General features: G+C 38.8%; 4 protein-coding genes across 4 annotated transcripts; 1 reads left to right on the top strand and 3 right to left on the bottom strand.

The window, feature by feature from the left end:
- Positions 1–13974: 13974 nt before the first annotated feature.
- Positions 13975–14610, top strand: LOC139190950 (uncharacterized). Its single transcript, XM_070811443.1, has one exon. It carries the CDS (start codon positions 13975–13977, stop codon positions 14608–14610), a length of 636 nt encoding a protein of 211 aa, XP_070667544.1.
- A 2903-nt stretch (positions 14611–17513) lies between these two features.
- On the bottom strand, positions 17514–18299 carry LOC139190949 (uncharacterized). Its single transcript, XM_070811442.1, has 2 exons — positions 18227–18299; positions 17514–18025 (listed from the first exon to the last, which is right to left on the bottom strand). Exons 1-2 carry the CDS (start codon positions 18297–18299, stop codon positions 17514–17516), a joined length of 585 nt encoding a protein of 194 aa, XP_070667543.1.
- Positions 18300–36644: 18345 nt separating this feature from the next.
- Positions 36645–39054, bottom strand: LOC139190948 (uncharacterized). Its single transcript, XM_070811441.1, has 2 exons — positions 38583–39054; positions 36645–36721 (listed from the first exon to the last, which is right to left on the bottom strand). The coding sequence occupies exons 1-2, from the start codon at positions 39052–39054 to the stop codon at positions 36645–36647; spliced, it is 549 nt and encodes a 182-aa protein (XP_070667542.1).
- An 8011-nt stretch (positions 39055–47065) lies between these two features.
- LOC114823100 (flavonoid 3-O-glucosyltransferase-like) lies at positions 47066–48074 on the bottom strand (the record flags this gene model as incomplete). The annotated part of the gene is made up of 1 exon (XM_029098451.2): positions 47066–48074. A coding segment is annotated over one exon (867 nt), but the record flags the coding sequence as incomplete, so codon positions are not given.
- Positions 48075–72089: the final 24015 nt, after the last annotated feature.

Below are 72089 nucleotides of genomic sequence, written 5' to 3'. Positions count from 1 at the left end.
GGTATCCTTGGCAACCCTTTTGATAACAATCTCTTTGCTCTCACAACAGAAATAACGGCATGCCTCACTCCACTTTACTCACTCACAAAATAACCTCTGATAATCCAAGACAATGGAAAGTAACTGATTTCCCGTAGCAATCCATATTGGCACGATTAATGTAACCAATCTGTGCCTAAAATCACATCAAAATCCACAATGTCTAGTGGGATACGATTCGCTGGCATAACTACTTCTTCCACCATCACTGGACACCCTGAATAATCATAACCAACATAGAATGACCTACCTGTTTACTTGCTTAACGAATCCAACAAATAAGTTATGGGTATTACGGTCTGCAACCCGCAATAACGATAACTCACTGTCGTCTCGATAAGTAAGCAACAATTCTTAAGGGTGCAATATTATCATTTTACTCCTCACAGGGAAAATACATATATACGCCTCGATCGTGCTCATTCATTACTTCTTTTGGCAACATCGTCAATAATAAGAATTATATCAGCCGGAGTCAGCTAGAATGACCTGTACGGCTGAGTCTATAGCTCGACCATCCATACTAGCACATAAGTCGGAGTCACCTATAGTGACCTGTACGACTTACTCATCAATTTTCCAAGAAATATGTCGAGGAAGACTGCTGGGTAACCACTGATCCCAGGGACAATTCATACCTCTATGTCTCATCTAACCACATGAACACATTCACGACTTCCCACACTCTCCAAAGTGCCTAATATTATACCTACGGTACAAAGATACATTTCCTCTACCAGAGTCACCTTGTCTCTGAAATCTGGGATCACTAGTAAATCTATCACTTCGCCTCTGACCAGTGGCACTAAAACCTCAGCTGGAAGAATTAGTTCTAACTTCACTTCTTTTGAAGCTCTGATTCTTTCGATGTTTTTGATATGACGGATCTTTAACTTTATCGTCTTTCCTCTAATTACCATTCTTTTCTTATCCTTCTCTACTCTCGTTGATCATGTTCTCAGAGTCCTAAATTCTCAACAACATCTCGTAAACTCTTGGTAAGCAGTACAATGGATAATGGTCGCCAAAGAACGCTATTTCTTTTTATTATCCAGCCTAAAACGATATAACACCTCGACCGGATTAGCAATAACATCTGAATAGAGACGAGGCAAGTCTGTCTTTCTATAATACTCATTCGCCGCCCTCTTTCCTTGTCTCACATTTGCAAACTCTTGCTTATTACCATCACAATATGTCAGAGGAATGAACTTTTTCTTAAACAGTTCTTCAAACAACTTCCAAACAACTATTCCTCCGGTAACATCGGATAAAATTTCTAACTCCACCAGAATGCAAATTTAACACTCAGAAACTAGATAGTCATCTCTACCCACCTGTCGGGAGGAAGATTCCTTTGACTTTGCATAATCCGAAACGTCTTTTCCCAAATGATTAAGCCATCGATCTGCTCCCTTAAGTTCTTCATTTCCTTAAAGTGATTCAAATTTAATTTATAACCAGTTTCAAAAGGTTCCTTTAGATAATAGACTGAATCACAATGGCAATAGTTTCCCCCCAAACTACTATATCAGGAAAATTAGGCTCATCCGAACGTGGCTCGCTACGAGGCTGTATAGTTATGACAAGAGACACTAGGAAATTCTCAAGATGTCCAGAATTGCAACCTAGGCTCTGATACCAACTGACACACCCTGTCCCGAAGGAGGGCATGCTGGCCGTCACGTGAGAGTGACGTAACCATTTACACAGTTCGGAAGCTTTAAAAAAAAATACAATTACTAAGATGAACACCCGAGGGTGAGTCCTACTTTTGTGAATTCTGTCAGAACACCGTTGGATTCCTCGTGGCCACCAAAGCTCTGCTATCTAGAACCTGGAGGGGCGCAAAACAAAATTGAGTGGGTCAGTAAAACAAATTTTTTCGAAAACATTTCATTTAAAACATTTATAACCCCTCGCTGTAAAACCTGTATACTTTCCCAGAAAATAGCATAATAGCATATAACTTTTCTTATATCTCAAATCATCAATTTTTCTTAAAACCAGAAAGTATGCCATGTTATAACTGTCAAAAACAAAATGAATGATGCATCAAAATAACAGGTGAAATAATGAATCAACCGGAGACCTTGCAGTTGGTCCTGTACGGTTAATTCTATAGCTCAATATCCAATCCAACCGGAGTCACCTTGGTGACCTGTACGGCACTACACTGCATATAAGTCGGAACTACCTGAAGTAGTCTATACGACATAAATGGTGTAATAATACGCTCTAGTGCTTCTCTCATCAATCATCTGTGCACATAATCTAAAGTCACCTACTAGTCGGAACCACCTCGGTGGTCTGTTCGACTAGTATGTCGGAACCCTCTCATGGTCTGTACGACATGTCGGAACCCTCTCATGGTCTGTACGACATGCACCTACTTGGATCCAAGGTGAGCGTGTGGTGCGAGGTGAATAATATAAGCACTAACACCATGATTGCAGGTTATGAGCTATCAACATAATATACATCATCAATGCACATGAATAACATAAACTCACCAGATACTCACGTGTGCGTCCACAGCACCAATTCACACATATATATATGCATCAATTATCAATTCATAAAATTCACAATATGCATGCATGGCATTTTAAAATATACTTTCATTTTAACTTAATTTCTGGGAAAATCGATAGTATATAGGTAAATACAGAAAATACTGCCCACTCACCTGGAGTTCGCCCAACAACTCCCTAGCACAACACATCAAGGCTTCATGACGATCGGCGCCTAGAACAATAATCAAATCTAACCTCAGAAATCGTATCGATAGAATATAACTTATATAAAACACGTCACTACGCAGTTCGATCTGGAAGATCTGCAACTCAGATTTCAAATCCATAACTTCCAGAGGTACACAATATACCTCTAGGACAACATCCTAAAATTTCATTACCATCCAACGGTCGGATCTCCGTCAATTTCCAAAACCAAGTGACGGTTAACATTCTATTTTATGAACTTACAACTCCAATTCCGAAAGATCCGTAAATCGGATTCCTGATCCGTAAGTTCCCATAATCCTCAAATATTACGTGTCACAACGTATCAAAGTTTGGTGACGATCCAACGGTCGGATCATCAATTCACATTTTCACCTAACCACGACTCGAAACGAACTTAGGTTCAATTACTCAATTTATGTCCATCAATTATCAAAACTGAACTTAGAACCTTAAACACATGCTAAGAATGACATTGGCGGCCCATTGGCCACACGCCACCGCACGGGCCGCCGCGGGTGGCGGTTGGCCGCCCCGGCTCGCCCGAAAATCCAACTATTTCCAAAAATTCTAAAAAAATACAGAATTGAAGATCTCAATGAGTAGAGTAAACTTTATACCTGAGGCCAAGGCCAATTTGGCCTGGAAGAGCTCCAATTTCACCCAAATCAGTGCGGAACCTTAGAATTGGGTGAGTTCCAATTCGTCCTCAAATCAACTCCGATGCTCCAACTAATGCTTGGGCTTTGTTCTAGGCATCAAGAGGAAGCTATGGGTGGTGGAAATTGGAAGAAATTGCTTCGGGATTGGGTGATTCGAAGCAAAAGCCGCCTTACCCCTCCTTGCGGTTTTCTCCATTTTCAAAGCCAAATCTCTCCAAATGTGAGATGAAATAGATAGAGGGGAGGTCATGGAGAAGTTTCCAAGTGATTTCTTGAAGAAATTTGCCGGAAAAATGGTGGAATTTCGACGGCAATATGTAGAAAACCCGACGCGTCGTGCGCGGGCCGAAATGGGTCCGGCCGATCCCCTCCTTTTCCTTCTCCCTTCTTTCCTCCTTTCCCTGATTCTGATTGGTCCTTCCCTTCTCTCACTGTTCCGATTGATCCATCTCCTCCTTCCTTGGTTGGGCAGCCAATCCCCCTTCTTCTTTCTTTTATTTATGATAGGGCAATCCACCTCTCTCCCCTCTCTAACTAGGCAGCGCCCAACCTTTAATTCCCCTTCTTAAAACTGAAATTCTACCACAAATAATTGAATTACTAAAATGTCCCAAACTTTAAATGTTAAAATCTTTTCCGTTATAACTCCAAATAGCGAACCCTCTGCTCCCACGCGTCCGTAGCGACGAGTACTACGAGGATATGTCAAGAAAACAAATCTTAGATGGCACGACACAACGATTAACCTCGAATAATGTGCGTGCCTAAAAGGGCGTTTTTGTAAAATCCTTTATTAAACTTTAAAAACTCTTAAAATCAGGGATGGGCTGTGACAGTTAGTGCTCCCGCTTCTGGCCAGGGCACAGTCCTTCACATGATGTTCACATCTTCCACCACACGCTCACCTTGGATCAAAGTTTGGTGCACAACCTTGTCGTACAGACCACATTAGGTGGTTCCAACTTGTAGGTGACCCGTGATTATTCACACAACCTTCACATGATTGTAGCACTTGAGCTTACTTATTTACACCCAACCTGTCGTACAGACCACATTAGATGGTTCCGACTTGTGTGCAGGTTTAGAGCCGTACAGGTCACATTAGGTGACTTTGGCTGGATTGATGAGCAATAGGTTTAGCCGTATAGGTCACATTAGGTGACTTTTTTACATGGCATATTCTTGATTTTCCCTGGCTTACATATTTACTACTGAGATTCTTGATTTGTATCACCTGGCTCACATATTTACTGCTGAGATACTTGACATGGCATATTCTTGATTTTCCTGCTCTTGAGCATGATTTTATATATGTATATAAAATTATTTCTGGGATATTATACGAGTTTTACAGTGAGGGGTTATTATATTTTTTTAAAGAGAAATGTTTTTCCAAAATCTTTGTTTTTTCCCACTCACGTTTTTTGTTTTATGCCCTTCTAGGTTTTAGCTGCTGAACATTTGTATCAATGAGGATTCTAGGCGAATCTTAATATGGGTGGCTACCTTTGAGGGTATAATCCTTACCCACTCTATTATACTTTACTTATGCTCTAACATCATGTGTGGAATGGGTTTATACCTGCTCCCCATGCACTCTTATATTTAGGAACTTTTAGGTTTAAATTCACTCACATTTTCCACATCACTACACTTTATGGCTTCATCACCTCCCAAGTGTCGGCCAGCACAACTCGATTCGGAGTCCTAGTGGACATTTTGGGTCGGGGTGTGTCAAACTTGCTCTCCATTAGCTCCTACTACGTAAGGGATTTTATTATTCTTCAATAACTAAACTTTTAACAACTAAAATTTTAATTAAACTAAAAATAATAATTTGTTTATACCATACTTAGGGCCTCCATATTTAGACCTCGTATAAATACTCGGGGGACTTAAATGTAATTATGTAATAAAGGAAGGGGCAAATGTGTAATAAGTGAGGAGCCCTTATTCTATAAAAGGGACTCCTCACCCTCACAATAGGGGAGGCCAATTTCTTAGGCCATGGAAGGGCTCTCTCACCCTCAGAAGCTCTCTCCATCTCTCTCCCTCACAAACAGAGAAATACAAATATCAGTGTGGACGTAGCCCAAACATTGGGGTGAACCACGATACATCTTGTGTTATTTACATTTCTTGCAGATTCACAGTCGAATTTACGTTGTTCCCAGACCCCTCCGGTTTTGTGCATCAACATAATTTAACAAGGATTCTCAACAGATTAGAATCCAATTTGGATATGGAATCAATTTTTCGTATGTTAATCCTATTCAAAATAGGATATCAATTTCCTATATGTTTTATTCAGCTTTAAATACAATTTGGAAATCTAATCCAATATGGAGTACTATTCCAAATAAAACCCAATTTTCTATTAGATTTATAATCTAATTAAAAGCATATTGGTTGAAGGATTTTATTGATTCTTGACAATCAAGAAAGAATAAAAATACTTACTGGGTTTTATGGTCACCTAGCCACTGCAAATAGACATTTGTCTTGGTCTCTCCTCACTAATTTAGGGTAGCAAGTGTCATTGTCGTGGTTGTGTCTTGGTGATTTTAATGAAGTTCTCATTGTACAAGAGCAATTATGAGGTAATGTATGCCAGGAAAGCCAAATGAATGGGTTTCGGAATGCGGTTAAGAGCTGTTAGTTAATTGATATGGGGTATGTTGGTAGTGATTTCACCTGGACAGATAATAGGGATGAGGAAGTGTTGTGTCGGTTAGATCGTGCTTTCTCCAATACTTCATGGCTTTAGTTATTTCCGGAATCCAGAGCTTGCCACCTAAACCCCTCTAAGTCTGATCATCTACCTTTTATTATGGAAATTTGGAGTACTCGCTCAGGGAGGATTCGAAGAGATAAGAGATTTAAGTTTGAAAAAATGTGGTTACAAGGAGGATGCTGTGAAAATGTGATAAAGACTGCGTGGTCTACTTCCAGCAGAGGGGTGCCTTTATTTCAAGTGTGAGAAAATATGTGTCACATGAGTTGCTCTATTGGAGTGGCAAAGGGCAGTCTTTGGCTCTACAAAGAGTTAAATTGCAAAAGTGAGGGACAAATTGGAGGTGCTATTTGATCATTCGCCTTTTGAGGATCTCCGAGCTTGTAGGGAGGAGTTGATGGGGTAATTGGACTCGTTGTTGGGCAAAGAAGAAACATTCTGGCAACAACAATTGAGGAACAATGGTTGAAGGAGGGAGCTAGGAACACTAAGCTTTTTCATCAACAGACGTCGAATAGAAAACAGTAAAACACCATCAAGGGGCTGTGAGATGGAGAAGGAATATGGCAGGATAATCCTACGGGTATTGAAGAAACGGTAGTGAGTTATTTTAGGCAGATTTTCCAATCCCAAGGTATGTTGCATAATTCCTTGCATCAAGTATTGGATGTAGTGTCTCCAAGGGTCGCGCAGGAAATGAATGCTGACCTGTTGAAATCATACATCAAGGAAGAGATTAAAATGGCATTGTTTCAAATGCATCCGTCGAAGGCACCGGGACATGTTGGTATGTCCCCACTTTTTTACCAACAATTTTGGCACATTGTTGGTCCGGATGTGGTGGAAGTAGTGCACTCTTTTCTATGTTCTGATAGACTGTTATAGAAAGCTTGTTTTATGCATGTGATTTTAGTGCCAAAGGTGAATGACTCGCAGAACATGTTGCAACTTCACCCCATAAGTTTGTGCAACTTCATTTACAAGATTGGAGCTAAGGTGCTAGCTAATCGGCTCAAAGGGATTCTGACGACTATCATCTCTCCTCACCAAAGTGCTTTTGTGCTAGGTCAGTTGATTTTGGACAATTTACTAGTGGCTGTCGAGATTGGACATTTCCTCCATAATAAACACAGAGGGAAAGATGGTTTTCTAGCTTTGAAGCTTGATCTCAGTAAAGCTTATGACACAATGGAGTGGGCAATTTTGGAGGCTATGATGGTTAAATTGGGGTTTGTTAGGGAATGGGTTAAGGTGATTATGACATGTGTGACTTCAGTCTCTTATTCGTTTCTGATAAATGGTAAGTCGAGAAGTTATGTTATTCCGTCGAGAGGTCTATGGCAAGGGCCCCATATCTCCATATTTATTTCTCCTATGTGTGGAGGGTCTCTCGGCACTTATTACAAAATAGGAATGGAATAGCAAGTTAAGTGATATTCAGATTTGTGATGGGGCATTAAACATTCACCACTTACTTTTTGCAAACGATACCCTTCTGTTTGGCAAGGTTAATATTGAGGAGTGTTACGTGGTTCAACGAATCTTGGATATTTATTCCCAAGCTTCAAGGTAGGCAGTGAATTTCTCGAAGAGTAGCGTGGATTTTAGCGCTAATGTGGGGTTCTATGAACAACGAAAGCTAGCAAATTTTTTGGGAGTTCAGTTGGTGGAGAGGCAAGAAAGGTATTTGGGTCTTCCTACGTTTGTGGGCAAAAATAAGAAGCAAACCTTTTCTTTTATTAAGGAGAGGGTGATTAAACGGCTTAGCGCTTGGAAAGGGAAGATCCTAAGTAGTGCGGGTAAAGAACTCCTCATTAAGAGAGTTGCTCAAACTCTTCCGGCTTATGCAATGAATTGTTTTTCGCTTCTAAAATTGTTTGTGATGATCTACATCAGTTGATGGCTCAGTTTTGGTGGGGGAGTGATCTGAATGCTCGAAAAATACATTGGTGGTCTTGGAAGAAGTTATGTCAACCTAAGGAGAAGGGTGGTATGGGTTTCAGGGATGTATTTGTTAGGAATGTCGGTACTACAAGATAGAGAATGCACAAGGTAAAGTAGAAAATGGACGCCAAGAATTTATGTGGTTCGGCAATTTATGCCTACGTCCACCAAACAAGGAATCTTCACTATATGAAAAAGATGAATACAACAAGAGTAGTCTTACCAAGCCAAAGACAAGGCTTGATGGATACTAGAAAGTATAACACACACTTTCTATCACTCTATGGTATATGGTCCAGCCCATGATCAATGTTCTAGATTATTCTAGTAAGCAAGAGATGAGGCTGGAGCTTGCTAGACAATTCTAGCATGTTATTAAGTTGATGGAAGAAGCTAGAGAGTACTAGCTTCCTTGGTTGCAAATGGAAAGATCTAGAAGCTACAAGTATGGCTAGTCTAGATTTTTCTATACTAGAGGTTTGAAGAAGGAACTAGAAACTAGTAGAATGCCAAGCCCTCACCTATAAATATGGGTGTGATGTAACCAATTGAGAACCAAGAGTGAGTAGCAAAGGATCAAGTCCAAAGCTAGAGTTCCACTCCAAGAGTGAGAGTGAGAGTGTTCCACTACACATTGTGTGAGTGAAGTTTAGAGTGATAGAAAGTGTGTGTTATACTTTCTTGTATCCATCAAGCCTTGTCTTTGGCTTGGTAAGACTACTCTTGTTGTATTCATCTTTTTCATATAGTGAAGATTCCTTGTTTGGTGGACGTAGGCATAAATTGCCGAACCACATAAATTCTTGGCGTCCATTTTCTACTTTACCTTGTGCATTCTCTATCTTGTAGTACCGACATTCCTAACAAGTGGTATCAGAGCCCGGTTGGCTCGTACTGCGAGATGGAAGGAAGTGGCACTATGATCAAACTCACCAACTCCAATTGGGTAACATGGAAGCCAAGGATGGAGGACATTCTCTATTGCAAGGATTTGCATGAGCCAATTGAAGGAGATGCCGCTAAGCCCGAGAGCATGTCCGATGCCGAGTGGAAGAAGATGAATCGCAAGGCTATTGGCACAATTAGACAATGGGTGGACGATAGTGTTTTTCACCATGTGTCTAATGAAACCAATGCTCGCGAGTTTTGGACAAAGCTTGAGTCCTTGTTCGAGAAGAAAACTCCAGCCAAGAAAGCCTTCTTGATCAAAGAGCTCATCAATGTGAAGTACAAGGATGGTTTAAGTGTAGCAGAACACTTGAACAATTTCCAGAATATCATCAACCAGTTGGCTACTATGAAAATGACGATCGAGGACGAGCTACAAGCGCTCTTGTTACTTGGATCCTTGCCAGACAGTTGGGAGACCTTTGTGGTGAGTATAAGTAACTCTGCTTCTAATGGTGTTCTTACTCTTGATAATGTTAAAAATAGCATGCTCAATGAAGAAACAAGGAGAAAGACTTCTGGCACAGATAGCAGCCAAGTATTTGTCACAGAGAACCGCGGAAGAAGCAAGAGTAGAGGGCCTAGAGGTCATGGCAGGAGTCCTAGCCGATCCAAGTCAAAGTTCAGGGGTGCATGCCACCACTGTGGCAAAGAAGGCCATATGAAGAAAAATTGTCGAGTTTGGAAGAGAGAGCAAAGGGAAGGAAACAATCAGAAGAAAGATGATACTGGCAATACCACCGCTGTCATCTGTGGTGATGTACCAGAAATATTGTCTGTTGGTGAATGTCTGCATATGGGCAACTCTGACAGAGACATTGAATGGATCTTTGATAATGGAGCTTCCTTCCATGCTACGTCCAAACGGGAGTTCTTCAGTACATACAAAGAAGGTGACTTTGGCATAGTGAAGATGGGGAATGAAAGCTATTCCAAAATTCTTGGAATTGGTGATATCTGCTTAAGAACTAATCTCGGCTGCCAATTGATGTTGAAAGATGTGAGACATATTCCTGATATACGTCTCAATCTGATATCCATCGGTACCCTTGATCGACAAGGATATTATCACCATATTGGCGAAGGAAAATTGAAGCTTACTAAAGGCTTAATGGTGGTAGCAAAAGCACGACTTTGTTGTACGTTGTACCGGTCAAATGCCAAGGTTTTGAAAGGTGAGTTGAATGCTGTGGAGGACTCATCTCTAGACTTGTGGCATAAGAGGCTAGGCCACATGAGCGAGAAAGGCCTACAAGTTTTGGCAAAGAAGTCTCATATTCCCTTTGCCAAAGGTATGTCGTTAAACTCTTGTGAGCATTGTTTATTCGGAAAACAAAGAAGAGTTAGTTTTTCTGTTCCATCTACAAAGAAAGGAAACTTGTTAGATCTTGTTTATTCAGATGTGTGTGGTCCCATGGAAGTCGAGTCACTTGGAAGAAATAAATATTTTGTTACTTATATTGATGATGCTTCACGAAGGGTGTGGGTGTATTTGTTGAAATCCAAAGACCAGGTGTTTCAGACATTCCAGGAGTTCCATGTCATGGTGGAGAGGGAAATTGGGAAACCTCTCAAGTGCCTTCGTAGCGACAACGGCGGCGAGTACACATCTCACCAGTTTAGAGAGTATTGTGTAAAACATGGCATACGTCATGAGAAGACAGTTCCTGGAACTCCACAACATAACGGTGTTGCTGAAAGAATGAACCGAACCATCATGGAGAAAGTCAGGTGTATGTTGAGGACTGCAAAGTTATCTAAGCAGTTCTGGGGTGAAGCTGTAAGGACAGCCTGCTATTTGATCAACCGATCTCCATCAGTACCATTAGGTCTTGATGTTCCAGAGAGAGTATGGACTGGTAATGATGTGTCTTACTCTCATCTGAAGGTGTTTGGTTGCAAAGCTTTTGTGCATGTGCCCAAAGAGCAGAGATCGAAGTTAGACTACAAAGCTACACCGTGCATCTTTCTTGGTTATGGCGGTGAAGATTTTGGTTACAGATTATGGGACCCATACCAGAAGAAGTTTATCCGAAGTAGAGACGTGGTCTTTTATGAAGAACAAACAATTGGGGATTCGGATAAAGAGGCACAACCAGATGGCGCAGTCAGAGGAGTTGATCCATTAGCTTCAGATGAAGAAAGTCACGATGACATCCCTGAAGCAACTGCCAATGAAGTGCCTGCAGAATCAGATAATGCTAATCAAGAGGAGCCTGATCAAGATGTGCCAGACCATGAGATTGCTGATCAGGGGGAGCCTAGTCAAGAAGAGCAGATTCAAGGAGAACCCAATCAGGGGGAGCCTCCAGCCCTACAAGAGAATGAAGATCAGGTCAGAAGATCCATCAGAAGTCGAAGACCGTCTACCAAGTATTCTTCATCAGAGTATATCATGTTGACTAATTATGGAGAGCCCGAAACATATGAGGAGGCCAGAGCTCATAACGACAGTGACAAATGGATGAAGGCAATGGAGTCGGAGATGGATTCCTTATCAAAGAATGATACCTATGAGCTGGTGGAGCTTCCAAAGGGCAGGAAAGCATTGAAAAACAAGTGGGTGTTCAAATTGAAAAGAGACGACAACATGACAAGGTACAAGGCTCGTTTGGTTGTCAAAGGTTTTGGTCAAAAGAAAGGAGTTGACTTTGATGAGATTTTCTCACCGGTGGTGAAGATGACTTCCATTCGAGTTATCCTTGGTATGGCAGCAAGCATGGATCTTGAGCTCGAGCAGTTAGATGTTAAAACTGCATTTCTCCACGGCAATTTAGAAGAGGAGATATACATGGAGCAACCCAAAGGCTTTGAAGTCAAAGGTAAAGAAAATTTGGTGTGCAAGCTCAAGAAAAGTTTATATGGTCTTAAGCAGGCTCCGAGACAGTGGAATAAGAAGTTCAACTCATTCATGGTGAGTAATGGGTACAAGAGAACTCATGCTGACTCTTGTGTCTATATCAAACAATTTTTTGGAGGTACATTCATCATCTTATTGCTTTATGTTGATGACATGTTGATTGTCGGACAAGATGCTTCTATGATTAAAAAGCTCAAAGAAGAGTTATCTAAGTCCTTTGACATGAAGGACTTAGGGCCAGCCAAGCAGATTTTGGGCATGGAGATAATTCGTGACAGAAAATCCAAGAAGTTGTGGCTGTCACAAGAAAAGTATGTTGAACGGGTGCTTGAAAGGTTCAACATGAAAGCAGCCAAACCGGTAAGCTCACCTTTAGCCAATCATATCAAGTTGAGCAAAGAGTCGTGTCCAAAAACATATGAAGAAAAGGAGAAAATGGCAGTTGTTCCCTACTCTTCAGCAGTAGGAAGTATCATGTATGCAATGGTGTGCACACGACCAGATATTGTTCATGCAGTAGGTGTGGTGAGCAGGTTTCTCTCTAATCCAGGGAAGGACCACTGGGAAGCCGTTAAGTGGATTCTCAGATATTTGAAGGGGACTTCTAAGATGTGCTTGTGCTTTGGCGGTTCCAAACCAATCTTGGAAGGATTTACAGATGCTGACATGGGAGGTGACCTGGATGGTAGAAAATCTACGTCTGGGTACTTGTTTACTTTTGCAGGGGGAGCCGTGTCTTGGCAATCCAAGTTACAAAAGTGCATTGCTTTGTCCACAACCGAGGCTGAATACATAGCCGCTATAGAAGCATGCAAGGAGTTGTTGTGGCTGAAGCGGTTTCTCCAAGAGTTGGGTTTGAAGCAAAGTGATTATGGCGTTTATTGTGATAGTCAGAGTGCTCTGGATTTGAGCAAGAACACTACATATCATTCACGCACTAAGCACATTGATATTCGTTATCACTGGATTAGAGACGCTATCGAGAACAAGTTGCTACAGCTGAAGAAGATTCATACCGATAATAATTCTTCAGACATGTTGACAAAGGTAGTCACAAAATCAAAGTTGGAATTTTGCATTAAGGCTGCTGGGATGAACTCCAGGTAACTTGGAGTCATGATCGGAATTCCTCCCTCATGGACTGGAGGGGGAGATTGTTGGTATATGGTCCAGCCCATGATCAATGTTCTAGATTATTCTAGTAAGCAAGAGATGAGGCTGGAGCTTGCTAGACAATTCTAGCATGTTATTAAGTTGATGGAAGAAGCTAGAGAGTACTAGCTTCCTTGGTTGCAAATGGAAAGATCTAGAAGCTACAAGTATGGCTAGTCTAGATTTTTCTATACTAGAGGTTTGAAGAAGGAACTAGAAACTAGTAGAATGCCAAGCCCTCACCTATAAATATGGGTGTGATGTAACCAATTGAGAACCAAGAGTGAGTAGCAAAGGATCAAGTCCAAAGCTAGAGTTCCACTCCAAGAGTGAGAGTGAGAGTGTTCCACTACACATTGTGTGAGTGAAGTTTAGAGTGATAGAAAGTGTGTGTTATACTTTCTTGTATCCATCAAGCCTTGTCTTTGGCTTGGTAAGACTACTCTTGTTGTATTCATCTTTTTCATATAGTGAAGATTCCTTGTTTGGTGGACGTAGGCATAAATTGCCGAACCACATAAATTCTTGGCGTCCATTTTCTACTTTACCTTGTGCATTCTCTATCTTGTAGTACCGACATTCCTAACAGTATTTGCGTTTAATTTGGCAGTTATGGCGAAGCAAGGGTGGCGTTTGGTCCATCAACCTGATTTTTTGGTTGCACAACTCTTTAAAACTCAGTATTATCCTCATTCCTCTTTCTGGGAGACGTCCACCCCATCATATAGCTCATTCTGTTGGAGTCGTATTATGAAGGCACGTGAGGTACTGGTTGGAAGGTCTAGGTGGGTAGTTGGCAATGGCGAGTTGATTAATGTCTGGAAGGATAGGTGGATCCCAAGACTAAATACTTTTAAGGTCCTATTAGTTGGTCCAAGCTCCTAAGAAAGTATGAAGGTGAAGGAGTTAATTGATCCAGTAACGTTGTCTTGGAGGTTCAATGTGTTGTTGGCTTTATATTCAGAGGAAGAGGTGAGTATGATACGGTCCATGCCTATTTGCTTTCGCTTGCCAGCATACCATCTGATTTGCCATTTTCACAACCGGGGTCTCTACATGGTTAAAAGTGGTTATAACGTTGCTCAAAAGCTTGTGCAATCTCCCTCTCTTAGTGCTTCCACCTCAAATTTTGATGGAAATTCATATAAGAAGCTTTGGAAATCTATTTGGAAGGCAAAAGTACCTCCGAAGGTGAAAGTCTTTGTTTGGAAGGCTAGTCAAAGTATTCTCCCTACTAAAGTCAATCTTGCTAAGAAAGGTGTTTCATTGGAGGTGAGGTGTGCGATGTGTAATGAAGTTCCTGAAACGAAGGGTGATGTGCTCAAAGAGTGTAGCTTTGCATGGGATGTGTGGTTTACATCTCCTATTGGGCTGCGTTTGGTGAGCGTGCGAGACAGTTTAATAAAGGAATGGTTGATCTCATTGGTGGACCAACACGAAGTTGACTTTGACATTTTTTGTATGCTTCTTTGGGCGGTGTGGCAAGAGAGAAATCTAATGGAGGTTGTTCAACGTGTTCTTAGTTAGCATCAGGGCTTCCAGATAACCAACTTCAAGCCAAGGATCCCTAAAAAGCCGCTACAAACTAAATGGTTATTGCCTCGAGATGGATGGGTGAAGATTAATGTGGATGGTGCTACGCGGTTGGTGAAAAATGTGGGCGGTGTGGGCGTCATATTTTGGGACTTGAATGGGCGTTTGTTACAGCAGGGGCCTGAAGGAGAGAGGGGATCAGATCAGTGCTACATATACAGTTTGGGTTGTGATTTTCACACACCCTTAACTACTTTTCCCACACCCCTTCCTATTTTTTAATAGTTAATTGGTTTCCTACTATTTAATCTTCCATATATACCCTTCCTACTTTTTTATGGTAATTAATGAAAGATTAAATAGGGAGAGGGTATATATGGAAGAATAATTAGTAGGATACCAATTAAGTACTAAAAAATAGGGAGGGGTGTGAGAAAAGTAGTTAAGGGTGTGTGAAAATCACAACCCTAGAGTTATTGGCAATGATGGAGAGACTTCGGCTTGCACAACGCTTGGGGGTACATTAGGTTTTAGTAGAAAGCGATTCTACTAAGGCTCTGGCTATGATCAATATGTACTCTAGTGATTTTTTGGCGTTGGGGATACCTGTGGAGGACGTTGGGCTGGTTGCAGTTGCACTCCATCCCACTCAGTTTGTGCATGTCCCTCGAACCTGTAATGGGATAGCCCATAGATTAGCTCAGTTAATGATTTCAATTGGCAATGAGGTAGTTCGGTTTGAGGATCCTGTTGACCTTATTCGAGACATCCTTATCCAAGATTTGATGTAACATCTATTGGAATATTAATATATCGTCGTTTCTTCAAAAAAAAAAAAAAAAAATTAAAACTTGATTTCCGGTTGGTTTTTTATGACAAACAATTTCGTCATAAAAGTAGTTAGGTACAATATGGGAATTTTAGTAACAAACATTTTTGTCACCAAAAGTCCTAACGGATTTAAATTTAAATTTTTGTCCTTTTATCGAATCTTTAATTAATCTCTAAAACAAATATTCTAATCATACATATCTAATGTTTAGATCAAAACATGCATGTTGTCAAGAACTATTAAAGAACAACGGTACACTATATAATTAAATCTATACTGGTATTAACCATTATAATGAAACACACTGTGCAATTATCGATTACAGTATGGCTCTGATACCACCGTTGGATTTCAGGGCATATAATTGAGATTTATTTAATTGTAATAGTTAAATACTCAGCAGAAAATAATTAAATAAACATAACATGTTGTAATTCTATAATGCAACAAAAGAATACGACGAAGAGATTAACTTACATGAATCCTTAGCCATGTGTGCACTGCTTTGTAGGATCTTCACTGTACTTGTGTTCCTTCTCTTCATGATTGATCACGACAAAGCTCCACAAATGTTGGGCCTCTAGGAGTACCCACAATGATACACCTATTGGTTTGTTGACTACTTTAGCACACGTATGTGGAAGCGCGGCAAGTGACATGAGTATAAATAATCCAATTAACATGCATGATTAAAGGAACGTTGCATTCTGTTTAATCATATTAAATTAATTCAAGTTATTAATTGACGTGTTTGTGTTCATGCAAATAAATTAAGAACACATGGATAAACTTAGATTAGGTTTAGAGTTTCAACATTAGGATTTCAGATGCGGATGAATTCAATGTGGAGGTTTCCAAGTGTTAGGCCTCTACTTATATCCATACGAATGAATCTGCGATTGGTGAAACAAGAAGACAGCAATTTGTTAGGACCTTCTCCTCCATCTGGGGTGGCGAAAATGTTGTTTGGTTGCAATGTTTTGTCTTTTAATTTTCTAAAATTGGAAAATCTTATTCCCTTCTCTTCAAATTTTTGATATCACAATTCATTAAATCGACACTAGGTCTAAAGACCCCTTAGTCATATTGTTCTTATACAGAACAATTCCACCACACGTGTATCACGTACGGAACCCTTCATTGGGCTTGATGCACCTCCCTAAGAGCAATTCCACCCCTAAAGACTTTGCGCCAACGTCGAACGCATTTATCCACTTAAGTGAACAGTAATATATCTCAATGAACAATAATAGGTCAAAGCATCTCCACCCCTAAAAAAATGCGCTGGCATCCAGTCTAAAAATGCACTGGCACAAACGATCTCCACCCCTACAAAATGTGCTGGCACCCAGCCCATTTAAAATATTTTTTTAAAAAAGAATAAATAAAAAAAATAGTTTTATTTTCGGATAAGATTTTTAACCAATTTCTGATAAAATTTCAAATAAACTTAAATGAAAACACACTAAAATAAAATTACATACTCATCAAATAAAAAAAACACACTAAAATAAAATTACATAAACTCATCAAATACACTTTATTCTTTAACCACAAGCTTATTTTAATTATCTTCACCTTCTTGCAGTCCCCACTGGTGCTCAATCAAGTCATTCTGGCGGGTTATGTGCCAGTATGGCTCTTGCACATCAGTGTACCGCTGAACGATCAATTCATTGTAACGTCCATCCCGTTCCAACGGCTCGTGTTGCACGGGATCTTCGGTCCGGTTATGAGCACAGTAATACGTGTTCTTGAGTTGTTCATCCGATCCGGCTCATATTCCGACAGCATCATAATCATACTCATCTTCCACAATCATGTTGTGGAGAATAATACATGTCATCATGATGGATTGAAGAGCCTCGACATCAAACATTCTAGCTGCAGCCCTGACAATTGACCAACGAGCTTGCAAGATGCCAAAACAACGTTCCACATCATTCCTACACCCCTCTTGACATTTTGCGAAGTGTTTTTCTTTTTCAGTCTGTGGATGTGGCACTGTTTTGACAAACGTAGCCCACCTTGGGTAAATACCGTTTGCAATGTAGTATGGTTCGTCCTATTTAGTGCCATTAACCCAATATGTGCATTTCGGCGATTTTCCTTGCAGCAGATCGTCAAACACTGGAGATTGAGTAAGGACATTTAGATCATTCTGAGCTCTTGGAACACCAAAAAAAGCATGCCAAATCCATGTATCAAATGAAGTCATTGCTTCCAAAATGACACTTTTGGCTCCTTTTGTGTCGCCATAAGCTCCTTGCCACGCACTTGGACAGTTTTTCCAAGTCCAGTGCATACAGTCGATGCTTCCAATCATGCCAAGGAAGCCTCGCATCTCACCCTTCCTCAGAAGCCTTCGCATGTCCCTTGGTGTGGGTGTTCGGAGGTACTCATTGGTGTATAGGGCTTCAATTGCACAGCAAAACCGCATTAGGGACTCCAGAACAGTTGTTTTTCCCATCCTCGCGACCCCATCCACTTGATCTGCAAATACTCCATATGCAAGCATTCGCAAGGCAGCCGTAATTTTTTGCTCTGAAAGAAGACCTAGAACACGAAAAGCATCCTCTTTATGCACAAAATATGGATCATGGTTGCAAATAGCACTTATGATTTTGTTGAACAAACTTCGTTGCATTCTAAAATGACGTCTAAAAACATGATCAGGGAATACGCTGTTGGGAATAAAATAATCTTCCAAGAGATCTTTACATCTTATTTCCCTTTTTCTATCGAAGTTTGCGGCACATCTGGGTTTGGCTATCTGACCTACAGCTTCCATGACACGATGGGAATGTGAGGCCCTCTGCCTTCTATGGTCATCATCTGAGTCCTCCTCCATTGCGAAAGCCTCATCTCCACCTCCACCTTCCTCGAGATTGATCAATTCTTCTTGTTATGCCAACAATCTTTTCTATTGCTCCACAAATTGTTTATGCACTCTCCTTGAAGAAGATATTGTAAAAAAAAACTCAAGATTTGAAAATGATGAAGATGGATGTAGGGATGTATGGTTTATATGGACAAAAAAATTAAGGATGAGCTTTTTGGTATTTTTTTTTCACACAAAAAGTATATGAAAGCTTTTGTAAAAAGTGTAGAAAATATTGAAATGTGGTGTAAGGTGGAAGATGAGAGTTTGGTATTTATAGAAAAAAAAATAACTTTTTAAAAAATTTTATGTATTTTTTAATAATTTTTATGTATTTTTTCATAATTTTTAATAAATTTTAATATAGTTAATTAATCTGGACCGTTGGATTTGAAAAATATTCAAATCCAAGAACCAAGGCGCTGCCACGTGGCCAACAGTCATAATTCTGACCGTTGGGCCTTTTTTATTATTTTTATTTTTATTTTGTGTGAAAAAGGTGGATCGTTGATCTGTGATCGGACGGTCCATTTTAAAAGTCAAATTTAAATTTTTTTACCATTGGAAATCCAATGGCATTGAGAGGGCCACGTCGCCTCCTTCCGGGTGAAGCACAATAAGCTGACAGCAGGCCCCACTGCCTGCACCCTTGTCCCCTACTCGCGCCCACTCGCAAGTGAGTTGGACGCGCCAGGCAAATAGCCCGGCTCCTTGGTCAGTCAATTTTGAGCTGGCCCAGAGACTAGCTTGGGCTAGGTGCCAGGCAAATTGCTGGGTTGGAGTGAATTAACAAGGTGACAGCCTTGTTTTTTGACTGGTTGTTGGGCTATTCCACCTCCGGTGGAACTGCTCTAATCATCGGGCTTTAGCCCATTTGGTCCTTTTTTTTTTTAAATTTAGTTAATTTGGTATTTTTTTTTTGGGACTAGGCTTCTTTATTTTATTTAGTTCAAATGGGAATTGTTATTAGCACTCCAAAAATCTCATTCTACACTACTCACAAGTCTATTTTTCTTTCTAATTATAGAAAGTTTGGAGTGCCAAATGAGATTTTTGAAGTGCTAATAACAATTCATGTTCAAATAACTAATAATAAATGAAAAGCCCAAACCAACTAATCAAATTATAAGTTAGAATTAATAAATCAATTTTATTAAATGTAATCCTCACCAGTTTTATCCTTTGTTATCACTATATTGTGTGTGACCTTATTGAAAGAAAAACTTTAACAATTAAACTTAAGTATGAACTCTAAACAAATCTAAGTCCCATGAAATTCAAGACCTAGTGGATGGTGAATCATGACTCTTTTCATAAAAGAAGGAAGACAGATTAAGCTTTCATACCCATGAAGCTCATCCTTGTTTTCACAAGATTATCACCCATGTGAGGGCCTTCAATCTTCTTCATATGCTCCATGATTTAACTTCTTGAATCCTTAGGTATTTGTTTCTTCCTTACTCCTTTGCTCCTTCAGGATTTGATGAAAGGATGAAGCTTATCCTTGTTTTCACAAGGTTATCACCCATGTGAGGGCCTTCAATCCTCTTCATATGCTCCATGATTTAACTTCTTGAATCCTTAGGTCTTTTCTTCTTCCTTACTCCTTTGCTCCTTCAGGATTTGATGAAAGGATTCTCCAAGCACCAAAAGGATGGTGCCTTTAAGTCTCCACACCAAGGATTGAGAAGTGAAAAGGAAATGGAAGACCTAGAAGATATTTGATGCTAGTAAATCTGCTAGGTGGCCGGCTCTCTAAAGAGGAAGTGAAAATGTATTGTGCCTCCAAGTTTCCTCTCGAAGAACCCTAATGAATTTTGGCTAAAGTCACTTTTACACCAACTCAGAAGTGAGCGGTATAAGTGAAATAATGCCCAATCTTCCTCATGGAGGGCCTCCCTTAGTTAAGTGGACTAAATCACACTTTATTTTAGTTGTCATACAACTTAAACTCAATGGACATTGCGGCTCAAAGCTCATTGGGCCTTGAAACCCCGAAACTATTTTTAATCCTAGTACGAACCTTTCGTATGATTAATTAACTAATTAATTATTCTTACCATACTCAATTAAACTATTTAATTGTTTATATCCATCTCATTTATTTCTTCATACTAATTAATTAATATTAACTATACTCAATTAAACTATTTAATTTGTTATATCCATCTCATTTATTTCTCCATACTCATCCTTATACAGTGTACAATCCATTAGGTTCCAATTAGCGAGGCATCATGCATTGTGAATTGAAATTTTATTTCAATTATCCCTATGATGAAGATTAGTCATTGCTAATCATTAGAGCTTCCACAACCCATGAGTGACACCTAGTAGTATGTCATGGCTACCTAGGCTAAGTAGAACTAGTTGGAGAACTATTACAACTACAATGCAATACGGACCTTCGCTAATACTCTTGATCACATTGTTTGGTTCATAGTTTGTTTCATGTCTACTATCCAATGTGATACTTCTCTATATGATTCTATTAAATATAATTCGGAAGATACTTCCTAAGTAATATTCATATGCTTTGGTCAAAGGCTCATGAATCACATCTTAGAGTATTCTTCTTCTACCATGAAAGGTTAGAGATCCCTTATTGTACATTCACATGACTACATGCTGGTAGCATAACTGCAACAATGTTTTGGACATCCTTAATGGAATTCCTTCAACATAGTCAAAGGTTAGTATCTAACTGCTAGAAAACTATGATGCCTCATGTCAAAAGACCACTTTGCATTATTGCAACTTATGAGTTCTTATATGATATGTATGTTAGAACCCTATGTTGATCGTTGGTCAGTGTACTCGACAACCTTTGAAGCACCTATGTGTTTGTCTTAGTGTCCAAACACTAATGACCTTGAGACTAGTCACACTCCCGATTGAGTTGACATAACACATAATAGCCTTAGTGGATTGTCGATGCCTAATTGAGAATATTATGTCTAGAAACGTTTTAGGAATGAACATAAGAGAAATGTCTCATTGATCTAGCACGTATCACTTCCCTCTTATGTTGATTACATTTCTTGGATTCTATTATTGATTTAGCACATAATACATTAAATATTGATTAACAATGCACAATATAATGCCCTTCCATTATACTAAATAAGAGTTTAACATAATAAGTATTCTATTATTGTGGGCATACTTCTAATACTTATAGGTTTCAACTAAAGCTAGCAGCAGATAAATTGATTACTCAAATTCAACTAAATTGATATAATTAGAAACCATTCAACCTTGGAAGAATATCCACAAACTGAGTAGTAACATCTAGCAATAACTTTCGGCTACAAAAATTAATATATTTTGGAGCATGAAATTATTATTAAACTCTACATATAAATATGATCACCCAAATGTATCTCCTTTATATTGGTTTGGCCAAACATTTTTTAAGATAGATCATCAAGGTGATCTAGGAATATCTACCTTCATAATTACCTAGTAGGTGATAGATTCCTTGTTGTGCATTCACCTATATGGATGTTAATGCATATGATCCTGATCCTCACACTACAAGGCTCCACTATCGTTTGATAGCTTCGAGTTAAGGCCAAAGATCACATTCATCAACATGAGATAATTAGTGATGCCTCAGCTTTCAGAACTAGTTGCATTCATAAATCAGAAGTGCGGTAAGATCGACAAGTGGGTAATCTTCTATTCGTACACTTCTATGGTTGGTGAATGTTTAGTGAGCTCGATCTCATAATAACTATTCTATGTCACTTCATGCTTAATCTGAGACTTACTATTGAATACGAGTGACCTTTGTGGATGTTCGACAGTCCACTCGACCAACCTATGGCTAGAAACATAATTTAAAACTTAAGATCCGTAGGGTATGTGCCTTAGAAGTGGAACTTCTTTCCCTTACGCCATAAGTTATTGCATGGACTCATCTTAATTAATAACAAATCTTCCTACTCCGCTATTAGGTCACGTGCTCGATTGACAGATGTTCTTACTTGCCCTTGTAGTCAATGACTCTACATGCTTTTGAAGCATACACCAACAACACCTTACTGGTGATCGTGACGATCGAAAATCCACTACTAGCCTTGTTGTTTACTTTGGTGGAAATCTAGAGCTCTTATAAGCAGCGTTCTGTTGCTCGCTTGTCTATGGAAGAAGAATATCGTGCCATCGCTTCCAATACCGCTGAGGTTGCTTGGGTTCAGTCCCAACTTCGTGAACTTGGCATCTTACTCCAGCAAAAACCTACTGTTCCTTGTGATAATATTAGTGCAACCTTCTACAGTGTGAATCCAATACTTCATTCTTGCATGAAGCACATTGATCTTGATTTTCAGTTTATTCATGATCATGCCAATCAAGGCCTTCTTCAAGTATCTCATTTTTTCCTCATCTACACTTACAGTTGCTTAGGTCCAAGATCCATGTCTCCGATAGTAGCACCGTTTTGCAAGGGCTTATAAAGGATTTCCTCATATCACAGAACAACCTCTCCATCAACAAAAGTCAACTGTTCGAATCCTATCTAATCCCTGATGGGCTGCCTTTCCTTTTCCTTGTCGATTGCAATTGATTCTTTGTGTTTGCTCATTGTAGTTCTTTATTTTAGTTTACCTACAACTGTATATAATGGTTGTATCTTCTTCTTGTGTAAATTTATGAAAATATACTTATCCTTAATTGAAATAGAGCTTAATATTATCATCATTCACAAAAAGTATCACAATTCAAACAATATAAATATACATGTTCAATATATATGACTGAAGAAAATCAATTAATAGGGACTCAATCTTAATTACTGTCAAGCTCAAACCGGTCAGTGAAGCAAAGGAAGTAGCCATGGAAGCACCTGCAAGTGCTAGCTCTTCGAGACGACCAACTTACATGACTGATATAGGTTGCATACCACCTAACAAGAAATTTGATGCCAAATGCCAAATGCCAACAACAATTGCTTCTTCACTTCCTTGAAAATCTCGGCTTTGATCGCTCATCCTTTTCATGATTGTAATATTGCCTGTTCTTGTTGAACTGGAATAAAGGGTGACTCAAGTCCAACTGTTAGTTCTTCAACATCCATATCTTCTTGTTTAAAATGACCCAAAAAAAAGAAGGAATTCATCAGTATATAACTGTTCCATCACGAGCTTTGCAAGTGTACCATGCCCAATGGACTAAATGCGGGGTTCTATACTCCTTCAAAGTGGGATCCATCACATAGTTACTTCTTATATCGAGCCAAACTACAACAACAATAACTCACCATTGGATGTTGCTCGACCTCTACTAGTGGTGTATGTCCTGACTACATGTATACGAGTTTGTAGTTTCAATGCTCGATCCACTGCTGCTTCATCATGGTAGACATTCACATTTATTGTCTTGGCTAATAACACTGAGTGTGTGTGGTCCGTTGATATTGATCAGTCCATAGTAAAACATGTAGCCTTATGTTAGCCTCAACCTCGACTCATCATGTAGGCTTATATGCAAACCACACGACCGTTCACATGCAAATGACCTTCACTATTGCGTGCATGAATATCTGTAGGGATTCTGTATTCATGTATTAATCTTGGTAACATATATAGTATTCCTCTTTCCCTAAAGTCCTATGGCGTACTTGGTTCATATGGTCTTCATATCGTTTTGTGTGTGCTGGTAGCATTTGTAGTTGTTTGGGTTAATATTTAACATTGGGCTTTGTCATGACAAAGCCCAAGGATGCCAAAGTGAATGGGAATTTGCTAGAAGCCCAGTCGAGGGACCTGAAGCAAATTGAAGCCATCTCAATAACAAACTAGGCCATATGCCTATAATTGAATTGATGGTTGACAGAGACGAATTCACCACCAACCAAAAAGCACTTTCTAAGGCATAAAGGTGTAAATAAGAGATAACTCACTACCCCTGGAAGTCCTCGGCTAAGAACAAAGCCAAGACAGTTGGGCCAAGTCGCCTATAAAAGGGGAAAGAGACACCGGAGACAATGACACTCAACCAACCAATCAAAAGACATACAAACTCTGCACTCAAGCCAGTTTGTACCCAGAAAAGCTGAAACTTGTCTAGATTCAATCCTTTTAACTATAGTTCCCTAAGAAAAGTTATCTTTCGTCTAGTGTAAAAGCTTTGCTACATTTCCTTAGTGTTATAGTATCGATTCCCTCGTGTAGAACCTAGTTATCTACCATCCTTTTCTAGTAAACAAACGTCTATAAAGTCAAAGAGAAATGGCTGAAAGAGGTTCAACCTTGCTCGACAAGGTGAAATCTTGGCCGAGTCTCTTTGTCTGTACTTGTATTTAGTAAATTTGTAGCTTAATATACTTTTCAACATGTATTCAAGTCATTATTAACTGTTTTCTACCTAAGAAGTCCCATTTACGTTCGAATCTAGTTAAGTTAATGAACCTGTTCTCATAAAAGTAAATTGTGATCGAAGAAATGGTTTAAAGGGACCTGAACCCCCTTCACTTTGGACATATAAGATTATGAACTAAAAGTCCCTGTTTATAAGGCAAGAAAAGTCCCATCTACGACAATCCTTTGATAAACAAAAAGTTAAAGTAACTTGAGGCGCAAGGAATTGACTTAATTCACACCCATTCGACAATCTGTTATGTAAGGATAATAGTGGCACGCCTAAAGCTTTGTTAGTTTTGATTATGAGCCTCAAGGCCTACATCAAAGGCTCCACAAAGGCACCTTTCAAGCTAACTATAAACTCTTCTTGCAGTACATCAAGCAAGAAGAACTTGACCAATGACTAACACCAAGTGCCACCTCCTTGAAGAGCTGTGCGAGGGAAATCTTGCCCTAATAGTAGTAGTTGTGAGATCTATCGTATTCATGTTTAAGCCCCTTACAACACTTATCGTTTGAAAACAAAATGTATATGAGTACTGAATTGCTATACAAAACCCATTGAGTTCAATTGATACTATATCACGAAGAGAGGCTTGCTGTACGACTTGAAATTGGGCAGCCTATCCTATTTTTTGATTTCATTTGAGATTTTGTCATCGCCATCATTTTCTCAACTCATTGTTTTACATCTTAATATTTAGCAACGCAGAAAGGCATACAATCTGTGCTTAGTAAGAATGTAACTTGTAAATTTGATGCCCAATTTACAATTGTTTCGTGCAAATAAGGGAGTTTCAAAATTACCCCAAGTAATTATAGGACATTGTATTCTGTTTAAAAGTTTGAAATTACAAAACTAACTGGGAAAACATTCCACACAAATCCGGTACAACGTCATCTGAGATTCATCACCTTTAGTTTTTTTTATGTGGCTTGCAATGTCTTCTTTAAGAAGAGAGAATTCTTTACAAAATTATGGATTAGAACCTTCACTTTTTAAAAAAAAAAAAATTCCAAATATTTTCGCCTTCCCATATTATTCCTTTCCCTTAAAGGACACAATCTGAAGGGATGGCGACTTCTGCTTCTGTACCAGCTTTACTATGACCACTATTCTAAAAATCCCCGTCTAGCGCCTTCTAGACACTAGGCGGCTGCCCACCACCCCGATTAATGCTTAGACGTTTGAAAATTAAGAAAATGCGCCTAAACCAGCCGAGGCTCTCGCCTAGACTACATAGGCACCCGCCTAGCTTGCCCAAATCTGCCTAGGCACCTACCTAGGTTGCGACTCACTTAAACAGAAATTAAATAACTTTCAATTTGCATTTAATTTTTTTTTTAAATTGTTAGAGACTTGTTGAATACTTAAATGAGCACACACTATATGCTTGTTCCCCATGTTTTCATTATGTTCCAATACTTCATAATATATATATCATTTTATTTTGTAGTTTATGATGAAATTATATATATTAAGTATAAACAAACACTTATTTACACGGAATATAATTGATTTACTTAAATCTGCCTAGTCCGCCTAGGCGCCCGCCTAGACCCCACCTAGCCACCTAGGCGCTAGACCCTAACCTGCCACCCAACTAGTGTCTAACGTCTTAGAACCTTGACTATGACATATCAGCCGAGGTCATTGTGTTGTACACTCTGTCAGAAGCATTCTTCACCTACAAAAGGAATGAAAAATGGATCATGAGATGAATGTAAAATCAGACTGACTAAACAAAACATAACATGACAAAGTAGCCTACTTCTTTCTCCCAATTTGTGCATATGATTATGATCGAAAGACATAGTGCCTCCATGAATAGAGCCACGATAATTCCCGTCCAAAGGCCCTGTGAAGAACCTAAACGTTAATTTGAAAATAATACTTGTGTTATATGTCCATAAAAGATTGAGAAAGTATACCCATAAGATAGTAAGCTCCCAGATTAACATATGCCCTAACCTTTTGCTGCCCACTTCCTCTTATGACCCTTGAAATTGTAAATTAGTGTCACTTCTCTTCCGTAAATATCGGCTACAAAATCTTGGAAAATTGGCTAAAATGACCAGAAATCAAATCATATTTTTGAATAAATCAAATCATATTTTTGAATTGATCAAAATGAAATATTGACCACATATTGATTGATCATACATCGACAACATAGAGATAAGATATCAACAACCCATTCAGAGAAGAAAGAATGCTTTTCAATGATATATTTATTTCATCTCAAAACAAGGTATATATACAACCTTATACAGATATGGGAAAGAATAAGGGAAAGAATAATAACACCCTAAACTAGGAAACCAATTATAGTAGGAATCCCACAATTATAGGAATCCTAATACAAGTCAACACTCCCCCTCAAGTTGGTGCATAGATGTTGCACATGCCCAACTTGTGTAGAAACTTGGAGAACTTGTCACTAGAAACTGCCTTCGTGAGAATATATGCTACTTGGTCGTCCGTTCCTATGGGAGGAACTTCAATTACTTTATTATCTAGCTTCTCTTTAATAAAGAATCGGTCAACCTCTACATGCTTGGTCTTATCATGTTGCACAGGATTATGAGCAATATCACGAGCAGCTTTATTGTCACAAAATAACTTCATTGGCAGACCTTGTTTGACTCCCACATCTTGTAACAGAAACTTACGCCACAAGAGTTCACAAATACCGAGTGCTATGCCTCTAAATTCGACTTCTGCACTTGACCTTGATACAACATTCTGCTTCTTGCTTCTCCACGTTACTAGATTTCCCCCAACGAAGGTGAAATACCCAGATGTCTAGCGCCTATCATCCGTTGATCCTGCCCAATCAGCATCCGTATAGCACTCAATTCTGAAATGCCCATTTTTTCGAAATAGAATTCCTTTACCAGGGCTTCCTTTTAAGTAACTTAATAGTCTCATAACTGCACTCATATGTTGTTCTCCTGGATTGTGCATATATTGACTAATCACACTTAAGGCATGAGCAAGATCCGGCCTAGTGTGAGCCAAGTACATTAATCTTCCTACTAACCTTTGATACCTCCTTTTATCAACCAGTACTTGGTTCTGATCTATACCCACCTTCATTCCTTCGGCCAACGAAGTAGACACCGGCTTACACGCTGTCATATCGGTTTCTTCCAACATGTCAAGAACATACTTCCTTTGTGATAGAAATATCCCAGACTTGCATCTTGACACTTCAATCCCAAGAAAATATTTCAAAGAACCAAGATCTTTCATTTCAAATTCTGTGGACAAATAACTTTTCAAGGCTGCTTGCTCAACAGGATCGTTACCAGTAACTACTATATCATCCACAAACACGATTAGAGCTGTAACCTTTCTGTTCTGATGTTTCAGAAATAACGTGTGATCCCAATTACTTTGCCTATACCCAAATGCCCTCATGGACTTGGTAAATCTACCAAACCAGGCTCTAGGAAACTGCTTTAATCCATACAATGATTTCTTGAGCCTACATACCTTTTGTTTCCATATGTCCGAATCATTGCACCTTGGTGGAAGGTCCATGTAAATCTCCTCAGTTAGATCTCCATGGAGGAATGCATTTTTTACGTCGAACTGTTGCAAAGGCCAATTCAGATTTGCTGCCAAGGACAGTAGAACACGAACTGTATTGATCTTTGCCACTGGTGCGAACATATCAGTGTAGTCGATGCCATATTTCTGTGTATACCTCTTTGCCACCAACTGTGCTTTAAAGCGATCTACCGTTCCATCGGCTTTGTATTTTACTGTATAAACCCATTTGAATCCCACAATTTTCTTTCTGGTTGGCAAGTCAGTTATTTCCGAGGTAGCATTCTTCTTTAATGATCTCAATTCCTCGTTCATTGCATCATTCCAACGGGAATCTGCTAAAGCCTCCTGCACACTGTTAGGAATAGATACAGTAGATAATTGATATATAAATGACTTATTTGATTCTAACAGGTGACATGTAGACACATAATTGTTTAATGGGTATCTCACTCTTGAATCAGAATTTGGCTCACTCATGGAATACTTGTGTTTACACTTAGGATCTGCCTCATAAGTGGATTTGGGAATACCTCAATTAATACGCTCTGGAAGACGACGAAGTGAAAGTGCATCCGGTATAGAAGACGATTGGTTATAAGAAGTAATATCTCGTGACACATGCTGTAATTGCTGCTCGGTTTCATTGCAATTAGGCAGCTGCATCTCGTTTTCCAACTCAATACCTGTGAGACCCTGGGCTGCTTCTTTTCCTGACTTGTTGGCTACTCTTCAGTAGTCTGCTCAATGGGATGACGGCCAAAATACACGGGCTGCTGCCCTTCTCCAGGAATTGCGAGCCGTGCCTTTCTCTAGGTGCCGTGGGCCGATCACCACAACACATGAGCTGCTGCCCTTCTCCAGAAGCCGTGTACTCCAGGCTTAACACGTCATTATTATCTTGAGTCAGAACTTCTTCATTATTTCCATACTCCCCCTGAAGTGAGGACGTGGAGGATCCAAAAAACATTTCATTCTCGTGAAAAATCACATCCTTAGTAATAAACATTATTTTACTCGAAGGATGATAACAACGAAATCCTTTCTGGGTAGTAGCATACCCAAAAAAAAAACAACGAATGGCTCGAGGTTCAAGTTTAGTCTTCCGTTGAGGTGGATGGAGGTGAACAAACGCAACACATCCTATGACCCGTAGGGGAAGATTGGGAGTCAGTGGGCTGCTAGTCTGAGATGTGAGAGCCTAAAATGGCGTATGGAAGTTCATAGTACGAGATGGAAGACGATTAATACGATAGGTTGTGGATGTAAGTGCCTCTTCCCAATAATGGAGTGGCAGATATGCCACAAGGAGGGAAGCACGAACCATTTCTAACAAGTGTCAATTTTTCCGTTCTGCAACCCCATTCTGTTGAGGAGTATACGGGCACGTGGTCTGATGAACAATACCATGCAACTCTAAGAAGGAACAAAGTTCCATATTAACATATTCTCCCCCATTGTCACTTTGAAGGACCTGGATATTCCGGTTGTATTGTACAACAATCATTTTATGGAACCGTTGAAAGGCTGAACTAACTTCACTTTTCGACTTTAACAAAATAACCCAAGTCATTCTGGTACAATCATCGATAAAAGTAACAAACCAATGAGCACCACCAAGAGTAGCTACTTTTGACGGTCCCCATACATCAGAATGCACAATCATAAAAGGAACGGTACTTTTATTTAAACTGGGAGGAAAAGAGGTTTGATGGCTCTTAGCCATTTCACAAACATCACACTTAAACTGAGAAACATCATTCTTGACAAATAAACTAGGAAATAACTTATGCAGATAACCAAAGGAAGCATGCCCAAGGCGTCGGTGCCACATCCAGACGTCTGACACTTTATTAGTAACCCCTTGAGAATCATAAACGGAAAGAGCTAGAGTCAACAAGCTAGAACTACTGGTGGTCAACTCCTAGTAATAAAGTTTCCCTCTTCTAATACCATAACCAATTGTCTTCCGCATCCGGATGTCCTTAAAACATAAAAATAAGGCCAAAAAATAACCAAACAATGTAAGGCAAGGGTTATTTGAGCAACGGACAACAAATTATAATTTATAGAGGGAACCACAAGAACAGTGTCAAGTTTCATGGTATCGGAAAGGGAAACAATGCCTTCCCCAATAACAGGGACGGCATTACCATTAGCAACATTGACTTCGGTTTGTGTGGATGCTTTTAGTGATGGAACCTATCTAGAATCACAAGTCATATGTTCAGTAGCCCCGGAATCAATTATCCATGTATTATTCATAACAGAAGTATAAGTACTTAGTGCCTTACCATCACTTCTTGCCGTAGCTATCATGGCAGATGCCTTGTCCGCTATCTGATCTGAATCATTCTTGGTTTCTGCAATAGAGGCTCGAGATTTGTTGCACCGAGGACAGCACCGATCAAAAAGCCTTCAATAACCACAATGGACAGTGCAACACGTACTGCTAGAATTGCGAGTCGTGGTTGACTATCACCCAATTGATTTGAAACCCTTGTGCTGTTATGTATAAGTAGATAACAGAAAAGATTTTTTAAGACAAATATCCAACAATAGAGGCATAAACACTTCGACGCGAATTTAGGGTTTTAAACTCATCTTGCTGCACCACTGAATGCCATTGGAATCATGTACACCATTGAACATGTGTTAAGGATGAAAATTTAATCAATCCATTAGTAATTTCGCTGTTTCTGCTTCATCTTTGTCAGCTGCATATAAGAGTTTATATTGCTCCTTGCTCAGTGGAGCATAAATATTGCAAACCTGATTGAGAGGACTGAGGTTTCTAGCTTTGGATTAGGAAGGAAACCAGATAAGAGGACCATCAATTCGAATGACCAAATCTCCAAGTTGTTTATAGACATAAAACCAGCAACCAATTACACTAGGTGCTAACATTTCATAATTGCAAATTTTCTGCTGACCGAATATCATTACAGAAGAAGGAATAGATAGTTTTATAGATAGTTTCACTACAGAATGCGTCGACAAATGATTACCTGATCATTACAGCAGAATGAGATGATTACCTGATCATTACAGCAGAAGGAAATGATTACCTGATCATTACAGCAGAAGGAATAGATAGTTTTATAAAATCGGGAATTCCACGGAAGGCCTCCATTGAGAATCCAGTCCATGTGTGCTTACAAGAGGGAGAGACTCTAACATAAACAACTAACAACAATGCATTGATCCAATAAGAGATGGAGTTTGGCAACGCCGCACCAATATATCCAAGGCTAGTCTTGTATACCAGAAACCAAGAGAGAAACAAGTGCAATAGCGTTGCTGTGCCTGTGCTAGCAATTATGGGAACCACATTGTTTTAAGTACGCAAAAATCTAGAATGACATTGTTGGATTGCATATGCAAGAAGACACGGAATCAGGAAACGAGCCTAATTTCTAGCAGCAGCTGCTATTTCAGGATCTTGACCCAAGAATTTAAGAATATGACCAGCATTGAACCATACAGTTGCCAAAGGAATGCAGACCAGGCCAAGAACAAGCATTGCTCTCTGTAAGTGTATACCAAGCATGTGATACTGTTTTGCACCATAGGACTGGCCGCAGAATGTGTCTAATGCACTCCCCATTCCTATCTGTTCAACAAATTAAGATTGAAATGAGAATAGTATCATAATATACATATTGAAATTATTTGGAGGGATAATCTGATAGCCTATACTAGACCTGTCATTTTAAACCTGACTTGACCCACCCCTTCAAATTAGTATTTGAACCTTCATGTTTAAAATATGTGTAACTTGTAGTGGAACGCAAAAATAAACAAAAAAAAAGAAGTTGTTAACGGGGGAAACAGATGACTCGTTAGCTTAACATGTTGGGTTTGGATGCTATTAGCTTAACGGTTGGTTTTGGGTGACCCATTAACCTAACGGGTCGAGTGAAACGGATCCAAACCCAATAAACCTGTCCCATTTACAGGTCTAGCCTGTACGGCACACTTTGCTTTGTATTTCAATAATCCGAACCGTCTACTTTCAAGGTTCTCTCTTGATTTGTCTGTTTTGTAAGTGCGAATTTCCAGAATAAAAAGCAAAAAGTTATCCCACTACAATTGTCTATTATATACCACATGATGACTCGTGATTTAATTACTAGTAAAATCAATAAGAATATAAAAAAAGGTCGTACCCAGTGCAAAAGGCTCCCGCTTTACGCAGGGTCTGGGAGAGGTGAATGTCGGCTAGCCTTACCCCCATTTATGGAAAGGCTGCTCCCAAGTCTCGAACCCGAGACCTACCGCTCATGGGTATAAATTAAATTAAATAATCTGAAATAAGTAGAGAAGCCATCTGACTATCAAGCTCAAACCAGTGACTGAAGCAAATGAAGTGGCCTCTCCAAGGTGACCTACATACATGACTGAAATCACCTGCATACCAAATAGCAAGAAATTTGAGGACACAAGTGGCCCTGCCAACAAAAGCTGCTTCTTTATTTCCTGGATAACCTCATCTTTGCTCAGCAGTCCTGGTTTTCTTTGTACTTCAAGTTCTTGAGGAAGAACTGGAATCAAGGGTGACTCTAGACCGCTGTTTGTACTTCAGGATCCATTTGGGTATTTTGTTTTGTTTCTTTTCTTCAAGGAGCAAGCATTTAAGACCACCATCTTTGTAAATAAATAAGGATAGTTCTATCTGCACATTTATTTTTATACACTCTTTAAATTTTTATTGAATGAATTGAGAAAAATTAATGATAAAAATAAACAAAAATGTGTGAGAACGCAGCTAAGACCTAGTCCAACCCTTAAACTAATATTCAAATTTTTTGTTCTAAACCTACCTGCTCCAACCATTGAGCCAAATATGAGTTTTAACCCAAAATTTATTTTTGGGACAAATTTAGCCCATAATTCTCCTAGATTATTGGGCTAGACCATGTATTTTTTTTTATATTTTATTTATAAATTTAATGAATCCTATGACTAATATCTAATATAATCAAATCTAAACGGTTAAAAAAATATATAACGGTCTAAATTTAAATCCAACAACTAAAATAATTAAAAAAATATTCTATCTTGTGTTTCATATTATATCATAGTGATCCATGAGTTTCATAGTGTCAGTTTAGTGATTTTTCAATATTTATCATAATCTAAATATTTTTAAGTTAAAATATTCATAAAATTAAATTAGAATGATGTACATAATAGTTGAAGCAGAAAAACTGTTTATGAGTTAAAACCTAAATTTTCTAATTTAAGTACTCTTATTTTAGTAAACATATAAAAATGAAATATCACAATGGTTCAATTTCTATTTCCTTTTATCAGACCCTTTATGCAAAGAGTTCTCTGTTTTTTTTTTTATAAATATATGAGGATTAGGTGTGAGGCCCACTCCATATCGGACTTTAATGATCCGAACCGTCTATTTTGTAAGTATCAATTCATAGCTCATTCTTGCAAAAATTCAATTCAATCTGAAATCATTTACCTATTTAATTATCAAGATCAAATTTCATTGTTTCTTATATAATAAAATATTCGTTAATTACTTTGAATCCAAATAGATGTCTTAAATATTTTTTATTTGGCTAATATTTTGCAAGAATGATCTATAAAGTGCAACTTAAAAAATAAACATTGAATCGTTAAAATTTAATGTAATGTAAACTCTACTATTAATTTCCATTTTTATGAAAAAAATGAGAACCCTTTCTCTTAGAACCTTCTTTCCTCTCATTCCTATAATCAAATGTCCTAGGATATTTCCAATTGATGTTCAGTCAAAGTTGGAGCCTCTAGCTGAGTATACAATTGCAAGTGCAGTCCAGAGTGAGTGATACTAACATCTAGTTTTCGTCCAGCGTTTGCCATCTTTTGTCCAGCCACATGCCCTATATCTAAAATGCTGAAAAGTCAAATGAAATCGAAGAGTTGATAAGCTTTTTAGATGAAAATAAGAATTTATCTTGCCTAGTGCTGCGGGTTGAAAACTTATCCAGTAAATTTAAAAATTAAAGAATACATTCATCCTCATATACATAAACATTAACAAATACATGATCAATCAGTTTGTCAAACAAGTCTCCTTCATATTGCACAAATAAAGCACAAAATATGCCAACAACAATAACAACAAAGCCTTTTTTGACTAGGTGGGATCGGCTATATGAATCCTAGAACGCTATTGCGCTCGGTTATGTGTCACGTCTTCCGTTAGATCCAAGTACTCGCGCTCGGTTATGTGTCATGTCTTCCATTAGATCCAAGTACTCTAAGTTTTTTCTTAGAGTCTCTTCTAAAGTCCTTCCAGGTCTTCCTCTGCCCCTCAGCCCTGAACCTTTGTCCCATGATCGCATCTTCTAACCGGAGTAGGCCTTCGTTTCACATGTCTAAACCACCGTAACCAATTTTCTCTCACTTTTCCTTCAATTTTGGCTACTCCTACTTAACTTTGAGTATCCTCATTTCTAATTTTATCCTTTCTCGTGTGCCCACATATCCAACGAAGCATAATGTGAAACCCCATCCCACATGGATTGAACTTTATTCCAACGCGAAACTGATCCATGATGTTTATGATCCATATGGATTAAAGATTATGAGTTGATTACTCAAATGAACTTAACCAGTATTTAGACACTAAGAGTGATCATTTATCTTCGTGAGGGTAAAAATAAATTGATATTTGGTCCAGAAGTACCACATCTTAGTGAATTATATACCTTATTGTATTCACCACAATACACTAACTGAAATAGAGCTTATTTATTGATACCTATGATATATTACAAACATATGCATACACATAAGTTAAAACAAACAAACAGGAGGGAGCCTTCACAAAGGTTACTCATATGAAATCTCAGTACTAGGGAGAACCCCAGAAGGGGGAGACATTGAAGATGGTTCATGCGACATCTCAGTACTTAGCGGAACTCCAGGAAGAAAAGGCGTAAGAGGTTGATTATTTGGTGCATCAGTACTTGGTAAAACTCCAGATGACGAAGGCAATTCGTGTCTTTAGAATAAAGCCACAAACTTTTAATTGTCACTTTGAATCCGACTTCCGGATTCCTACAACTGGTCAAGCTTTCTTTTCATGTTCGTTGAGTAATTATTTGCAAGCATGTGCAACTCTCTATTTTCGAACTTGAGCCCTCTGATCTCTTGTCTAAGACTTGCCACCTCAGCCATCAATCATTTGACTTGGCGAGTTAGAGCATGATTGATGTCTCTATAAAAAGAAAAGGCCACATGGCCACTTGTTCAAAGATCGAAGAGGCACCGCTCTCTGAACTCAAAAGCCAAATTTTCTGGAATAAAGTTTATTGTCACTTTTCAGACGAAATCTCAGCTTTTTGGATATCACAGACAACTTTGTCAAAGATTTCTGGCAAAGTTGAAACACGTGAATTTTACTATACCAATTATACCGTTGCTAACAAGCGTAAAGGAACAGAAAAGAAAAGGAAACGTTGCTACTTGTTTAAAGATCAAAACGACATCGCTCTTCAAATTTCAAAAGCTGGATTTTATGGAATATAGTTCATTGTCACCTTTCAGACGAAATCTCAACTTTTTAGATATCATGGGTAACTTTGTCGAAGATTTATGACAAAGTTGAAACGCGTGAATTTTAGTGTTCCAATTACACCGTTGCTAACAAGCATAAAGGAACAGCAAAGAAGAGGCAACGTGGCCACTTGTTTGAAGATCGAAGCAACATTGCTCTTCGAATTTCAAAAGCCAGATTTTATGGAATATAGTTCATTGTCACTTTTTAGACAAAATCTCAGCTTTTTGGTTATCACAGGCAACTTTGTCAAAGATTTCTGACAAAGTTGAAACGCGTGAACTTTAGTGTTCCAATTACACTGTTGCTAACAAGCATAAAGGAACAGCAAAGAAGAGGCAACGTGGGCCCTTGTTTGAAAATTGAAGCGACACCGCTCTTCAAATTTCAAAAGCCGGATTTTATAGAATATAGTTCGTTGTCACCTTTCAGACACAATCTCAGCTTTTTGGATTTCACAGGCAACTTTGTCAAAGATTTCTGACAAAGTTGAAACGCGTGAATTTCACTGTTCTAATTACATTATTGTTGTTGACAAGAGTAAAAGAATAGCACCACAACTTGCTATTGGGCAATCCCTATATAAGTCGATCTCTATCCTCCATGGCAAGAAAGACCTGCAAAAATGCCTAACTCTTTCTCTTCTCTCCGAGAATACATCTTCAACAAAGCATCTTGAAATGCTCAAGTTTCCTTTTTTCCAAGAATACCTCTTCAACCAAGTCACTCAAAATGCTCAAGTCATTTCCTCCGCAAGAAAATAGTTTTGATCCAGAAGTTTTACATCAACATCAAAATCTTCTACCATTTTCTTTATGAGCAAAAGTATCTTATATCATCAGGTTCAAAAGTAAAAGTATCTCATACCATGCCTTTTCCATGTCCTTTTCTTTGTCCTTGTTCATACCTGCAAGACAAAGAGAAAGAAAGCAATCAGTCAGAACCTGGAATCAAACTTCTGATCTGAAACTATTTGCCTAGAACCCTATTTCCCTGATTACTTGCCTTGCATTGCACTCCTGTACTCATCTTCAACTATTGTAGGTCACAAATTTCCTCAGCAAATATAACAATTGATATGATGTTGGCTCTTTACACTGAAGCTACCAAACAAGAATGAGTCATCATCTTGAGGGAAAACAACAGGGGGAGTTACCTAACAGGGTGAACATCCAAAACAGATCAAGATTTTAACGATTCAATCGAAGATTTGTAATTTTAATGATTTAATCGAAGATTTGTAACCCTTAAAGGGAGAATGTTGTAATATAATATAGAAAATCCTCCAAAGATTGTCTCTTGGGACCCTATCATATGCGTTTTCCGAATCTATAAAGACCATGTGCAAATCCTTTTTCATATCTCTATATCTTTCCATCAATCTTCGTAAGAGATAGATTGCCTCAATGGTTGAACAACTAAGTGTACAGCAACAACAACAAAGCCTTTTCCCACTAAATTAGGTCGGCTATATGAATTCTAGAACGCCATTGCGCTCGGTTTTGTGTCACATCTTCTGTTAGGTCCAAGTACTTTAAGTCTTTTCTTAGAGTCTCTTCCAAGGTCTTCCTAGGTCTTCCTCTACCCCTTCAGCCCTAAAGCTCTATCACATAATCACACCTTTTAATCGTTGCATCAATAGGCCTTCGTTTCACATGTACAAACCACCATAACTGATTTTCTCTCACCTTTCCTTCAATTTCGGCTACTCTTACTTTACCTCGGATATCCTCATTCCTAATCTTATCCTTTCTCGTGTGCCCACACATCCAACAAAGCATTCTTATCTTTGCTACACCCATTTTATGTATGTGTTGATGCTTCACTGCCCAACATTCCATGCCATAAAGCATTGATGTCCTTATTGTCGTCCTATAAAATTTTCCTTTGAGCTTCAGTGGCATACAATGGTCACACAACACGCCGGATGCACTCTTCCACTTCATCCATCCAACTTGTATTCTATGGTTAAGGTATCTATCCAACTCTCCGTTCTTTTGCAAGATAGATCTTAGGTAGCGAAGGTTGTCGTTCTTTGGTACTTCCTGATCTCCAATCCTTACCCTTGACTCATATGAGCCTCCATTTGCATTCAACTTGCAATCCATATACTCTATTTTTGGTCGACTTAGGTGAAGACCTTCAGATTCCAACACTTCTCTCCAAAGGTTAAGCTTCGCATTTACTCATGCCTGAGTTTCATGTATCAACACTATATCATCTGCAAAAAGCGTACACCAATAAATATCATCTTGAATATGTCTCGTTAACTCATCCATCACCAATGCAAAAAGATAAGGACTTAAAGATGAGCCTTGATGTAACCCTATAGTTATGGGGAAGCTTTCGGTTTGTCCTTCATGAGGTCTTACGGTAGTCATTGCTCCATCATACATATCTTTTATAGCTTGGATATTTGCTACTCGTACTCCTTTCTTCTCTAAAATCCTCCAAAGAATGTCTCTTGGGACCTTATCATATGCTTTTTCCAAATCTATAAAAACCATGTGCAAATCCTTTTTCATATCTCTATATCTTTCCAACAATCTTTGTAAGAGATAGAATGCCTCCATAGTTCAGCACCCTGGCATGAACCCGAATTGGTTGTTCGATTGTGTGACTCATCAATTTAATACACCTATAGTTCATGCAATTTTGTACGTCCCCCTTATTCTTATAGATAGGCACCAAAGTGCTCTTTCACCACTCATTTGGCATCTTTTTTATTTTCAAAATCTTATTGAAGAGGTATGTGAGCCATGATATACCCGTCTCTCCCAAGACCTTCCACACTTCGATTGGTATATCATCTGGGCCCACTGTTTTTCTATGCTTCATCTTGTTCAATGCTACAACCACTTCTTCCTTCCTAATTCGGCGGTAAAAGAAGTAGTTTCTACACTTTTCTGAGTTACTCAACTCCCGTAAAGAAGTACTTCTTTTATGTCCTTCATTGAAAATATTATGGAAATAACCTCTCCATCTGTCTTTAACCGCATTCTCTGTAACAAGAACCTTTCCATTCTCATCCTTGATGCACCTCACTTGGTTTAGCTCCCTTGTCTTTTTTTCCCTTGCTCTAGCTAGTTTATAGATATCCAACTCTATTTCTTTGGTATCTAATCGCTTATACATATCGTCAAAAGCTACTAGCTTAGCTTCTCTCACAACTTTCTTTGCCTCCTTCTTCGCTATTCTATACCTTTCACCGTTTTCAACATTTCTTCTTAGCCTTAACATTTGTTTGTACCTCCTCCTTCCACCACCAAGATTCCTTTTGGTGTGGAGCAAAGCCCTTGGACTTTCCTAATACCCCTTTTGCTACTTTTTGGATACAACTAGCCATGGAATCCCACATTTGGCTAGCTTCCCCCTCTCTATCCCAAATGAATTGGGTGATTACTTTCTCTTTAAAAATTGGTTTATTTTTCTCCTTTTAGATTCCACCATCTAGTCCTTGGGCATTTAAAGGTCTTATTCTTGTTTCTCTCTCTTTTGATATGTACATCCATCACCAACAAGCGATGTTGATTAGCCAAGCTCTATCCAGGTGTAACTTTACAATTCTTATAAGTTATACGATCCCTCTTCCTCATTAGAAAAAAAATCTATTTGTGTTTTTGACGACCCGCTCTTGTAGGTGATCACATGTTCTTCTCTCATCCTAAAGAAGGTGTTGGCTAAGAAGATATCGTATGCCATTGCAAAATCCAAGATGGCTTCCCCATCCTTGTTTCTCTCCCCAAAACCATTGCCTGAATACCAAAGTTTAAAGCCTGATTTTTTGAGATCCTTTGCCTTAAGATCAACCCACTTAGTTTCTTGTAGGCACATAATATTTATCCTTCTCCTCACCATAACTTCCACTGCTTGCATAGATTTTCCGATTAAGGTTCTAATATTCCACGCTGCTAAACACATTCTACTCTCTTGAACTCTACCTTCTTGTCCTAGCTTCTTCACCACCCTTCCCCGTCTAATAAAGTCAAAGTACTTCTTTTGCATGTCTTGTGTAAAGTTGATAGGAGCAGATGCTTCCAAACAACTTTGAGTGAAGTCATTCAAAAAGAAGTTTTTTGGCCCCCTTGCTAATTTAACACTACATCCGGGCGTTAATGGAAATACAACGACCCTTGCTCACTTATCACTGTGCTCGGGCCACACAACGCACCACTTATGGGTGACAACCTAGCTTTAGCACAATTTCATTTAGGATTCATTATCATAAGGATTTAACATAAAATAGAAGTGGCGGCTGTTGACTACTTGACGTACTCCCCTCTCCTTTATCCGGGCTTGGGACCGGCAATGTAAGATAAACTTACACAAGTGGAGTTAAAGCACATAAGATGCCAATTCAATTTTTTTTTAAATAAATAATACAATCATCCTCATATATAGACATTTATATCAAGCACATAATAAGCCAATTCAACAACAAAGGCTTAAATCACGATATATAAATCAATTCAACAACCTGGTTTAAGCACATAAGACCTTTCCACCTCCTAGGAGGAAAATTTCCCACTGCTGCCTCCCGTATGAGTCTAGGCCGTGTCTCAGTCCTAGTGTGGTTGATCATCCTCTCGGACCAGCTACTGATCATCATCTTGGTAAGCTATTGCCTTACCAACTAGCTAATTAGACGACTTTAACCTGATTTAAGCCTTTCATTTTAATACATAGAAATTTAACCCTATTTCTTGGCATTGGTGTGCTCATGTTGCTGAACTGCTTTTCTCAATAGTTAAACTAATAATGGACAAAATTTCTAAAAGGTCCAAAGGTTATGCATAGAATACACCACGGAGAAAGCTGCTAGTGCAAAGAGATGAATGGCAAGGCAAGTTTCAACATCGTGGAGTAAATTTTTTTTAACTTTTGGGTTAATAAGATGAGATTACCTTTGAGGCACACCGGGATTCTCATGGGCATGGAATGAACAATAATGGCTTAATCAAGAAAGAGTCAAAGGCGATGAACATGGAATTTATTCAAATTCCACTCATCAATCCCTTATTGATTTTATTCAAAAGGTAACTCCCAAAACTTCCTATTTAAAGTAGGAATAATTGACATGTTAATTGCAAGATATTGTTTCACATAATATCTTGCATCCTCCCATCACCACAATAAAGGGCTGACCATTCCCTTCTCCCTAAGGGTCAACCACCCTCCTATAAATACCACACTTATCCCAGTAAAATGCCAAGTCATTTGTTACCATAAACTTTTAAATATATATTTCTTTAGAATTATAACTTTGGTTCAACCCGTGCACGTACTCTAGTGGCTTAGCCCGCACCCACAGCCCAAACAGGTCCAACACTGGTTCAACCATCCAAGCTTCAGATTTCGGGACCGGGGATATTTTCACCCTGTTTTTCTACATATTTGATCCATCCTTGTTCTAATCTCGCACTCGAAGTCCATTACACTTCCACCACTCATAAAGAAACCTACCATTCAAGCTCTTCCATCCCGCTTGTTGAACAACACTTGTTTCGACAAGTCATAGAGTTGATAACCACGCTTGCCTAACAGACGATCTTGGTGAATCAGCTTTCATAGCGTACCAAGATGCAGCATGCCCAAAACGAGGTGTCCCAAAGCAGGACAAGGGCAGACATGAACCTTTCCAGTAGCGTCATGGGTAGTTGCCCCTCTACCAGCCATGAACCTAACGTTCTAGCTGTGTACACTTCCGCTTAGGTCCCCGAGATAGCGTCAACTCTCATCGCAGCGCACGAAGGAGCGTGTACTCCCTGTTAGGCCCATGGACAAGCATACATTCACAGTTAGGGCCACACTCTGATAATCAACATGGACAACCTTCCAGACGAAGTGTTCATTTGCAGTAGGCCTACAAAGAGCATCCTCCACTACACAGTAGAGTAGGCAACATGATGGATAGTAAGAAACAATTACTCGATCTAGCTTAAGTTCAACCAGTAGCCTACGAGTAACCAGCTCACCTACCAGGAATGTACCACATCTACTAGAACTGTGACATAGAAGAGTAGAGCATGGGGAATAGCAGCCTAGACTAACAGATCACGATCGGGGGCAGCCGAAAGCTTTGTTACCCCAACAAAGGTAAATTTAGGAACAAGTAGAGAGGCTTCTAACTAAACAATTGAGTGATTTCCAGCGCAATGAAGTTATTGACGAGGCACTCTGACTAAACATGAACAACATAAATAGGTCACCTTTTTTCGTATGAGATTGAGCAAACAGAGCCTTCATAAAAATTCAACACGCCACATTTCACCTTTTTCAAGGAAGATAGAGACCTGTCAAGGCACCTAAAGCACTACCACAACGGAATGACCTTTACCGGAATAATGACACCCTCTTGTGCAAGATATTCGCCATTACTTTGCAAGGCCAAAAGCAAGATTGGTTCCACACTCTGCCGCCACAATCCATCTGGAGTTTCGATGAGTTTTTTTTGTTTTTGTTTTCACGAAAGAATATTCATCTTATCGCTCGATCAAAAAGAAGTTTGACTGCTTGATAGCTATGTGAAAGATTCAAAGTAGAGAATGCAAAGATAGTCGGATGCAACAACTTGATAGCTAGTGCAGCTTTCCTAGCAAACCACCCGCTTTTGGAGAATTGATTATGGGAGAATATCTAACTCTGGCAAACTCATTCGCTCTGGCAGAGAAACATGCACTTTAGGACAAGGCTCGGCGAGCAGACAAGGCATGAGTAGCCTAAAAAAGAAATGAGGATGGAAAACAGTATGAGTAGGCTGAAGGCCAAGAGTAGGGATCGGTCCCCGACTAAAGGAGGCTTAACACCCAAGAATATTTAGTATGTGGTGATGTAAGCCACATAGCTCAAAGGATTGGAGAAAGTCAAAGCTAACAACCAAGTGGTCAGTGAAACTGTCTGCTTTTGTAAGTAAGACATGTGGCTGCCAACCCTATGGCTAACAGCTTTGCAAAGGTTCTGCACCAAAACCCGCAACTATATCGGATGCGCCAACCTGTCTGTTTATAGAAAAGAAACGCGTATGTCGCTAGTCTAAGAGTCAAAAGTTAAGTGCAAACAAAAGAAGCGAAGATAAAGAAAAGTGAAGGAAACAAGTTTTTTAAATTTTCTAGCAAAATTGATAAACAAAGAACAAATGCCAATGGAGTTCAAGCAAAAGAAAGAAAAAACTCCTGAAGGCTACCTAGAAGACTACTCTTTAGCAGCTTGGACATCCCATCACTACTTGATTGCCACACCTTTAGTAGCTGCCATACTCTCAACAAGGGCATTATTCTGTGCTTCACCCTCGGCTGCCCCACCTGGGCATCGACTTCTCGAACTACTGCACTAATGGAAGACTTGAAAGTAAAGGCAAGAAAGTCTTCTAGAGAAATAGAAAAGGTCTCGAAGTATTTCCCAACAAACTCAAAGTCAGACGGCCTACTGAAGAGATGATCTACATAGCCCAACTTGTAGAAATCAAGCGAAGCCTTAAACCCAACCTTTTCACCCTTCAACTACTCGTTCTCCTTGAGCAGACCAACACAGACGCATTACAACTCACCCACTTCCCTCTTTAGACTTTCATTGATCTTCAACACACCTTAGAGTTCCAACAATTGGGGCTCAAGCTTATTAGCGATCTTTTGGAAGTGGATTACTTGATTATAAGCATTAATCAACTCTTCATCATCAACTCTTCATCCTTTGCGTAGGCAGCAGAATGAAGCCCCGAAACGACACACTCTAGATCTTGAATCTGAGGTATGTAATGACCAATCTCCTTCTCTGCACTTTTACATTTAAATTGGATCGCATCAAGCCTAGCCTTCAAGTCATCAATCTCTTGATGAGTGGTCTCAAGCTACAAAGAAGTGGGGGCAGAGATATCTGATCCCTTCAAAGGAAAACTCAGACTCTAACTTTTTATCTTCTCAACAGAAGAAGAAGCCTAAGCTGCTATAGCTTTTGCCACCTCGTTGGCAGCCTTGGTATCCTCTTGGTCAATGTGCATAGACTCTATTGCTAGAATCGTTGTTTTCTACATCATAGCAAGCAGAGTAGTCCTTCTATATTGGGTTGTATGCTTTGCAAAAGGAACTTGGGCAAAGAACCCCATTAATGTCATCAACAAATTTGGCACACGCGTCCCTGTTTTCAAGCTTGGTGGATTTCTCACCATTGCCCACGTGAGCAGACTCATCTTTCTCAGTATGCGAATCAACCTCAGCAACAAGAGGAATAAGCTAGACGCCACTTTAGCAGCAGAGTCCACCTTACTACTCTTCATAATAGTAAGCTTCTCTTTAGGTGAACCAGACTTAGCTCCCAACAAACGTCTTAATATAGACTTTAGCATTGGTGGCACAACAGAACCTCTACGCTAAGCAATCCTATCAGCAATTGTACTAGCCATCTTTAACATGGCAGGCGTCATAGGCTCGGATCTAGCAGCCTCATATTTTTTTCCCCTTGGAAAAAGTTAATCGCAAGCTTTTTGACATCAGGCAGATCTTCATAGGCAACAAAGGAAGTCCTAGGTTTTTTCTCAACCAGCATTTCTTGTAGGTGGAAATGGTCTATTTTTAGCACCTTCATTCGCAATGTGCTCCATTGATAGTGATTGGCCAAACCAATGCCTCTACCTTGATTTGCTTTATCTCCTTTCTTGGGGTAGCCCACCTTTCTCGTGGCAAAGAGGACTAAGCAGCCAACGCCATTCACAACACTCAACAAGGATTCCTAAAGCAATGTGCACTTTTTTCATGTCTGGAGAAGTCTTCAAAGTTGAGCCAAATTCCAATTCTGCATAGATAGAGGAGGACAATCAGTAAATCAGATAGTAGCTCAACAATAGCACAAAACAGCTTAAAGACTAAGCAGTTTACTTACCAGTGATGAAAATCATCGGAATACGTAGCTATTGGGAAGAATCAAACTCCCACTCTCCACTTATCTTCAAAGTCTCTTTGTCCATTCATGATCACCCTTGCTCGAATGGTCAAAGAGCCTATGGTAAGATCGTAGCTACCCAACTCTATCAAGAAGTACCATAATCCATTGATAGTTAGATCCAAGTCAAAGCATTGGCTCAGATTGATGAATCCCACAATCACGCAAACCGCATTTGAAGAATACTGAGCGGGGACGGCATACTTCATGGAGCACAACACTTCTTGGAAGAAACATGGCATGGGAAAAGTGAATCCTAACATGAAGTAGTAAAGGTGAAACTTGATAGCTCTTCGAGCACCACTAATTGACTCACAGATGCTCATTTCCCTAACATGTTTCACGCAGACCCCAGACGGAATGGCATGCTTGTATGCTTCGAGGAAGTCTCTGAATGAGTCATCAGAATTAATTTTGACGTGAGCAGCCTTGAAGTAGCCCACTTTACTCAAAGACTCGCCTTGACTATACAACGGTGGAACACCATCATCACTCTTGTGACCTGAAGAAGACATGCTCGAATAAATCCTACAAAGACGCAAGAAAGAATTGTTAGATGGTTTCACAAAAAAAATAAAATAAAATTGCATAGAGCAGCACGCCAGGCCGAAGCCCAGCTGGTACCCCACAGACCTAGCCATCACCGACTAGCCATAGGCTCTAGACCGTAAAAGCCCAGCAGCCATGCTAGGCCCCATAGCCAGGTCCATTTATTTCTCCTTTAGCCAACCATCTCAGCCTAAAAAAAGTCTTTGCCACTCTCTCTCAACCCAAAAGGCCTTACGATCCAGTCTAAAATGAGGGGGTTGACGCCCCCGTGCCTTTCTCTCATCTCTCGCACGAGCTAGCCCGGTGGCTCGCAAGCCCAACCAATGAAGGAGGTTCGAGCCTCCCTTCATCTCTCCCACATAAGCCCAACTCAGCGACCTAAGTCGGGCACCCAAACGCTTTAACCAGCAACCTTTGCACCGAGCTGACAGCAGCAGCCCATAACTTCTCTTTATGAAAGAACCAAACAAATTGAAGTTGATTGTCATTTCTTTTGAGAAAACCTTCAAGCCAATATAATCTAAATGATGTTTGTTAGAAGCGGCGAGCTGGCTGACATCTTAACCAAGGCCCATCTAAAACTCGACTTCAAAGCCTTCTCTTTATGCTGAATCCTTCAACCTTCTTACATCAACTTGAGGGAGTATTGAAATAATTATATTCTGTGATAGTTACATTGATTTCTAAGGTGGCTAGGTGGTGTTAGTTGTGTTGGGTTCTTAAGGGACTTTTTGTGGAACATATACGTATTGTTATAGGCATTTATTCTTTTTGGTTATGGATTTCATAATATGTTCACTCTCAAATTATGATCAATAAGATTAATCCACTCTACCGTGCACGTAGGCTGATTTAGCGAACCATGTAAACTTGTTTCCCTATTAATTTTTTGTTTTCACATATTAAGAAAGGTAGCATTGTTGATTGAGAGTTAAGTTAAATATTAAGTTTTTATTTTTAAATACATATTAAAAAAGATTGATGTTGCTAAATGGAGTATTAAGTTAAATGACACATGTCAAAAAATTAGAAAGAGATGTAGAAGGAACACACAAATTAGGCGACAACAAATCTCTAGCCATCCAGGTACTCATGCATACATCGTGTGCCTGGTGGCAATCCAAACAGCTTAACCAACTAATCACTCATGCCATTTAGAAAACTTAACAAAACAACTAATTCTCAGTTAACCCTTAACAGTGATTACAGGGGTGTATTCAATTGGAATTTGGAGGGATTTTAATTCTTTTAATGACTCTAAGGGTATTCAATCTGGATTTTAAGTGATTCTCTGAAATTCAAGGTGTATTCAATTAGAATTTTAAGATAGTTTATTAAAATTCTTAGAAATCCGGGTATATTCAATTAAAATTTAAAAAAAAATTTATAATATTCCAGGTGTATTTAATTAGAAATTGATTTTAAAGAATTTGAGATAGTTGAGGAATTAGAGGAAATTTGAGAGATTTCGTAGTGTATTTAAAGCATCCACAAATCTCACATCTCATCATAAAATTTCGAGAGAATTGAATCAAAATTTTATATGAAATTTCTAATAATCAATTAAACTCCAAAAAAATTTCATAAATTTATAAATCCATTAAATTTTCTGAAATTCTCAAATACACCCCACAAGCTAATCACCATTATCACAATGTAGCTCATATCAATATAGAGAAAGAAAACCACTGGGTCTCTCCCCAAAATCCGTAGCTATTGAAAATGGCTTGAAAACTTTGAGTTTTAATGATAAGGACAAAATAAAGGGTAAAGTGAATAGTACCAGGATTGACTTTTTAGTGTAAAAATGTGATTTTTCGTTAAAGTGAACAGTACCGGGCGCTTTTCGTTAAAGTTCCCTTGAATCAAATATTACAGTTGCTCCCCAAGCTTTTTAACAAACTTTTACATTATTTTGTGACAATCTCCACCAAGGTACTGAATGCTTGTGGAGAGCTACCATTACTTGCAACAGCTTGTTGAGCAAGATTTTTTAGGACCTTGATTTTCTCTCTCATTTCATTCCCTTCTTTATGCTTCAAAGTCAGCTCCAAGGCCTTTATCACTCCATTTTTTGTAATGACCCCTCCTTCAATCCCCACACCAATTTCCCACACAGCCTCTATAGTGTTCATGTTAAGCTTTTGATCCCCAAAAAATGGCCTGCAAATCATCGGCACACCGCCAACAATGCTCTCCAAGATTGAATTCCACCCGCAATGCGTTAAGAAAACTCCAGTTGAGGCATGCCCCAAGACTTGCACTTGTGGTGCCCAGGGAACTATTTTTCCATTCAAGCCACTTTTGTTAAACCCCTTGGGCAATACATCCTCTATGTTGCCCCTAAATGACCAAATAAATGGAAACCCAGTTTCAATTAACACCTGAGCAAATGCTGCCAGCTCATGAGGTGGTGGTGCAACCACACTTCCAAAGCTAATATATGCAACAGATGTAGGCTTGTGCTTGTCCAGCCACTCTAAGCAGCCACTGTCATCTTTGATCAACGGCGGCGTCGGGGACGATGTTATTAAACTAAAGGGTCCAACGTTGAGGAACTTCTGGAATCTTGATTTGAGTAAATTCACAACTTCAGGTTCCAGTTCTTCAAAGGAGTTTATGGCAACTGCAGTTGCTTTTGGAAGTGTTTGTCCCATTTTGTATAATAGGCTTCCAACGGTTGATTCTGAGTTTCCTAAGATTCCTTCAGGTAGGTCAGGTATTTTAACTTTTGAAAATCCAGGAAGGAAGTCGAGGCTTTTTTCTTCATCTCCTGAAATAGATTAAATATTATGATAATTTATCGAATATTCAACAATCTTCTGGGAATAAGAAACAACATAGGCAACCATTGAACTTATGGGGCATAGAATTAGCTACAAATTGAGAAGAATTAAAATGAATAGTGAACTACATGGATACAATAACCATCACGAGATAGCCTAGTAACTGGGGACGAATTTCAGGCCCGTATTTTACACGGCACGTCTTTTGTTCGATTTTCGATGTTGGTGAATCCCAGAGTAATGGTCATGGGGAAGCTGAAATACTTCTGTAATTTAAATAATAAACTGTCATGATAAAGCTACTAGCTGGTCATTTTTTTCAATAAAGAAACTAGATGGATAAAATAAAGTTGTCCGTGTCTTTATCAACTATTTACAACTTCATACCAAACAAATTATTTTCTAGTTAGAGCAGGTCTACCAGACCTCCAAGCAACTGAGTTAAATGAAGAATTTTTCATTATGATCGAACATAAATGGTATATTACGTGTTTTTAAATAAGGGGGTGACAAATGAAAGAGTCAATTGGATTTCTGACGGTAGCTCGTTGGACTGCTAAAAAAAAAAGTGCCGGGCCTTGGCAGTGGCTGACGTCAGCGATGACGTCACACAATAAAAGGTTTCTGGCCCCCATGTGCCCACCAGTGAGCCAAATGGCTCGTTATTCTAGGCTCATTAGCCATTTGAAAATTCTTCTGATACCACACGGAAAAATCCAGTGAGTTTAATTTAAATTTTCTTTTAAAATCAACGACCATAATTAATTTAACAGTAACAACTACAAAATACCGACTAGTGTTATTATTTTATTCCACTAAAGCGAGTACATTTATGATTTATTAATATAAGGACAAATTAACGATATAGTCCACTCATCTCTTAAAATGTAAAACTGTAACATTACATCATGTTGTTTGTGATACACTCAAATTACTTTTTATATTTTAAAGGCAAATAGTGGATAATACATAGAATTACTTTTCTATTTTCTATATCTTAAGTTTACTAAGAAACTAAGTGTATAGTTTATACGCATATGTGGCAAATTCATACTATTTAGACCAGAGTTAGAAAGACAAAAAAATCATGAGAAACAGTGAGTGAACGTACTTTATTTACAGTGATAAAATGTATGGAGTTTTTGCGTGACAACATGAGTTCAAACTCCGTCAGTAACAAATCTAACACCTAATCTTTGTATTGAGTGTTTGCGGGATGACATGAGTTCAAATCTTGTCAATAGTTAATCTAACACCTAATCTAACAAAATTTATCGTTTAACAAAGAAACAAAAAGAGTTTCAAAGACTGAATTTTAACTAAACACAATCTAATAAATTTATTTAATAATTAAGACAAAATTCAACATTAAACAGTTCAATGAAATTGGTCAAACTTCCCCCTCTCCCCGACTCGAACCCACCCACCCCTTCCCCTCCCCACTCCCATTTTCTTGATGTCCCCCATCTGTCATTCGGCCCCACCTTCTCTTTCTCTCTCTCTCTCTCTTCTCCCTCCCCTCTCTCCTCTTCCACTCAACCTAGGCCCCATCCCCCTCCCCCTATCTTGTCTCCTCCTATCCATTTCCTCTCATTATAATATGTAAACATGAGCCATTGGAGTTCTTTTGTAGGTAACACAACTATCTCATTATACATATTGAAAATATGATTTTAACCCTTAAAATTTAAGTTTCTTTACATAAAATATGACATAATTTCTTTTACTGGAATAAAACTCAATGACAAGGCTCCACATAAGCAAATTCATTAATTCTGTTTGACTTCAGACATTTTCCATTTTCTAGATGCTTAAATGTATTAATGTTTAAATTCATTGCATATTAATATATCATAACAAATTGTATGTTAATGCTTCTGGCAATAAATAAATACCTAAATAAACATTAATGTTATACTTTCATTTAGATTTCGTAATTGTTTTCCAAATTTGCATAAAATTAGACGATTTCAATTTAATCTTGTCATTTTCTTACCAAATGGAAACTGAAAGGTAACTATGGAGTAATTTACATAAAAACATAGGTAAATTATTTGGACATATGTGTTAGTAATAAAATATTCCTAGTATATGTAATATTACATGCAAAATAATTTACCTACAAAATAAATAATTTTTTATTTATTTGATTCAATATTAATTTATCTACATTTGATATAATAAATTATAATTGCACATATATATTACTAAAATGTGCCCAATATATGCAATAATGCATGTAAAATTATTTACCTACCAAATAAAGGTATGTAAGTTGATTAAAAAATAATATATCTACTACTTTTTGTTTATGAATTTTAATTTACCTATTGCTTTTTTCTTGTACAAACATAATGTACCTACAATGTATAATTCCTACTAAAGCTAATATATATTTGCACACACGCGCGCGCGCACACACACACATATATATATATATTAGTAGTAAAATGTGCCCGATATATGTAATAATGCTTTAAAAAATTTTACCTACAAAATAAAGGAATGTAATTTGATTGAAAAGATAATATATCTACTACTTTTTGTTTATGAATTTCAATTTTCCTTTTTTTTAGAAACATAATGTACCTACAATATAATTTACCTATTGTTTAATTCTTATAAGTAAATAATGTACTTATAATTTACCTATTTTTTAATTCTTATAAAAAATTAATTTACTTATACTTTACATATAGATATAGATAAATTATTTTTGACATGCATATATAATAACAAATCAAAATGGCTAATGTATGTAATAATCTGTGTAAAATAATTTACCTACAAAATAAAAGAATATTAATTTGAGATGACCTGTCCCTAATTTTTCATGTAATTTTCTCCCTGAGTGTGTAAATTGACGTTTATGCCCTTTTTGGCAAAGTGGAACCTGATGTGGATGTAGTTATTCAGCTTTTAATTTATTTTTCTCAATATTGTAATTAATTAGTACTCGTTACGAATGCGTGAGTGCGAGTTAGACCAGAATCCGAGTTGTAACGAAAAAGTTATGTTTAGTTAAAGTGCATTAACAACGGGTAGATTTGTACACGTACGTGCTAATTATTCAATATTGGAAACTACTATTTTTGATAAGGCGTGTTAGATTTCGTTTGATTTCAAATTTGTACAAATCTTATCCCCTTCTCTCTGTAAATTTGTCCCGTGCCCTACTCTACCTCACCACCAATCATTTCACTTCCCACACTTTTCACACAATCGGAAATTTCTCCTCTCTACCCAATCAGAAACTATCCTATCCCTCATTCTCTTCTTCTTCTTCTCCTTCATGCCGAGATTCCCTTCTCTTTGCAACACAAAGACCCATCATTAAATCGGACCTCAAACCACCACCATCGTACTCTTCTCATTCCCATGAGTTCATCTGTATGAAGTGATCTTAAAATAATTGAGTTTTGGGTGTTCAACTTGGATCAACTCGGAGCTCCGACTCGAGTGTAATTTCTCCGACCTTTTTCCCTTCGAGTTACAAGGTTTTGGTTGGTCTAACTACAACTACACGACACCCTAGAGTCCCTAGTCTAAGTTGGAAGTCAAGACAACGAGAAAACACATGGGTTTGAGAAGACGAAAATAGGTCCGAGACTTTCGAAGCTTTTTCAATCCTTTTTCATCCACTTTTTTGGATTTTGGAAGGTACAATCTTGTTCTCCTCTTCTGAAGCTTCATTTCTATATAAAGTACATCGAAAATGGTTGAGAAATGAGAAAGATATAAAGTTTTAAAAAAATTTCCAAAATCCGACGAACGGCGAAGGACAACTAAAGAAGAAGGAGAATATTTCGTTAAAGTTAACGGAATATTCTGACCCCGTAAACTTAAAGGAATATTCCGTCAAATCTGACGGAATATTCCCTAGGGTTTCTGTCAGCGTGTCAAGCATGTGGCCTGCGTGTGGGCGTGCGTGTGGCCACGACCTGGTAGCACGTGGCAACATGTGAAGGTGCGTTCGGCCTCCGGGCGGCATGTGGTTGAAGCATACGGGTTTGTGACGTCGAGTAAAATATTTTTTGTAGATTTAAACCCTCCGTTTGAGCAAACTATAGGGGATTTTCCTAGCCTTTTAGTGTATGTCCTAATTAATTAATTAGTATAGTTGTTTCACATATAGGTGAGAATTACCCCAAGGAGGTACGAGGACAAGCAAGGCTAGGATACTACGATCCGACTACGTATCAGTGAGTGGGCATTTTTTTGTATATATAATATGTATAAAGTTTTATAGTTTCCACAAGTGCTTTTGATTGATTTTACACCTATCATGTCATGTTTTATTTAATTTTAAAAATGCCATTATATTGTTGAGATTTATATGTTGTCATGGCACGTTCATATATATTATACTTGCTCATCATGCATGCTTGCACCGGTGTAGTACTTGCCTGGGCCAGGGATAGGCTTCATGTGTATGTTCACATAGCACCGCACACTCACCTTGGATCCATTGTAGGTGACAGTCCTGTCGTACAAGTTGCATTAGGCAACTCCGACTCATATGTACGGCTAGAAAAAAAATCCCAAAAATCCCGAACCCAAAACGAAAAAATCCCGAACCCAAACTGAAAGAATCCCGACCGAAAATCCCAAAAATTTTGGTACCAATCCCAAATCGTTCGGTACGGGAATTGGTCTCACATTTTCCTTTTTTCGGGAATCCCAAACCGATATATATATATATATATATATATATATATTTATTTTATTTAATCAACCCACCAAGCCGTTCCTCCGACCAATAACTTTACTTCACAACCTTTGCCTTTTTTTTATTCTTTCTTTGTCTCATTGTCTACCATCTTGGTTCTTATTTCTTGAAACCATCATGGTTTCTTCTTTCTTTTATTTCTTGAAACTAATAACCCTCTCTCCTTCCTTCCACAGTTCCACTGTCTCCCTCAAATGCAGAAGCAAGCCTTCGTCTGCTTTCTAAATCTTCAAAATCAGCCACACCTGCAACCTGTTCTTCCCAAAACACCATACCCATTACAGCCTTTGTCTGAGGAACCCAATCGTTCTTCCATGACATCAGATCCATCGCTGCAAGCCTGCAAAGCAGAGTAGCCCTCTGATGGTGATTTCGTTTGGCAAGACATGGAAAAGCTCACAGATCGATGATGATCAGTACCTTATTCTATTCAATGCACTTCGCAAAGCCCTCCAAATCGCAAAGACAAGCCCAGGAATGAGAAAGATAGAGATGGGGGTAGGGATGTTGACGAATCTGGGATAAGGTGTGGCGGTATGGGCTGGCAGGGAAGGTGAGAGGTCGATGAATCCTAAACCATACTGAAATCCCCCAAAAAATTCAAGAATACCGAAATTTTCATTCGGTTTTGGTTTTGAAAACCTTGTCTCGAAAAAAATCAGTTTGGAATTTAGGATCCTATCTTCGGTTTGGGATCCCATACTGAACTAACCCTACTCGTATGTGATGCACCCATCACCTATTTTCGGTTTGGGATCCCATACTAAAGCGTATATTATGATTACACCTAGTCATGTTCATGTCAGATTCCCTCTGCATGAACTCGTGTGTTAGCATAGATTGATGAGCACTTGATTCACTTATGCTACAGTTGAGATATTATGATTGGTGTATTTCTGGAATTACTGTTGATTTACATTTGATTTCATACTTATATGTAGTATGATTTTTTGGAAACTACACATGTTTTACGACAAGGGGTTAGTATGTTTAGAAAATAAATGTGTTTTATAAACCTTTGTTTTCGCCCACTCACCCTTCTATTTTTCGCCCCTCCAAGACTTAGTTAGCTGAATTCTCTGTGGCATACGAGGGATTTCGGACGGTTCTGACATTTCCACAAATAAATGTAGGAGCTTATTTCCAGTTGTGTAATAAATACCTTAACTTGTTTTGACTTCTCTACCTATGTTGTATTGTCATATATGCTCTGAAAACTTGTGTTTTATAGGTTCTTCCCACTACTGCGCACTCTCCACTTTAGATTTAATAAATGTTAGCTTTGGTTTAAATCTATCCATATTTTTATGCTTCACCTTCCTTTTTTGTTATGTCACCTTCGGGTGTTGGCCAGCATGCCTCGACTACAGTCGGGATATGTCAAATTGATTTTTGGTTTTTTTTTTTTATCAAACAATATTATTTGATGCAAAATAACTTATTATACAAAGGATCCTCTTGTTTTTCAAACGAAAAATGTGCCTATAATTGTTTATGAATATGGGTAAATTAATATATATATATATATATATATATGTTAATAATATTTATGAAACAAAAAAACTAATTTCCATATGGGGTTAATTGCTAATCATAATTAGGGTGAGTAATAATATTTATTCACATAATTAGGGTTTTGTGGCATAAGTTGTAAATATGTTATAATAATTGGTTATATATTTATCTCATTGTTCTAAAAATCCCTGTCTAGGGTTGCCTAGGCCCTGCCTAGGTGCTAGGCAGTTGGTCACCACCCTGAAAATAGATAACTTTCATTTTGTATTTTATTTCTTTCAATAAATCGTAAAAGATTTGTTGAATACTTAAATTAACACACATTATGCTTGTTTCCTATGTTTTCATTATGTTCAAATGTCTCATAATATATATGTCATTCTATTTGTAGTTTATGATGAAATTATATATATTTTAAGTATAAATAGACAATTTTTTACACAAAATATAATAGATTTAATTAAATCCTCATAGTCCGTCTAGACCCCACCTAGCCGTTAGGCCTTAGCCCGCCACCCGACTAGCGCGTACCAACTTTTAGAATCTTGATTTATCTACATGGTAGTCTATTTGAAATTTAGATTTTATTTGAATGTTTAATATTAGTTGGAATTTTGTTCGGAAAATAGGTGTTTCAAGGGTTTTTCGCTAAAGAACCCTTATAAATGTACACACACAATGCTGGGACCAAAAAGATATTAGATGTGCTAACCTTATTAAGGCACATATCCCTACAACCACCACATCCGTGTATTCTAATCTCATTAAATATATACATACAACGCTGGTTTCATATATCTTAAAATATTAGAACTCGTTTTGTAGTTTTAGTATTTTAAAATTTATTTTGTCAAATTTCAAAGATTAGATTGAAATTATAATTAAGTATAATTGTGAATAAAAAGAGGGGTGTGATATCCACACACCTTATTTTACTTCCCACACACCTTTTTAATTTTCGGCCGTCGGATCAGATGAATTGAAGAAGATCAATGAATAGAAATTATCAAGGAATGTGTGAGAAGTAAAATGAGGTGTATTGATAGCATATCTCTAAAAAGATGCGAAAAAAATATGTAAATGCACCTTAATCTTACGTCAAGTTTTCAAATAGCAAATGTGTCCTTACCGCTGGTTCCAAGCCTCTGTCAAATGAAGTCTGTCTCAACATGAACAAGCAGCGATCGTGGTCCACCTGTCCATACCGGCACCCAAGGGACTTTCATCTCCTCCGCCATATCTTCTAAAAACCAGAAGAACGCATCCGAAACCAAACACCCGATCTTCAACCCAGTTGCCGCCTCGGTATCCTTTAAAGCCCTTTTAAAATACGCTGGCGCCGCCTTTAAAAAAAATCCAATGGTAACCTCATGGTTGCGAGGGGGCACGAAGCCCTTTGGCAACCCATCAAGTATGTCGTAAGCCTGCACGTTGGGGAGGCTTGACGGCAGTGACTTGGAGAAAAGGGAGGTGTTGGCTTTAGAAGTGGTGATAAAGGAGAAGACAACGTGTGGAGCGGTGGCAGCAAGTCTGAGGACAAGGCTGAGGAGAGGGCCTGCGTGGGTTCCGAAGGGGAAGGCCAAGGCAGCGACATGGTGGGTTAGGGTTAGGGTTTTGAGGTCTCCTTCCATGGTTGATATAAGTTGGTGGCTCATCTGGTCTTTATATTTTGGTGATGTGGATAGTATACTGTATTTATATGAGAAGGAGCCGAGCCGAGCCGAGCCGGTAGGTTGTTATAAAGAAAGGTAGATAGCAAAATACTTGTGTGTGGTCCCGGAACATATACAGATACTTCTGGTTGTCAAACGAACAACGGGTGAAAAAAAATGCTTCTGGAAGAAATTGCATGGTGTACATATATCAACCATGGAAGGTGACCTCACCCCCAATATCAAATTCGAATAATAATGCAGTTGGAAAAAAAGTTGAAAACATGTTTTTTGGTTAACCGGTGGCACTAAAAAGATGAATGTATTAATTACGAGTTGCTTTACCGTTGAAAACAAAAGCACGGTGCCTTTAATGATTATAATCATGCTCATATTATAGATATTATAGTGTGATTGTGTACATCTTATATTATTTTTTATTATTAGTTATTCTTTTTATGTTAGGACTATATTTTCTTAGAGGACAAGAATTCTTCTCCTTTCTTATTACTATAAATAAATGGACTGCTTAGATATTATATTAAAGTGTGATTGTGTACATCTTATATTAGTTTCGACTACTAGTTATTCTCTTTATATTAGGATTGTATTTTCTTAGTGGACAAGAATTCTTCTCCTTCCTTATTACTATAAATAAAGGCACTGCTTAAGAATAATAACACATCCTCACTACAACACATCTCTCCTCTCTCTCTTTGGCGCGCCCTTTCTCTCTCTCTCGTCAGATTAAATAAGCCACAATATATTATTAGCACGCTCCTTCATTGCGCTAAGAAATTTGACGTGAAATTTTTTCGTCTTCAATCAGGAGAGTATTACGTTTCAATTGTTATTTGATTAAATTTTAATTTTTTTATTCATATACTTTTATTGATTCAATTTTTTTTTTTAAAAAAAAAAATTGGGTTGAACGTGATACAAGCTTTGGAGATGGAAAGCCGAAACTGAAAAGAAAGAATTTTCTGCATAAAACCAGTTCATCAATATCATCACGCAATCAGGTTCTTCCAAAATAACGGTTTCTATCTTGATATTTTCATAGCCTTGGTAGCATGAACATTCATCATAATGCATGACTCAACGTTACGTTTACGAATTTTAGATTCTACATAAATTGTGAGTGCATTATATTCATAATTGTTGAATTATGTGAATAAATATTGATGATGCATTGAATTATATATGTATAAATTCAGAAATTGAAAAAAAAATATGTTATGGTTTCGATGGAAATCTACCAAGTTGCGGCATCGAGCCACGAGCCATGAGCCAAGAAGGCATGTAGCCCTCCAATGAACCCCGAATGCGACGCCCATTACATCGTCCTAGTCCTTTTAGGCTCAGACTAGTGAACCACTGCCAGGACCATCGATTTAACGCAACCTAGTCAACTCCGATGACCTATATTCATCGTTAATGAAGGATATGGCCAAGTTTCTTCGATATCTCATCGGATTTTTTTCGAAATTCCGTTTTGATTACACAGTGTTCATCGTTCATTGACGTCGAGGATGCCCCTTGGCCACCCTATGATGGTTCTTCAATGAATCATCTACTTATGCACTTACCCCTAAGGACTTCTAACAAAGGCAATGTCGCTAAAAGCGACAGTGCCGACCTTCTTCTCCGAAGCGCACACCCAACTTGGCTGAGGCGTTTCCTTTTGTCTCGTAACCCAGTGGACTTCACTATTTCCTCAGCCCGTAGCCATGTTTTCTCCACTAAGATCGCCTATAGTGGCCCAGCGCTGCTTCTCCAACCTGCATCATACTTGTAAAGACCCAAAAATTTATTCGGCAACGATACTCAATGATAGGCCAAAATAAAGTCGTGGTTAATCTTTATGCTATTAACCAAAATATATTTCTTTCCTTGACAATTATTCACAAAATTTAATTTCGGTTATATTATGGCTGCATCTAACCTTTTTGTTAGACTGCCTACATACCCTCAAACGGGATCCATCCATTTGTAGTTCCACATCATTTAAACCATATATCCCTTAACTATTCAAGTGGTGGATATATTCAGTACTAGATTCAAACAATCGAATCACAACAATCAAACATCAAATATGAAATCAGGGTATCGATATTAGCTTAAAAAGGCAAAGTCGGACCACTGGCCACATATAGCAATGGCGGTTTCTGGCTAATGGAACCCAATTTTCCTATTAACTGCAAAAATTACCAAATTTTACAGACACGTAGAGCTCGATGAGGAAAACATTTTTCACACCTTGGTCTAAGTCCAATTCGACCTGGAAGTGGCCTGAAAACACCTCAAAAATGGGTGTTCTTGATTCGATGCCCAAACGAACTCCGATGCCCAAACGATCACCGAAAAAGGAGAAAACTCGTCGAAAAACCCTCGGCACTTTGTCGCTTCAACCTGGAAAAATGGGCGATAAAATGGGAAATTTACCAACACCAAGATGTTGGGCTCATCGAGAGCTTTCCATGGACACCAAGATCACCCAAAACGAAAGTTGGATGATGGAGATACGGTTGGGTCAAAACTAGTGATTCACAGGTCAACAAATTGGTCAAAACTACCCAACTCAGGTCTCTTTCTCTGATTTCGTGCTGCTACTGCAGGATTTTTAAAAGGGTTAGGGGAAAATTACCAAAGTGCCCCTAAATTTAAGACTTATCTAACTTCTTCATTATAACTCTGGTTCATGCACGGTTTTTGCCTACACGCTCATGGGATTGACCTCTATCCAAATATGCCAAGAAATATGGTGAAACATATTAGGATAAAATACGTCCTTATATAATTCTGTTTAGCCAACTAGGGGTATTTTTGTCTTTTTCACTTATCAAACAATTATACACCATCAATATAAATACATCGTAACTCCAAATACGACTACAAAATATTTAATACTAAATTCCAGGAATGGGATTTCACATTTCCCTTCATTTGAATTTCATACTAAATCACATATATATAAATTATCAGGGTATTACAATACTAGCCCAATTGGGGTCTACCGTTCCTATATCCTGCATTACAGTGGAACATAGCTTGCGTGCCTGTTGTGGATTCCCTGCACCGAATTGCACTGGATCCTTGCCTCTGTACTGGTGCATCTGTGTCTGCGATGCACAAGATTGGTGCCTTTTTGGGCCTCTCCCATCTGGGCATGTGTCTGCAACCTATCTCTGTTCATATGGGCTTATTACCCTATCTTGGTCCTTTTTTTCTAGCCTAGTTTTGGGTGGGGACCCCACAACAACAAGATTAAGGCTTTGGTCCAATTTTGGACCATCGTTTTTTTTTTATTGCCTAATTTTTTTTTAGACCTAATTGGGTTTATATTTTTCTCCCGATCCTTCCCGTTGGCCCCAAAGTCTAATAATTATTCAATTACCATCATAGGCCCCGAAGACCTACTTACATATATTTGTTGCATATTTTTGTATATATTGCATTTGTTTGCAAGGACTATGAACCTGAAGTTCCTAACATTTTCTCTAATAATTAATTAATTGAATGAATTTAAGTGTTTTGAACTTTTATGCATGTGACCGATTCAATTAATTTTATTTCTAGGTATGACTTGTGGAAAAGTTAGTTGTGTAGCAGATAATGCAACCGCGCACACCGTTTTACATGAACGCACCTATTTCACTAACTTCATACCTAAGAATACACCTCTGACAATCCTTTGAGGTTCATCCAACCTGATCGAAGGAGACGGTAAGGCCCATATAATGTTGTTAAACGACACTATTTTGACCATTCAAGAGGCACGTTATTCTCCACATTCTGGAAGAACGTTGTTAAGCTTTAAAGAAATTCAAGACAATAACTATCACGCTGAAACCTATGTAGAAAATGAGTTGAATTTATGTGTATCACTTCCTACGAATATGACCAGAAGCGTATTCTAGAAAAGATGTAGCATATCCTGAGTGGTATGTACACTACAATCATACGCCTATTGAGAACCCCTATATGGCTAGCCCTACATTAGGGACTGTGCATGAAATTACACTTTGGCATAATCGTTTGGGACACCTTGGACGAATAGTGATGTGCCGTATCCTCAAATCTTCCCACATGCATCCTCTAACCCGAAGTTTAGGTTCGATTCAGGAAGATATCGCATGCCAAATGATTGCTCAAATCTTCATACCCAGAACAACCTAGCAATGGAATTCATTAAGCGTTTACAAATGATTGCTCGATCGTTGGTCATACGTACCAAGCTCTCGATCGTTGCTTGGACCCATGCAATATTGCACGTGATGGATCAATATTAGAAAATATGAGAAATAACAATATAATTCCAATGATAATGATCATAAAGAAATTAACAACATCAATTATATATGAGATTAATATAAACAACTAGAGAGAAAGTTAGAAAAACTGACGAACTTGGAGATTAAGGCTTGCATAAATGCAATGTCCTAAAGACAGAATTTCGCCCCTACTCTTGTTCTTATAGTTCTGTAGGCATCCATCTCTCAGGATTCAACAATCTATAATCCGAAGTCAAAGAACTTCAATCTTCAGACTCTAACGAACTTTATATATTCCATACTCTCAAGACACGACTTGAAATTTGACAAACTAAAAATGAGAGAACAAAGTGGGAAACTCTATTTCTCAAGAGTAAAAATTAACATTAATTTTCCATCTTTTAATACCAATGGGTTAATATAGAACCCAATTACTACTTATTAAAGAGATGTAACTTTTCATCTATAAGCATACATTATCTATCAAGGGAATGCACCTAAACAACATAACCTTTCTAAGAAATACAGTTAACAATATTTTTCATTCAATTATTAAAATTATATATTACAATATTTCACATTATAATTAATATATATATATATAATATCCAACAGTCCCCCCCACATGAATGAAAAATTAGAAGAATTTGAGAGTACAGGCGGACAAGAGATGCATCGGGAGATGTATCTTTTGGACTTGAACCTGCCTTAGTGAATACTTATCGGATTTACTTGGTGATGCAGTGGATATGAAATCTTGAACTGTTCACCGCAACAGTAAACCGAGACAATAAGCAACACACCTCACTAATCCTAATATATTGCGGTTCATATGGTTGGGTTTATTTTGGCCTTTAACAAATCTTGAATTCATGAGAGCTTTAGAGAATTTAGTCATCTCATACTCATGGAAGAGACCCACTTATACTCTCACATAGGTGACCAATGATTAAAATACTTTGCAATATTCTTTTTATTAATATATAAGATATCGTTGTCATTAAGTATAAATCTACAAACTAACACTTCTGCGGACAACATGTGACAGCCCGTCCCTAAAAATTATGGTTGTTATAATTTTAAAAGTGTGAATTGATGAAAATGCCCTAGAGGCGAGAATATTGACTTCCTTTGACCGTCCTTCCGTGATGTGTATGAGCTTCTGTTTTAGCGTATTTTCGAAGTACTCGACAATACGGACGTGTAGACACAAGCATAATGGAAATCGAATTTACGAAGGAGGTTTTGCAGAACTACAATATGTGAAGTACCTTGTATGAGTACTATTTATTAGTTTTTATATATTATTTTTAGATATATTTGGTTAAAAAAAATTAAAAAAAAAAGAATAAGAAAAGCCACGAGAGTGGCGGGGGGAAGGAGAATTAGAAAACTGGGGGAAAAAGGGGATTGCCCAATTGGGGGAGAAGGAAGAGTTAGAGAGAGACCAATAAGATGAGGGAAAAAGGAGAGGAAAGGAGGGACGTGCAGAGCACACAACCGAGGCCCTTTCTCCTCGACCCATCCCCAACCCGTGACCCATTTCCAAAACCGGTCACCCCGAGTTGAATTCGAAGCAATATTCACCATTTTTTGGCAAATTGGGATTCCCTCACCTAAAACCATCATCATGCTCCTCCTCCTTAGTTAATCACCCTTAGATTCGAAGCAAGGATGTCCTTTTCATCGTGTATGGTGGCCACGATGCTGTGGGACTCTTGGGGAAAATTCGTCAAATCCTGAATGAAATCCCATCAATTTACTCCACCATTAGGTTCTCCTTGAACTTTGGAACAAAGCCCAAGCATTGGTTGGAGCGTTGGAATGGTTTTGGAGTCAAATTGGAAACACCCAAATCCTAGGGTTTTCCGGTGGGTTCCATGAAATTGGAGCCATTCCAGGCTAAATAGACCTTGGCCGTAGGTATAAAGTTTGTTCTAGTCTTTGAGATCTTCATTTCTGTAATTTTTTAGAATTTTTAGAAATAGTTGAATTTTCCTGCGAGTCGGGGCAGCCGACCGCCATCGGCGGCGGCGCGTGGTCAGTGGACCACCAATGCTAATTTTAGGCTATATTAAATGTCTTGAATTCAGTTTTGATATTGGAATGACGTAGGTTGATCATTGGAACCTAAATTCTCTACGATACGTTATTAGGTATTTATGTGAATCGACGATCCGACCGTTGGATCGTCACCAATCTTTGTTACATTGTAGTACGTAATATTTGAAGAATGTAGGAACTTATGGATTGGGAATCCGATGAATGGATCTTTCCGAATTGGATTTGTAAGTTAATAAAATAAAACGTTAACCACCACTTGGTTTTGGGCAACTGGTGGAGTCCGACCGTTGGATCGAAATGAAATTTTAGTATGTTATTCTAGAAGCATAATGTGAATCTTTGGAAGTTATAGATTGGAAATCTGATATGCAGATCTTCCGGATGAAGTTATACAGGGTTGTAGACCCTACCGTCAATCTTTGATCGACTGTTAACTTATTGTCAATAAGCCTCAAACTATTTTGCAGATGTCCTTAAGAATGTGCCTTATCTGAATTACGTATTCTATTAATAAGAGTTCTAAGATATGATTCGATAATTGTTTTAGGCACCAATTGTTCAGGATGCCTCGATGTGCGTGCTAGAGAATCATAGCTTGGGCCTCAGGTGAGTGGGTCATTTCCTTTCCATCGTATATTATATATATATATATGTGTGTGTGTGTGTGTGTGTGTGTGTGTGTGTGTGTGATTGATAATTCCATAAACGTCTATAATTGATTATGGCTTACGATTACTGTGAACTACGAATGGCTTGATCCCTGTTTAGGGTACATAGGCAATCTAGCGAGACGTTAGATGTAGCCATATAATAAATGAGACTAAATAATTAAGACAATAGCATAGTTTGGGGATTTGAGAAATTGAGTGGGCATTTTTTTATACATATATATATATATATATATATATGATTTATGGTTTCCAGAAATGTTTTAAGTTGAGTTATGCATTTCATGCTATATTTAAAATGTGTTATATTCTAAGTCTTACATTGTTTTGAATTATGTTATGCTAAACGATGTTGAAGAGGCGCAGGTAAGTTCAGGTAAGTATACGATATTAGTTGAATTAATGGGGTTATGGTATGACTACATTTATGTTTTCAGTAACTCCAACACTGTCGTACAGATTGCAATAGTAGGCAACTCCCGCATTGTCTTACAGGTTGCTTATGAGTCCTACATATTGGATTAGATGCATTTAAAGCTCATAAACCTGCACCCCGTTGTTAGTACTCCCGCTCGTGGCCAGGGCACAGTCCTTCACGTAATGTTCACCTCCCGCACCATACGCTCACCTTGAATTCAAAGTAGGTGCATAGGCCTGTCGTACAGACCATTATAGGTGGTTCCGACTCGTAGGTGATTCTTCACGTGATCGTAGCACTTGAGCATATTCATTTACACCCAATCCTGTTATACAGACCACTACAGTGGTTCCGACTTGTGTGTAGGCGTATTGTCGTACAGGTCACTAGAGGTGACTCCGACTTATATGTTAGCATATGTGATGAATATGTGATAAGCTAGCATATGTGATGAATACGTGATGAGCTAGCAGACGTGATGAATAGGCGATAAATTAGCATATGTGATGAATATGTGATGAGATACCATATGTGATGAATATGTGATAAGCTAGCATATGTGATGAATATGTGGTGAGCTAGCATATGTGATGAATATGTGATGAGCTAGCATATGTGATGAATATGTGATAAGCTAGCATATGTGATGAATATGTGATAAGCTAGCAGACGTGATGAATATGTAATAAGTTAGCATATGTGATGAATATGTGATAAGCTAGCATATGTGATGAATACGTGATGAGCTAGCAGATGTGGTGAATATGCGATAAGTTAGCATATGTCATGAAATATGTGATGAACTAGTATATGTGATGAAATACGGGTAAGTCGTACAGGTCACCATAGGTGACTCCGACTTGCGTACTAGTATGAGTTATTAATCAAATGATTATTTGATATTGATGACAAGATTCTGTGTTGTGGTATGTTTATCATTTTTCTAGAAATTATACAGGTGTTGTAGCGAGGGGTTATAATGGTTATATGGTTTCTATTAAAATTTTATTTACAGGGCCACTCACCCTTGGCTTGTCTTCACTCTCCAGGTTTTCTTAGCTGAGCTTTCTTATCGTTGAAGATTCGTGGTGATTCTTAATATTAGAGATTATCTCAAGGGTACGATTCTTAATTCACTCTTCTGTACTTGCTTATGCTGTAACGTCACGTGTGAAGTGGGTTCACTCCCGCTCACCAGTGCACTCTGGTATTTAGGCACTCTTAGGTTTAAATTTATTCACATTTTTCCACATCATCACATTTTATGACTTCGTCACCTTCTAGGTGTCGGTCAGTACAACTCGATTCGGAGTCCTAGTGGACATTCCGAGTCGGGGTGTGTCAGGTTGGTATCAGAGCATAAGTTGGGCTGTATTGTGTTCATCACACGCTTGATGTGAGCATTCTTGGTTTTGTGTTTAATGTTCGAATCTTGCCACCTCGTCGAATACGAAAAAAATATGTTATTCCTTGTGGAAGAAATGAGTAGATTTGAGGCAAGTTGATGGTCTAAGTTAATGTATTGATAACCGTGTATCACTGGAGATTTTACCAATCAATTCCATCATCAATCTTCCGTTGTTAGAATCGGTCCTTTTGAGATTGGAATTCTCAACTAGTTTTGATTTCTTGGTAGTATTGTTAGTATATCACCTAATAGAATTCTTTCGAAGTCCACTCTTGTTAAGACTCTAGGTTAGTCTCAGGTGGCAATGTGGTGCTAAAGTAGTAGCACTTGAAGGAGGATCATCAGAGGGATAATTACTTTTAGTCCCTGTTATTACTAATATCTTCAAACGTACTGGTGTTTATGTTGGATCTTCAAGAGGAAGATCGACTCTTGATAAAATATTTTTGAAAGTAGATCTTTAACAAGGTATTTTTCCAACCTTAGCGTTTTTCAACTAATGGTAATTCCTAGATTTTGTTTTCGTTGTTATACTTATTAAATGAGTGAGATTAGGCTTGCGAGAGTGAGTTGTCATATCCTTGGAGTAGTAGAAATCTGAAAAGCAGTAGTCAAACTCTCCTAGGATGAATGACTTGAGCCTAATAAACTAGGATTGTGGAAGCTTAGGAACAAGCTTTGTATTAGGACAGTAAACTCATGGTTGTTTTTTTTTTCCTTATCCCTAAATTGTGAAATGATGTACATCATCAACCCACTTCCTAGTATTACTTCCATTTTCCTTGCTCCATATTGAACGTTTTTGACATAATTGAGAAACTTAGTGACGAAGTTTACCAATTAAGAAATTACCCAACCAAGGACTAGACACTTTATCTTGGAACCCTTAAACATTAGTTTTGTTTAAATTGGTATTTTCTTGGTAGACGTGATCTCCACATGAAATTGATTATTTGGAAATCCATGATGACATGTTGTTTAAATATTTTAATTGTGGGGAGGCAACATGATGGAAAATCGCTTTGGCTTTCCAATGGTTAAAATCGTTCGAGATGAATCGCTTTAATCACGACTAGAGCCAAGTGTTATCATCTTTAATCCAAATGATACTTTCCAGTGGATAAATGTGTTTGAGATCTTTATCACTCTTGTACTTTTCAATTACATTCTTATTTGAAACAAGTTAAGTTCTAGCAATGGCAGTGGAAAAATTAAATCAACTTTTATGATTATCACAATTGTGCAAATGTATTACTATTTAATGCAGCAAAAGACTTATGTATACTTGAACACTTTCGGCCTGTCCTATTGTGCCTCAGTTGGAGTTCACATGTATTGTTTTGATGTTACTTGCGAAATATCAAGAAAGGGTTTGAATAATCATAATCACTTCTTGTATATGAAGGGAGTTGAAAAATATCATCATACACCTTTGACGGGGTATCTTGTACATGCGGTGATGATGACGATGGCGTTTCGATGTTTATAGAACGACTTGACAAGTAAACCCTTTTTTTTTATTCGTCCGGAGGGACTACATTTTTAACCACTTGGTAATATTTTTGAATCAAGCAAATTTTCTAGAGGATTGCTAGGGCATTGGCATTTAGTTGTGAACATTAAATTCACAATCTTACCAATTGGTAAATGAATGTTCCAGAAGTTACCGTTGGAGTGAGATGTTATACATTAATTTCAATTACCTTGTATTTAAAATTTGATGGAATTATTTAACCCTCAAATTCTTGGGTGTTCTATTAGCCTTCTCGACATGATTTCACGCTTGGTTAGTGAGGGATTCATAATAGGTCAATTTGGCAGGCGCGGGCGCATGCGCTAGTGATCAAAACCCCATAAGAGAGCAGCAACCTTTCCAGACAAGTGCAACAATTATTTAATTGCTTAATGGAAAAGAGATTTGGGCTTACGGATTTGTTGAGCTTTTGGGGTATGTTAGTTACTTCAGTTTCCCGAAAGTAATACCATAGGGCCCATGAAAGCGGAATGTGTGTGTCGATGTTTTTGAGAACTTATGGGCATAGTGTCTTTGAGGAGCAAAGAGTTCAACCACAAAAGGTCTAAAAAGTTATTTTACCATCTATTAAATAGCATTAATATACCTATAAAGAGAAGGAAGGTTAGAGCTTGAAAGCATGAAAGAGGAATAATTACATTTCGACCACGACGGAACGTCATTTTCTCTTTGGCATAAACGTTCTAACTTGATTTCTGCTATATATATATGTGTATCTTATACTCCTATCTTCGAGTACAGTATAACAATGGATTTAAATTTCGGGGACGAAATTTGTTTGTACCATACTTGACCAATCCCGAAACTACTGAGCATCGGTCAACGTTATACCGTCAAGGACCTAGAAGAGTTTCCCTCTAACCAGGAGGCCAATCACAGCGCGACACGTGTTGACATCAGAAGCCAATCATAGCGCGACATGTGTCAACATCAGAAGCCAATCACAACACGACACGTGTCAATGTCAGAATGAAACTAGAAACTCTCTTCTATAAATAGAGATCATTCTCTCACAATATTTCCTAATGTCATTTGTACTAAATCATTCACTTGTACTCACTAAAGGAGAGCTTGAACCCATGTACTTGTGTAAACCCTTCACAATTAATGAGAACTCCTCTACTCCGTGGACGTAGCCAATCTGGGTGAACCACGTACATCTTATGTTTGCTTCCCTGTGCCTATCCATTTACATACTTATCCACACTAGTGACCGGAGCAATCTAGCGAAGGTCACAAACTTAAGACTTTCTGTTGTACCAAAGTCCTCACTGGTTTTGTGCATCAACATTTGGCGCCGTCTGTGGGAACGACACTTATTCCCACTCTCTTTAGCTTTGTCAAGCTGGTTTCCACCATTTGTACACTCTCTTTTGACCAGGCATCCCTCTCCAACATGGGAAGCGAAGGAAGCCACAGCACACAGAATGACACCTCGCTTGCACCTAGTGCGAAACAATGAAAGAAGGAAGGAAAGTGGGTTGCTCTTCAAGCTAAAGTCGATGAGCTAGAAGCTTAAAACAACAAGATAGCAATGAAGAATGAAGTCCTCCAGGAGCTGTATGAGAAGCTCTTTAAGATGCTTCATGAAACTATGCGTACTCAAACACGCGAGCTTGTTGCCCTTGTGGACATCAACCATCATCTGGGTGAACCCCAACACGGAGGGTCACTTTCCTTCGACATGGGTGTCCTTGATGAGGAGCGTGTTAATCATCAAAACATTGATCAACATGAGACTTTTCTCAACCCAGCTGCTTCGACCCGAAGCAGGAGAAGTGAAGGAAGCACCTCCTTGTAGAAGGGTTGGAAGGATCGAAAGCCGTTTATCGTGACTGCCGAGACTTCCTAAAGCAACGTCGAGAGAATCCCCTCCATATATGCTCGAAGATCAATGACCCAAGGGTTTTAGAAAGACTCGGTCCCCTCCTATAACCCAGGCCAGCTGCCAATCTAGGGAATGAACGACATGTCCTAGAGGAACATGAAGGTACAGGGGACTCTGAGGTATTTCGACAGACTCGCCCTAAAAGTCAGTATGGTGAGTCCAAGGAAAAATCACACGCCCTTGCTCAAACTTTCCTACTTCCAAGAGGCGATGGAGACTTATGAAAGAAAATCGCAGTGGTACATGACTCCACTCAAGACCCCCTTGTCCTACAGCTCCTTGAGGAAGTAAACAAGTTAAAGGCCAAACGTCAGGCCGAGATACCTGACTGAAACCAACCTAGGCCTGGCTCTCTCACAAGGAGGATCCTCGACACCCCCCTTCAAGCGAAGACAAAACCAAAGCTTGGTTTACAACTTAGGACCCAATTGAACACCTTAACCTCTTTGAGTCCACCATGGCATATCAGATGCACACCGACGAAGAGTGATGTCTTATCTTCCCCTCTACCCTCTCTGGCGGAGCTCTAAACTGGTATTGTCGTTTTCCACCTGAAACAGTAGACTCATTTGAGGAACTGAGGAAACGGTTTGTCTCTCAACACATCTTCCAGACCGATCGCTTGCATTCTGCAAATGACTTGTACACTATTCGCCAGAAGCCGGATGAGTCACTACGAGAGTATGCTGGTCGTTTCAGTCATGAGTATTCTCGCTGCGCTGAGGCAGATGACAAGACTACCCTCAAGGCCTTCACGGTAGGCCTACGTGATTGTTTCTTCAAGTACATGATCAATGCCAACACTTGGAAGACTTACTCTGAGGTGATGGCACAGGCTTACAACCATGCCTCCTCCGAGGCAAGGACATATCAAGGGAGACCAACCACAACCACCCCTTATCAGCAAGTAGGGAGTGGAAGCCAGATCCAACCAAATGAGAAGACCTCGACCTTTCAAACGGCAGCGGTGCCTCCCCCTGCCTTACTTAATACTTTGCCAAGTCAACAGACGTATCAATCTCAGGGCAAAAGGAAAGGTTTCCATCCTCACCGGTCTCATTTTAGTAAAAGGAGTAAAGGACACTACCACGATAACCAAGGGTATCACCATGATAATCCCCAACCCCAGGTAGTCAACACAGTGGGTCGAGCATGTGTCAGGACAGCCCCTACCCCGAGGTATGAGGCATACACACCTTTGAAAACACATGCGTGGCCATTTACCTCAGCATAGCACACTTGATACCGAAGCCAAAGCCGAGGCACCCGGATTACAAGCCCACGAAGAACACGGGCACGTTTTGCTGCTACCACGAGCATAACGGCCATGACGGCGAGAATTGTATCACCCTTCGTGATCATATTGAAGCTTTGGCACGTGAAGGAAAAATTGATCAATTCCTTATTCACCCTCCAAGGGGTAACCGTAACCAACGCCAGGTAAATGTGATTTATTCCATAAGTGGTGGCACACCCATATCTAAATCTTCCAACAGGGCCATGAAAAATAGTGAACGAGCTTTAAGGTCTGGCCACCAAGTGTTTCACGTGGAAGACATCAGGGGAGGTAAGTATTAAAAGCCTAACTGGGTTTCAATATGTTTCTACCCAGAGGAAGAAAGAGGTATCATCTACCCTCACAACGAGCCACTGATCGTGGAAGCTCACATAACCAACTTTGAAATACGACGAATCCTGGTAGACACGGGGGCTTCAGTCAATATCATGTTTGCTGAAGCTTTCAAGGCACTTAATGTAGCTGAACACTTGCTCGACCGCTCAATTTCCCCTCTGATAAGCTTTTCCGGTGATATCGTGCAACCTTTGGGGAGCATACACTTACCTTTCACCATTGGTACATGCCCTTACACAGCTACCATTACCACTAACTTCCTGGTGGTTGATTGCCCAACGGCATACACTGTCATCTTCGGACGCACAGGCATCAATAATCTCAAAGCCATGGTATCCACACATATGTTGTTGATGAAATTTCCAACCCCCTATGGCAATGGTCACATCAGAGGAGATCAACTTAGTGCACGATCATGTTACAACACTTCGGTCAAACAACAGCACCTGCCTGTGCCCAAGGAAACCCTTCTATACATGACCAAGTCATAAAGACCAACCCAGACGAAGCCAACTTGGATCTTCACGGTGGTAATAGTCAACCCAACAATCCTCGAGATGACTCTTTCACCCAGCAAGCACAACCCGCTGAAGAGTTGGAGAAGGTCTCTATCTCAAAAGATTATCCGGATCGCATGGTGAAGATTGGTACCACCTTGTCACCACCAATTCGGTTGGCGTTGATCTCTTTTTTGCAAGAAAACACTGAGGTCTTCGCCTAGTCATACGAGGACATGCCAGGCATCTCTCTCGATATAATCTGTCATCGCTTAAGTATTGACCCCAAGACCAAGCCAGTGAGACAAAAGTGAAGATCTTATGATGCTGAACAGTACGAGGAAATGAAGGTAGAAGTTGAAAAACTCAAAGGTATAGGCTTCGTCCGCGAAGTCAATTATCCAACGTGTGTAGCAAATGTTGTCCTTGTTAAGAAGAATCCGACCAAGGAAAGTCTCCTGCTCCAAAAAGTCTTGTGGATAATGTGTGTCGATTACACCGACCTAAACAAAGGATGCCCGAAGGATAGCTTTCCTCTTCCTCTCATAGACAGACTTATATACTCTACGGCAGAGTGTGAACTCCTGAGTTTCATGGATGCTTACTCAAGATACAACCAAATCCTCATGAACCCTCCGAACCAAGAACACACAGCCTTCACTACTGACAGGGGACTATATTGCTATAAAGTCATGCTCTTTGGCCTAAAGAATGCAGGAGTGACTTATCAGAGACTGGTTAATTCAATGTTCGCCGAACAGATTGGGAAGAGCATGGAAGTTTACGTTGATGATATGTTAGTCAAGAGCAAACATGCTGACCAACACATCACCAACCTATCTGAAACTTTCACCACTCTGAAGAGGTATCGAATGAGGTTGAACCCCAACAAATGTGCCTTCGGCGTAGGCTCTGGCAAATTCTTAGGCTTCATGATAAGCCAAATAGGCATTGAGGCTAATCCCGAGAAGATCAAAGCAATCCTTGACATGAAGGAATCAGTAACTTTAAAAGACATCCAAAGCCTTACTGGCAAGGTGGCAGCCTTAACTAGGTTCATCTCTAAGGCCACAGACAGATGTGCTCATTTCTTCAAAGCACTTAAGGGAAGTAAGAAGTACATTACATGGACTGATGAATGTGCTGAGCCATTCAAGAACCTCAAAGACTACATAAGTAAAGCCCTTTTGCTCTCCAAACCTAAGGTTGGTGACACTCTCATTATCTATCTGCCAGTATCGGCTTCAGCAGTAAGTTCCGTTTTCTTTCAAAAGGATGGTAATGTCGAACGGCTTATCTACTATGCTAGCAAGGCCTTACAAGATGCGGAGACACGATACTCCAACATTGAGAAATTGGCTCTAGCATTGGTCATCTCGAAAACTTCGCCCTTACTTCCAAGCACACTCCATCATCGTGCTTACCAATCATCCTCTTCGACAAATACTCCAAAGTCCTGACACTTCCGGGTAAATGATTAAATAGACGATAACATTGGGTGAGTTTGACATCTCCTACCAACCAAAGCCAGCTAAGAAGGGCCAAGCAGTGGCAGACTTCATCGCCGACTTCACATATCATGTTGACATTGTTTCTACGCCTAAAAAAGTGGTTTCATTACCCTCGGAAGCTCAGAAAATATAACCAACAGCCCCAGCATGGAGTCTATATGTTGATGGCTCGTCCAACCAACAGGGTTGTGAAGCAAGACTAGCCTTACAACCCC

This window comes from Malus domestica, chromosome 13 (genome assembly GCF_042453785.1).
Source record: "Malus domestica chromosome 13, GDT2T_hap1".
Classification (NCBI taxonomy): domain Eukaryota; kingdom Viridiplantae; phylum Streptophyta; class Magnoliopsida; order Rosales; family Rosaceae; genus Malus; species Malus domestica.
Note: the sequence above shows the minus strand (reverse complement) of the source record. Positions and strands in the feature narration are given on the sequence as shown.

What these genes read in the sequence shown, in the direction of transcription:
- LOC139190950 (XM_070811443.1), top strand. Translation starts at nt 13,975, where the DNA reads ATGAAGGTGAAGGAGTTAATTGATCCAGTAACGTTGTCTTGGAGGTTC.
- LOC139190949 (XM_070811442.1), bottom strand. Translation starts at nt 18,299, where the DNA reads ATGGAGGAGGACTCAGATGATGACCATAGAAGGCAGAGGGCCTCACAT. An exon ending in TCGTGTCATGGAAGCTGTAG is followed by an intron (nt 18,026 to 18,226) that starts GTCAGATAGCCA and finishes TTGTGCATAAAG; the next exon opens with AGGATGCTTTTCGTGTTCTA.
- LOC139190948 (XM_070811441.1), bottom strand. Translation starts at nt 39,054, where the DNA reads ATGTTAAGGCTAAGAAGAAATGTTGAAAACGGTGAAAGGTATAGAATA. An exon ending in GAAGGTCTTGGGAGAGACGG is followed by an intron (nt 36,722 to 38,582) that starts GTATATCATGGC and finishes TTTGTCTTGCAG; the next exon opens with GTATGAACAAGGACAAAGAA.